The sequence below is a fragment of the Humulus lupulus genome, chromosome 3 (genome assembly GCF_963169125.1).
Source record: "Humulus lupulus chromosome 3, drHumLupu1.1, whole genome shotgun sequence".
Classification (NCBI taxonomy): Eukaryota; Viridiplantae; Streptophyta; class Magnoliopsida; order Rosales; family Cannabaceae; genus Humulus; species Humulus lupulus.
The window spans coordinates 65,984,273-66,056,361 of record NC_084795.1 but is presented as its reverse complement, the minus strand read 5'-3'; the positions used below and the strand labels follow the sequence as shown (position 1 = coordinate 66,056,361).

Here is a 72,089-nt window from a genome sequence, read left to right as displayed (position 1 = left end):
CAGTTGCCCAAATCTAGGGTCAACATGATGGATTTTGGGATTTCTGGAAACTCACCTTCAAGTTGGTTCTCACTCAAGTCCAAGAAATCAAGCCCCTTTTGTTCTGAAATCCATCTTATTCGATTAATTTATTGATGTTACCGATTAAGAGGAATCAACTCCTTTTATACAGAGGAGAAGTTAGAAACTAATAGAGCTAAAAAAGCTGTTAAGAAACAGTAAAATAGAATAACAACTTTAACAAACTTAGAACTAACTAAGTAACTAACTCCTTAACAAGGCCAAACAACACAAATACACACACACACACATATATATACATATACATTGATGACCTGATATGAAATTGAAATCTAAATTAAAAATTACCTCACAGTTTCGAATACTCTGGCCTGGGTTCGTGCTTCCAGCAGGAGAGTTAGCAAGCGCACGACTTGTGAGGGAGATGCATGGGTTCTTGCTTCCAGCAGGAGGGATAGCAAGCGCACGACTCGTGAGGGAGATGCTTGGGTTCTTGCTCCAGCAAGAGAGACAATAGCTTGAGGGAGATGGAAAGACTCGCTTGTGGGAGAAGGAGCTGCTTTTAGGTTCCTGCTCCAGCAGTGCACGGGGACACAACGACCAGCGCAGGCCACCCTCTAACGCTCGGGATGTGTCAGCCAGGGATGGAAATCGAGGAAACAGTCGATCCCACCACAGCCAATCGAGGTTCAGAGATGGCCATGGGTATAATGAGGCTGACTCAGGCAAGGGAAACGTTGGCCGAAGGAATGAAGAAAGAGGTAGAGGCGGGAGCCAGGTACCTCAAGATGACCAACCCAATAGACGGGAAAAATAATGTCTTCAACCGGCTCGGGGGTAGCGAGCAACGGAGAAGAGACGAGGATTTGCGAGACGTACTCAACAATCGTCGCGAGCGACATGGCGAGAACACCCCCCTAGCAATAGAGGCCACGGCGATTCCTGCCGCTGTACAGGCCCAAATAGATGCCCTCAACCAGGCAGTGCAACAGCTGGTCAGAGGAAGGACATCTTATATCGACCACGATAGGAGGAAAGGCACTCCTTTCGTACAGAGAATAGCTAATGCAGAAACTCCAAGCAAATTCAAAATGCCTACACTTCCAAACTTTGACGGGTACGGAGACCCAGTATCTTATGTCAATAATTTTGAAATACAAATGGACATTCAGAAAGTGTCCGAAGACGCTCGGTGCAGGATCTTCCCTGCAACACTTTCTGAGGCCGCGCAGGAGTGGTTTTTTAAGTTCCCACTTTACGGACAGTTCTATGTAGGTCGTGTGCATCCGACTGAAGCAAACCAGCTGGTTGAAATTCGCCAACAGGATGGAGAATCAGTGAAGGAATACATCCAGCACTTTATGCGAGCAGCAGCTGGAGCAAAAATAGTGGGGGACGAAGGCAAAATGATGGCCATAACCGCAGGAGTTAGGCGTCGCTCCCCCCTCTGGAAGAGCCTCCACAAGGAAGGAGTTAGAACTACCCAGGAATTCTTGGACCGATCTAATCGCTACATCAAGCTCGAAGATGCCATTGCTGACGATGGAAAGCCTTCCGGCAAGGATAATAAAGCAGTCGAGCCCGCCAAAGCCGCCAATGGGTCCAAACCTAATGGCAACGGCAAGGGCAACGGGAATGGCAATGGCAATGGCAAGAATGGTGGAAAATGGCCGCACAATGAGCCTTCCACCTCCGACAATAAACGAGCCAAGGGTAACCATTATGAACCTCGGTTCACTAACTACACTACCCTCGTTGAGTCTCGGGGAGAGGTTTATCAGGCCACAAGTTCGAAGAGAGACACTACAAAGTTCTGTCGTTACCATAACGACTACGGACATGACACCAACGAATGCAACCAGCTGAAGGACGAAATCGAGTTCCTTATTAGGCAAGGACACTTGAGAAGATACGTACGGGCCTCGGGAAATTCCCAACGAGAAGCTCCGGGTAGCAACGAGCAGGTACCCACGCGCCAACGCTCGCCGCCCTTACAGCCTGCCCCCGTGACTAGCACATTATTGACCATTTGTGGAGGCCCGCACCTCGCGGGAAATAGCGGAAAGGCCAGGGAACGATATGCTCGGACCCTGCGCCACGACCAGGACATTGAAATGATGACTGTGGAGGACTGCGCGCCAAAAAAGGCTCGATCAGAAGAGGGCGATATAACCTTCTCTGATGGCGATGCCCAACACGTCCGATTCCCACATACCGATCCGCTAGTCGTGGATATCCAGATGGCTAACATGATGGTAAAGAGAGTGCTAGTCGATACGGGAAGTTCAGTGAATATCCTATATAAGTCTTCGCTGGAACGTATGAAGTTGTCCGTTAAGGACCTGGAGCTCTGCAACCAAACGATATACGACTTCTCTGGAGAAGGACTCGCCCCCTCCGGGTTGATCAAACTACCAGTGACGACAGGTACAGCGCCTGCTACAAGAACATTACTCGCCACTTTTATAGTGGTCGATTGTCTTTCGGCGTACAATGCCGTCATTGGAAGGCCTATACTAGTTGATCTACGGGCCGTCATCTCTATGTGGCACTTAGCAATGAAGTTCCCAACGGACGCAGGGGTAGGACGCGTGTTGGGGAACCAGAGGGAAGCCAGGGAGTGCTACAATGCCTCAATCACAAAGGCGAAAAGGGGAACGCCAAAGAGCCCTACCCCAGATAGGTTGCAGATGGCAGTTGATACACAAGCCCAATCCGGTGATGAAGTCACCAAATAGGGCGTTGCCCAAAGTGAGGATAGAGACTTAGATCCTCGGTTTGGGAATTTTGAAGAGAACGTTGGACCCATCGAGGACCTGGAAGAGGTCCAACTCGATGAAAAAGACCCGACCAGAGTTGTGAAATTCGGGAAAAACCTAGAGCCCACCACGAAGCACGCACTGGTGGAATTTTTGCGGAAGAACCAGGAGGTTTTTGCCTGGTCGCACAAAGACATGGCGGGGATAGATCCTGCAGTTATCAGCCATGTCTTAAATATAGACAAGACTTTTCCACCCGTGCAACAAAAAAGAAGGCTGCTCGATAAGGATAGATCGAAAGCCTTAAAAGAAGAAGTTGAAAGATTAAAGGAGAATGGGTTCATCAGGGTGGCATTTTATCCATCATGGGTCTCCAATCCATTGCTGGTTCCCAAGCCTAACGGCAAATGGCGAACCTGCGTGGATTTTACAGACCTCAATAAAGCCTGCCCAAAGGATTGCTTCCCACTCCCAAGAATCGACCAGTTGGTCGATGCTACTGCAGGACATGAGATCCTCTCGTTCATGGATGCATATTCGGGCTACAACCAGATCAGCATGCATCCCCCTGACGAGGATCACACCAGCTTTCGGACCGATGCGGGCTTATATTGTTATAGAGTAATGCCCTTCGGACTGAAAAATGCAGGTGCGACTTACCAACGGCTAGTCAACCACATGTTTAAAGAGCTGATCGGAGTAAACATGGAGGTATACGTAGACGACATGCTGGTAAAGTCTAAGAAGGCAAAAGGACATATAAAGGATTTACAAGAGTGCTTTGATGTATTGAACAAGTACGAGATGAAGTTAAATCCCCTCAAATGTTCCTTCGGAGTTGGATCAGGGAAGTTTTTGGGGTTCATTGTAAATTCAAGAGGAATTGAGGCCAACCCCGACAAGATAAAAGCCCTGATCGACATGAAGTCGCCAGAAAGGATCAAGGTTGTACAAAGTTTAACCAGGAGAATAGCAGCCCTAAGTAGATTTATTTCAAAATCAATAGACAAGTGCGTCCCTTTTTTCAATTTACTTAGGCGAAATAAGAAGTTTGAATGGACAGGAGACTGCGAGCAAGCATTCCAGGCCTTGAAAACTCATGCGGCACAGCCTCCCATCTTATCAAAGCCATTAGAAGGAGAAACTTTGTTTATTTACCTGGCGATTACAGAAGTTGCTGCGAGCACGGTGCTAGTACGAGAAGAAGAAGGTGTACAGAAAGCGGTCTACTATGTAAGCAAAAGGCTGATCGGAGCAGAACTGAGATATCCACCAATCGAGAGGTTAGCATATTGCTTAATCCTGGCCTCTAGGAAGTTGCGCCCTTACTTCCAAGCCCATCCTATCACGGTTTTAACTGACCAGCCCCTGCGGCAAGTCCTCCAAAAACCAGAGGCGGCTGGGCGATTATTAAAATGGGCAGTCGAACTAGGGCAATTCGATATAACTTATTCACCGTGAGCGGCAGTAAAGGGACAAGTATTGGCTGATCTTATTGCAGAGTTCACAGAACTTCCAGACAGCGAGCAATGCGAATCGCCTAGTGCGCCTGAGCCTCAAGAGAAAGCTCATTTGTGGAAGTTATTCACGGATGGGTCATCCAACGAATCCCACGCAGGGGCAGGAGTGATATTGATAACGCCTGAAGGGCATCGATTTCACTGTGCCATCAGGTTCGACTTCACCGCGTCAAATAATGAAGCCGAATACGAAGCGCTCCTCGCTGGATTGAGAATGGCGAGAGAATGGCGAAAGAAATGAGCATAAAAGCGCTTGATATTTACAGTGACTCACAGCTGGTCGTGAACCAGGTTCTAGGAGAATATCAAGTGCGAGGCTTAAAAATGGTGGCCTACTTGAATAAAACAAAGGACCTGCTAGCCCAGTTCACAGAGTACACCCTCCAACAAATACCGCGGGATCAGAATTCAAACGCAGACGCCTTAGCCAAACTTGCGAGCGCAAAAGATGCTGACACTTTGAACATTGTGCCAGTAGAAAGACTGAGTAAACCAAGCATACAAACAGCTAAGACCAATATGGAGATTCGAATGGAGGATACATGGATGGCACCTTACTTGGAATATCTGACGAACGGTGTGCTACCGGCAGATAGAAACAAAGCCAGAACTCTACAAAGGCGAGCCGCTAGGTACATACTGGTCGATGGTGTTATGTACCGAAGAGGATATTCAATGCCACTACTCAGATGCGTTACACCAGAAAAAGCTAAGGAACTCATGAAAGAGGTGCATGAAGGCTTCTGTGGGGATCACGCTGGGGGGTAGAGTTTGGCAAAAAAGATTCTGAGGCAAGGCTACTTTTGGCCAACCATGAACGAGGATTCGATGGAGTTTGTACGGAGATGCGATAAGTGTCAGAGGTTCTCCAAAATTCCACGAGCCACTCCAAACGAGTTGAAACAAATGCAGAGTCCGTGGCCTTTTGCTGTTTGGGGCATAGATTTGATTGGATCCCTGCCAACGGGAAAAGGCAGAGTAAAGTACGCAGTCGTGGCAGTTGATTACTTCACCAAATGGGCCGAAGCTGAACCACTCGCTACCATAACGACCAAAAAATTTCTTGACTTTGTCATCAAGAACATTGTTTGTCGATATGGTTTGCCCAGAAAGATAGTTTCAGACAACGGAACCCAATTTGACAACGATTTATTTACCGACTTCTACAAAAGACACGGAATTATTAAAAGCTTCTCTTCAATTGGGCATCCCCAAGCAAACGGGCAGGTCGAGGCCGTGAATAAAACTCTTAAGGATACACTAAAGAAGAGGCTTGAAGATGATAAAGGAGCATGGCTGGAGCAGCTGCCTGAAGTCCTCTAGTCGTATAGAACATCTCACCGAACAGCGACAGGACATACCCCATTTTCCCTAGCTTACGGATATGAGGCTATGTTACCTGTCGAGTTAGATCCCCCCTCACATCGACGTATAACATACGACCAGGACCAGAACAGCAAACTAATGATGGAGTCACTAGACTCAATTGACGAGATACGGGAGAAGGCCCAGCTCCGAGTTGCTGCGTACCAGCAAAAAGTTGCCCGGTACTTTAACTCCAAAGTTAAAGAAAGGAAATTCAACGTCGGTGACTTGGTGCTACGACGAGTTTTCTTAAATACCCACGACCCCACTGCTGGAGTACTCAGGCCTAATTGGGAAGGACCTTACCAGATTGAAGAAGTCCTTCATCCGGGCACCTATAAACTTGCACGCCTGAACGGAGATCTCGTTCCACGATATTGGAATGGGGAACACCTGCGCAAGTATTATCAGTGAACAGCCCTTCTTAAAGGACTGGCTTGTATTAAATTTTACTTTGTACACGTTTTGCAAAGAGAATTAGCCACGATTGTATGGCTAATCGCTCGTATATGTAAGATTCTATTTTAGAATCACTCGTAAAGACATGTTTAGTCCATTTTTAATACGAGATTATAAGGGACTGTGCGCAGCCAGTCATTCTTGCCAACCTTTGTGAATTTATATTTACAAGTATTTGTTCATTACGTGTGTTGTTTAGCTGTATTACAAGTATTACTTTTTCACCCAAGCAGAAATGTTCGAACAGGTCATGGTCAAGGCAAGTAACCAAGGACCTAAAGCTCCTCGATCACTTGGGGGGCATATAAGGCACATCGATAGAAAAGCGTACCATGAGGTATGTAAACACATGAACAAAATGAGTGAAAGCATGCTAAGGTACTTAGAGTATTTTTCAAAATTTATATTTTGTTAAATCAAACCAAAGTACTATGCTAAGTTCGGTCATGCGAACAGGTATTATAATAGAATTATTATAATATCATTAAGGAAACCGTTTACACCGCGAGCATTAGTGCTCGGATGTAAATATGAAATTAAAAGGAAAATCTGTACATCGCAAGCAGTACTGCTCGGATGTAATTGTTCAAACATAAGTAAAATTAGCTGCCCATGCAACAGTAAAAGGAAATTGTCTTTACAGAAAGGCCTGTGGGCCGCAAAAATTGTGAAAGATAAAAATATAAGTTATTTCGGAGCAGGAGCATTCTTGTCAGCTGGAGGATCATCTTTGGCACCAGCAGCAGGGGTCTGGGCCTTGGCCTTCTTTTCCGCCTCAAACCGAGCAGTGCATTCCGCCATTAGCGACTGTTGCAAGTTCTCAGCTAAGTAGTCGATGTTGGCCCCCTGGTTATGTTTCCAGAAATCATAAAAGCTTAGGAAGGTGGCTTCCTTATACTTCTCCAGATTTCTGGCACCGTCCTCCTCGAGCTCTTGAATGCGCTCCTCAAGTTCCTTGTCCCGCTTCCAAAGCCTCGTTACTTCATCTCTGCTCGCGGTCAGATCAAGATTCAACTGCTTACACTCTCGGGTATTGAGGACAACACTCTCCCTCCATTTTTTCCGCTCTTCGTTGGCTTTTTCTCGGGCATCTTCACTCTCCTGAAGCTCTCGAGTGAGAGTGGATTGGTCCTCGCATAACTGCTCGTTCAGCTTAGACAACTCCTTGTTCTCCACAAGCAGCTTGCTATTTTCCTCGAGCAGCCTGGCTTTCTCATCCTCAAGCACTTGCTTAGCCTGGGCAAGCCTGGAGTCAAAGTTCTTCTCTCGAGAGACCATTGCCCCAACTCGGCGCTAGCTAGCAGTCAAGGATAAAAACCCCTGAAGAAGAAATGGGTTAAGTAAGGAAGTTTAGTGTAAAGGACAAAGCAACAGGAGACAACTTACACTGGCTATCTCGTTCAACCCTCTGTTGATGATGTCGTGGATATCCATTGTCGCAGTGTCATTGATGGCGACCTGGGAGCGCTTATGCTTGGAGAGCCGATATATCATCTCCTTGGCCATGCCAACTACATGGCTGGGCAGGGAGCCTTCAGACAAGTGATCCATGGCCTCTTTTTCTACGGCCTTCGAGGAGGACCGAGGATCAGCAGGAGAGGGAGTTTGCTGCTCGGGAGCAGGCGAATGTGTTAAGTTCTCTTTGGAGGGAGCGTCTGTGGAAGCATTTTCTGTTCGGGCTTTCTTCGCTGGGGTCTTGCTACTTTCCCCTCGGACCCTTTTACCGTCCTTCGGGACAGAAGCTTCGGCAGCAACTTGATAGTCTGCAAAGAAGTCCCCTGAATTCATGCCTGCGCAAAGAATAACATTCAAACAATAAGTTTAAAGGATCGCAAAGAAATAGAAGTTAGAGTGTAAGAGTTGCAAAAGTAAGGTACTCGAGCTATGCCTACTGGTCGTAACATTATCTACAGAACTACCTAGTTCCTCGAAGAAATCTGAATTTAAAGAAGGAGCGTTCCTAAAGTTGCCGTCCCCGTCAAATAGATGGACGGGAATGGGCAAGTTATTTAAAAACGAGAATTGTGTACCGTGTACATCCGACGAGTCGTCAGACTGTTCGGCAGGCTCAGTAGCCTTTTGTTTCCCCTTGCCCTTGGGGACCGACGGTTCTGCTGCTCGATGGGTAGCATTAGGCTCCCTGATAGTAATCCCAGTTGGCCTCCTCCTAGGAGGTGACTGAGGCTGCTTCTCGGGACCTTGCTCGCGCCCCACAGCATGAACACCACCCACCGCAGGTTCACTGGTCGTAGGTGGAGAGCCCTTAAGGCCAACCAACCTAAGGTTAGCCTTAGTGATCAAATTTTTTACACTCTTAGCAGCATTGGACATACTCGCTAAGAGTGCTGCCCTCGACTCCATTCCTGGAGTGGGGGTCGGGCGCAACCATGGACTTGGAATACAGTTGAACAGTAGAATGTTACGACAAGAAAAAGTTAAAGGGCAGGAACTACTGGTTTAAGGCTCGTTATTTTCCTTACCTCCTCGGGTGAACGCCAAGTTGTCTGCAGCAATATCAGGTGTGAGGAAGTACTCCAAGTGATACTTCCCTGCATTAGAGATATGGGTGGTCTCGGACAGGAAGGTGCGTCCGGTCTCTTGATGGCAAAAATGAAAAAACCCCTTACCTTCTTGGTTAGGGTTGGATTTGAGGTCAAATAAATAATTGACCTCGTGAGGGGAGGGGGTTGGCCATTTCTGGATTTTGTAAAGGATGTAAAGCGCAATCAGCATCCTGTATCCGTTCGGGGTAATCTGGAAAGGGGCCACCCCGAAGTAATTAACCACCCCTTGAAAAAATGAATGCAAAGGCAGGGTGGCACCCGCCTCAAGGTGGTATCTCGACCAGGCGCTATAAGCCCTACCCAGATGGTTGGCTCGCTGGTCAACAGTAGGTCTTACTAGGGTCACCCCCGTCAGATTGTACTTGGTTAAATAATTGGACACCATTCGAATGGTCACCGTGCTCGGAGCTACCACGTTCCACTCGACAGCCGTCTGGTTGGCATGGCGAGGTCGGGCACGTGCCTGAACTTCGGTCTCAAGAGGAAATTCTCCTCGACCACTGGTTGAGGGGGCGTCAGCAGGAGTCTGAATTTGAGGAGGGTCACGTCTTTTTCTGGCCTTGGTTTTTGTTCTGGCCATTCTTTGGGCAGGAGCTGGTTGAGGATTTGGGTTAGGGCATGAAAACGGGACATCTGGAATCAATGTGGATGGATTCTCTTCGCCTTCGAGCAGCTGGGCTAGGAGTTCGTCTTCGATAGGTCTCTCTCTCCCCCAAGGGTCTTGCATATGAACTGCAAACAGACAATGGAGGAGATCAGACAATCCGTGAAGTAGTGTGGGGAGGCTGGGATAATGTTGCTCGTGCCTAAGTAGCAAGCAGCATCCTAATCCTACGCTGACTTCAACGTGGTTAAATCGAATCAGAAAAGGAAAACATTTTCTAAAAAGAACCTTTTTCAACTCCTAAAGGGCGGTAAAATTTTTCAGTTTTTCTTTCGTCTAGCCTAAAGGGTGAAACTTTCAACAGCCTAACAACCCAAATCAGAAACTCTACCTATCAAAGTCCTAAACAGACCCATACCTGGTATAAAGACGCATTTCTATAGAATATCAAGTGGTCCCCATCAAAAACCCTAAAAACCCTATTCAAGAACGCAGCACATCAGAGTAGAAAAATAGCATGCATGGCGTAACATAGATCAAAAAGGAACAGAGTTCTTACCTGGGCGAGAAGATGATTCGGAGGAAGGTAAAAACTTGAACCGGAAGACCTGCAACACAACGTCGGACTGGTTTTCGAAGCTCTGAACACTGGTGCGAGTTCTCAAAGACTTTAGCAAAGTTGATGAATAAAAAATTTTCTTGAAGGAGATGGAAGATCTACTTATAAAAAGCAAAGGGATAGCCAAAAGGCAGTAATCATCGCTTCTCATTTTCAAGACGTGGGGAAGTGGACAAGCCGTCAAAATTACCTTTTTGGAAACTGAAAAGGCTTGATTAGACATAATTATGTCACGGTTTACAAGAACACACGGGGGTTCTGACAAACATCGTGGGGATACAGAGGAGAAGTTAGAAACTAATAGAGCTAACAAAGCTGTTAAGAAACAGTAAAATAGAATAACAACTTTAACAAACTTAGAACTAACTAAGTAACTAACTCCTTAACAAGGCCAAACAACACAAATACACACACACACATATATATACATATACATTGATGACCTGATATGAAATTGAAATCTAAATTAAAAATTACCTCACAGTTTCGAATACTCTGGCCTGGGTTCGTGCTTCCAGCAGGAGAGTTAGCAAGCGCGCGACTCATGAGGGAGATGCATGGGTTCTTGCTTCCAGCAGGAGGGATAGCAAGCGCGCGACTCGTGAGGGAGATGCTTGGGTTCTTGCTCCAGCAGGAGAGACAACAGCTTGAGGGAGATGGAAAGACTCGCTTGTGGGAGAAGGAGCTGCTTTTGGGTTCCTGCTCCACCGGTTCAAAGGAATGAAGAAGACAGACTTGTGGGATGGGCAGAGGAGGCGGCTGGGAATAGTTTAGGTTGTGGATTAAGGATTTAGAAGATTAGATGAGGATGGGGATTGAGATGATTTCATTTTATTATTTTCGTGATGTTTACCGAGATTTTCGAAAACTATATTAATAAAAGTTAAGAGAGATTAATGATAAGGGGTTTAGAAGATATAAACAAGATTTTTATGTGGTTGGGGTGTTAATGAGCCTTAGTCTACGAGACAGTTGTATTAGAGCTTAGAAAGTCTATAACAATGGAGTTTTCTCTTCGTTTTAGCAGAGTAACTGTATACACGCCAAAAAGAGATCCCTTCCCCAGTGCTCTATCACATGTATTTATAGGTTCACAGGAGCACTGGGCTTGGGCCGGCCTGGCCCGGGTCCAATAAAGGTATAAATACTACTGGCTTCTCTATTGGAAGCCCAATACAAAGGATAAAAATATAAAAGACAATCATTAACCAAAGCCCACTGGGGCAGCCCAAAGCCTATCTATCACCCGACAAATTAAGGCTTTTGGTCTGGGCATTTCGAGTTACGAGGCAGATTCAAGGGACAAGATCGATCAGAGTAGTGGCAGCACAGGTCTGAACCAGCGGCATACAATCTCGAGGTGGCTTTTTCCGTAGGTGAAACGTGGGGACAACTCCCACGCTTCATGGGGCGGAGTCAGGGTCACGGATGCTTTATCCTGCCAACCCTGAGGACTCAACCCGAGTTCGTTTACCTTTGTCCCTCTTCGTTTACCGTAAGCCCGGATCATCCACCAGGAGCCCGGATCGTTTACCAGGCTTCAGGACCATTTGCATACATCCCGACTGTAACCCCAAATAGTTGTACGTCTCCCGGATGAACGTCCCGGATCATTCTTCCTGGACAACTTCCGGGCCTGGGCCCACACTTGGGTTGTCGATGTCAATCATACTTCCTGCCAAATGGGCCTGGGTTGGGCCCAACCTCAATTTCCCAGGCAGTGGGCCTGGATCGCGGTCCCGGGCCCAAGGCATGAAATGGGGATAACATTTACCCCCCAAGCCTTCATCTGGGTCCGCAAGATGGAGGCTTGCCTCGCTCCCGGATACTCATGGTTATCTCCCCGGTTCCTACTTAGAATCGTTGGTCCGTGGCAAAGGGCAGTGCGTGTTGGGCGCATGCGGAGCCCGGACCATTTACCAAGGTCCGGGTTTGTTTATCGAAGTCCCGTTTCGCGACGAAGGGCACACGTGTCGCCCAACGACTGCTGCAACGATGGCACTTCACCCCAAAAGGTCACCAACCACCTCAAGGGTCGCTAGGCCTAGGCTAGTGCGTCAGCACGGATTCCGAAGCATCCCATCCGCATGGGGGTCCTTCATTAATGTTTCTGCGCTAAGGTGGACCGTAGGATGGGGCAACCTTTGAAGTGCCCCTCTCCTGGGACGTCGGATCGAAATGGGGCGGATCCCGCACTTGAGTGGATTCATCAATGCCTCTGCACAATCCTGGACCGTCCGATGGGGGATCGATCCTGTCCACTGGATCAGAGATTAGGATTTGGGTCTCTATAAATACCCCTCAGGCATCCATTTGAAACCTTTACACTCTCGAGCCATTCTAAGAACTTTGAGGATTTGTTTATGTGCGATCTTGCTGACGAAATCTTCCACCGTCTGCTCACTCTACGCCGTCGCCTTTTTACGACAGTTTCGGCATCTGCACCTTTGCCTGAGCACACGTCTTCAGCCCCTCCTGTCGACGAGCTGCTGAAGCACATTCGTCAGTTCAAGACTGAGATTCTGCCATCCTTATCTTCGGACAACCACCATTTTTCACGATCAGAAATTCACAGTAAGTTCTTCTGCCATCTACCTTTATAGATATAAAAACGTAGGTTTCCTGTCACTTTGCTTATCTGTTTAGGCTGCTAGAACTTGTTTATGCTTAGGATTAGTGCTAGGGAGACTGCCTGGTCCGGGCCTGGACGCTCCCCGGACAAGCAGTGGAACCGATTTAGTAGCCCACTTTTCATTCCCGATCTGGGTCTTGTGGTTCCCTGGTGAACCTAGACCTGATCCGGAGGGGACTCCAAGCAGTTCGTAGGAGACCCTCCGTACCTTAACCGACTTTCTTGGGTTTCGGTATTGATTGCTTGGTTTGTCTTTTCTTTGCTCCCAAATCATCAGCCATGACATTGGGCGTCACCCTTCATTCAGAGGAGGAAGTCAACAAAGCCCCTGTCCTCCTTCCCGAGTCCCGGACCCCTAAAGGCAACAGATGGGAAATGGACACGGTACCAAACCTGTTCCGGAACTACCGGATGATGTACGTCCTGGAGAAACGCCTTGCCAGGAGAGAGGAGCAGGCGCACCTCCGTGAGCGGGTTCAGGGCCTGGAGCGCAGGCCACATCAGTGCGGGAGCTACACTCCCGCTTCACGATTACTTCGTGCGGTTCCTAACATTCATGGGGATCGCACCCTTCCAGCTTCTTCCCCAAGCCTACCGATTGCTTGCAGGATGGCGCGTTGGGGACTTAGCTAGGGATAGGCTAGCACTTCGAGGCCCTGCATTTGGGGCTGACGGGGAGACGAGACCTTCGTCTCCCGTTCCCGTAGGCTCAGAAATTCTCATTTACTTGTCCAGGTTCCTCCAATACGGGAATTTCCTGAACCTGGACGACATGGGGGACCGAGTCTAATTTTTTGCGTTAAATGAGTTGAGTCATGTCCGGGGCTTAGATAAGGGTTCGTCCTGGGCCACTCTTAGTTTTGACCTTTATTTTCTTGTTAATTGTACTGACTCCTTTTCATTTGTGCTTGTTTCAGGAGACTCCGACATGTCTGATCTCGTGGATGAGATGAGGCAGCTCCTTGAGGTCCGGGCTGCGGCAAAGAAGGCCGCCAAGAAAACATCTGAGGTGCCAGGCCTGGATCTCCCCCATAACAAGGAGACACCAGGGGCAGACCCTCGACCCGGCCAGGTTGCAACTGCCGCAGTTCCTATTACGGCCGTGGACCCGGCCACCGTCCCCGACCTCGTTCACCCCCTGGTGATCGATCTGGAGCCGGAACCTTCGGTAATCTAGAGTTCCGGGAAAAGGGCCGCAGAGTTAGGCGCGACGAAGGTGAAAACTGGGAACAAAAGGCCCTAGACGAGACGGGCTGGCTCGTCCGGAGAGTCATTCGGGGAAAGTCGCCTCGCCGCGAAGGAGATTCCAGCAACACCGACCCTTCCCATCCATCCGGCCTTACCAGAGGAGGGGGAAGCCGTCTTGCGGGATGAGCAGTCCAAGCTTATTTCCCAGACCTGGGAAAGTGGCCGAGAAAGAAGGGACGAGACCTACAAGGCCCTGACAATTCATCGTCAGGTTGAATTCGCTGAGCGCCCGGTGGCCTTTTGTGCCCCTTAACAGATTGTGGATCAGCTAGTCACTGAGATGGGCTTTCGTCCTAAGTTGGGCTAGGACATGACCCCATTCGCGGCGAACCTTCTGGATCAGGTGGGGAACACCATGTCCAACCTCCAACTGAAGCGATATGCCACCATCGCTAACCCGGACATGCTGTTTATTTCCCAAGCTCTCCGCCATCAAGCCACCGCTGTAAGTTTGCTTTGTATCGTTTCTTTTTTTTTTCTTTTCCTTGTTTAATAAGGATTCTTCTAACTTTGCTTTGTTCCAGGATGCTCTGCTATCCCATTGGAACGCTGACCTGGTGGCCGAGGCGGCCATGAAGATGGAGACGCTACAGCTAGAGCTGGAGGCGGCCGTGAACCAAAGGGAAGCCGCCAAAGAGGCCTTGGCTAGGGAGACAGCCCAGGCTGAGTCCCTGGCAAAATCAGTCGCTCAGGCCGAAGCGGACTGTACGGAGCTCGATCGGGCCATTTCCGGCACGAAGAGGCCATGTCCCAGAAGGAAGCCGAGGCTGAGGAGAAGATGGCCCTTCTGGAGGCGGAGCTTCTCCAGGTAAAGACTGCAGAGGAGGTAGAGGCGTCTCAGTCTATCCAAGATCGGGAGAAGATCAGAGGTTTGGAGGCCCGGATCCATGAGCTTGACGGCTCGCTTTACCAAGAGGTGAAGGTGCATGAGGAGACCCGCCGCGCGAAAGAACAGGCGGACGACATGCTGCGCATCACCTTCGAGGAGGCCATCTACATAGCCTAGCGCAAGGACAAGAGCATGAACCTTGTGACGCCCCACATCACTATGGCTGCTTTCTGGAATGACGACTGGCCCTACAAACCAAGACAAGTCTTTCCAGCGTGCTTTGTCCTCACTCGCACACTTCTTGGGAAAACTTCCCAGGAGGTCACCCATCCCTAGATTACCCCAGGTCAAGCACGCTTAACTTTGGAGTTCTCAAGTGATGGGCTACCGAAAAGAAGATGCATCTTGTTGATATAGGTAGTACCCATCAATCCATTTAAGCCCTCTTCAACTATGTAGTCCCATACCTACACAGTCTTAGAATCATTACACTTGACCTTCCCCAGGCGGTGTGGGATTGCACAGCTTACCCGATCTTTCCCCTTACGGATCACGGGATTCTGACTGTCACAATCACCCCCCCTTACGGGTCCGATGTCCCCGTCGGCCACACTTTCGGCTAGGTCAAGGCTCTGATACCATTATGTGACGCCCCACATCACTATGGCTGCTTTCTGGAATGACGACTGGCCCTACAAACCAAGACAAGTCTTTCCAGCGTGCTTTGTCCTCACTCGCACACTTCCTGGGAAAACTTCCCAGGAGGTCACCCATCCCTAGATTACCCCAGGTCAAGCACGCTTAACTTTGGAGTTCTCAAGTGATGGGCTACCGAAAAGAAGATGCATCTTGTTGATATAGGTAGTACCCATCAATCCATTTAAGCCTTCTTCAACTATGTAGTCCCATACCTACACAGTCTTAGAATCATTACACTTGACCTTCCCCAGGCAGTGTGGGATTGCACAGCTTACCCGACCTTTCCCCTTACGGATCACGGGATTCTGACTGTCAAAAACCTCCTGATCTTTCCTGATCCGGACTCAAAGAAAGCCGAATTTGAGGCCAAGGAGAAAGAAGACGCGGAGCTCCGGGACGATGAAGCCTAGACCCGGATATTCACCTAGCCTTTCTTTTTTTTTTTATTTTGTAGCAACACTTTTATGGACGCGTACGTGTCCTAGACAATTTGTAGTGTTTTATCTAGTTTATGTTATTTTTGTTACTCTTTTTTTTAATACCACCGTGCATGACTGATCTGAGGGTCTGGTCCTGGTTCCAACGGCCTGGACTAGGTTATTCCTGACTTTAGCTTGTTAACTTGCTTCAATCCTGTCATTGATGAATCTACCCGTCCAGTCCTCAACTTTGAAAATCTGATGGCCCGGGCCATCGAGGTTCAATTAGTTTATTGTAAAACCTAGTTCCCTCACTCTAACAGTCACAGGCTATGGCCTTTCCATGGGGCATACCGGATGCTCTTATCTCACGGGCATTGTTCGTCCGGGGTGGGACCAACCTAAGGCTTGGTCCTCTTTTCTATACCCCTGGACATCGTTTGTCCAAGGCGGGACCAGCCTGAGGCTTGGTCCTCTTTTTTATACCCCCAAACATCGTTCGTCCGGGGCAGGACCAGCCTGAGGCATGGTCCTCCTTTTTATACCCCCAGCGTTCGTCCGGGGCGGGCCAGCCTGAGGTATAGTCCTCTTTTTAATACCCCCGGACATTGTTCGTCCGAGGCGGGACCAGCCTGAGGCTTGGTCCTCTTTTTTATACCCCCAGACATCATTCGTCCGGGGCGGGACCAGCATGAGGCATGGTCCTCTTTTTTATACCCTCGGACATCGTTCGTCCGAGGCGGGACCAGCCTGAGGCTTGGTCCTCTTTTTTATACCCTCGGACATCGTTTGTCCGGGGCGGGACCAGCCTGAGGCCTGGTCCTCTTTTTGTTATACCCCCGGTCATCGTTCGTCCGGGGCGGGACCAACCTGAGGCTTGGTCCTCTTTTTTATACCCCCAGACATCATTCGTCTAGGGCGGGACCAGCCTGAGACTTGGTCCTCTTTTTCATACCCCCGGACATCGTTCGTCCGGGGCGGGACCAGCTTGAGGCTTGGTCATCGTATTATACCCCCGGGCATCGTTCGTCCGGGGCGGGACCAGCCTGAGGCTTGGTCCTCTTTTTGTTATACCCCTGGACATCGTTCGTCCGGGGCGAGACCAGCCTGAGGCTTGGTTCTCTTTTTGTTATACCTCCGAACATCGTTCGTCCAGGGCGGGACCAGCCTGAGGCTTGGTCCTCTTTTTATTATACCCCCGGACATCGCTCGTCCGGGCGAGACCAGCCTGAGGCTTGGTCCAACGGGGTTTGTACCCCTCGGACCTCGCCGGTCTGGGTCGGGACTAGGCCTAAGCCTTGCACCTTGCCTGGTATTTGTTCATACCGGGGATACCCCCCACAAGTGAGCGGAGACTGGTCTGGGGTCACTTGAGTAGAATTTTCATTGTCTGATAACATTTCTTTATGGCGTTTTGTACACGCCATTTTTATTATTCAAGGAATCGTCCTGAGGCGTACATTATTTACAACGAAAATATAAAATTGGAACACGTTCTCCTGACTACTGATAGTATTTACAGAGATGTTCCACGTTCCAGGCTCTTGGGACTTCCATGCCATCGAGCCGTTTTAAACGGTATGTCTCGGGGCACACTTCATGCTGGATCTCGTACGACCCTTCCCAATTCGGGCCTAAGACCCCTACTCCCGGATCTTGGGTAGCAGGGAAGACTCTTCGCAGGACCAGATCGCCAGTTTCAAACCTTTTCCTTTTTACTTTTGAGTTGAAATGCCTAGCGATCTTGCCCTGGTACATCTTCAACTGCACTTGTGACTCTTCCCGGTTCTCCTCGATGAGATCTAGGGATTCCTGGAGTAAGGTGTGGTTCTGGGCGGGATCGTACGTGTCTTTTCGGTGAGACGGGATGGTCGTTTCGACAGGGATGACAACCTTGCATCCATAGACCATGGAGTAAGGAGTGTGCCCGGTGGATGTCCTTTCGGTGGTCCGGTAAGCCCATAACACGCGGGGCAGCTCTTCGGGCCACTTGCTCTTGCAGGCTTGGAGTTTTTTCTTTAACGTCCCTTTCAAGATTTTGTTGACGGCTTCTGCCTGCCCGTTTGCTTGGGGCTTGGCGACTGCGAAGAAGCTTTTGACGATACCATGCCTTTCGCAAAAATCTATGAAGTGGACGTTGTTGAACTGCTTCCCGTTATCGAATACAATCTTGTAGGGGAGGTCGTACCGACATACAATATTGCTGATGACGAAATCCAGGGCCTTCTTCGAGGTGATCGTGTTCATGGGCTCTGCCTCAACCCACTTGGTATAGTAGTCGACGGCCACAATGGCATACTTAACTCCTCCCTTCCCGGTCGGGAGCGATCCTACCAAATCGATTCCCTAGACCGCGAAAGGCCAGTGGCTAGTCATCAAAGTTATTTCTGTGGCGGGGCCCGCGGGACCTTCGCGTATCTTTGGCACTGCTCGCACTTGCGGACGTAGTCAATACAGTCTTTCTTCATGGTTGGCCAGAAATATCCTTGGCGCATGATCATTTTGGATAGACTGAGTCCAGCTGTATGGTCTCTGCAGAAGCCTTCGTGCACTTCGTGCATGATGGCGCTTAGTTCTGTCATGGACACGCACCTGAGGTATGGCAAAGGAGCAACATCTTGTTCTTTATCACCATCAAATACTTTTTTTTTCCTATAATGATGATGTAGGTGCAAGTATCGTCTATGACCCATATAACATTTTGTGCCCATTTGACAGATGAAGAGCCCTTGTGTGACGACTGACCCTACAAACCAACACGAGTCTTTTCAGCGTGCTTTGTCCTCACTCACATGCTTCCTAGGAAAACTTCCCAAGAGGTCACCCATCCCTAGATTACCCCAGGTCAAACACACTTAACTTTGGAGTTCTCAAGTGATGGGCTACCGAAAAGAAGATGCATCTTGTTGATATAGGTAGTACCCATCAATCCATTTAAGCCCTCTTCAACTGTGTAGTCCCATACCTACACAGTCTTAGAATCATCACACTTGACCTTCCCCAGGCGATGTGGGATTGCACAGCTTACCCGGTCTTTCCCCTTACGGATCACGGGATTCTGACTGTCACAATCACCCCCCCTTACGGGCCCGACGTCCCCGTCGGCCACACTTCCGGCTGGGTCAAGGCTCTGATACCATTTGTGACACCCCACGTCACTATGGCTGCTTTCTGAAATGACGACTGGCCCTACAAACCAACACGAGTCTTTTCAGCGTGCTTTGTCCTCACTCACATTTTTCGTAGGAAAACTTCCCAGGAGGTCACCCATCCCTAGATTACCCCAGGTCAAGTACGCTTAACTTTGGAGTTCTCAAGTGATGGGCTACCGAAAAGAAGATGCATCTTGTTGATATAGGTAGTACCCATCAATCCACTTAAGCCCTCTTCAACTGTGTAGTCCCATACCTACACAGTCTTAGAATCATCAAACTTGACCTTCCCCAGGCGGTGTGGGATTGCACAGCTTACCCTGTCTTTCCCCTTACAAATCACGGGATTCTGACTGTCACACCTTGTGTTAGTGCAACATATTGGATATCCCTGATAGCCTTTCGTGCTTAACCCTAATAGATTACCATAATTCGAGAAATCATTAACAGTCCACAACAAAACAACTTTTAAGTTAAAGACTTCTTTCTTAAAACCGTCATATGCCTCAACACCATTTTCATACAAATCTTTCAAATTATCAATTAATGGTGCCAAATAAACATCTATATCGTGTCCTTGTTGTTTTGGGCCTAAAATCATTAAGGTAATCATCAAAAACTTTCTTCTCATCACTAACTACGAAGGAAGATTGTACATGACAAGGAAGATAGACCACGAACTATGTCTACTACTTAGAGATTTATGTGGATTTACACCATCGACAAGTAGACCTAGATGAAGATGTCTTGCTGCAGTTTTAAATTCTGGATTTAAATTATTAACTTTTTTCCAAGCCTGCGAATCTGCATGATGTTGGAGTTTACCATCTTTCACTCGCCTAGTCTCGTGCCATATTAAGTTTTCAAAGTGTTCTGCACTTCGATATAATCGCTTAAGTCGCGGAATCAAAGGCAAGTACCACATCACTTTCTAAGGAATAAGTTTCCCAATCTTCTTACTCTTGTTAGGTTTGTAGCGGGGTAAATCACCTTCTGGGCAAGTGTCCATGTCTGCATACTCTTTACGATATAACACACAATCATTCGGACATGCATGGATCTTCTCATACTTCAACCCTATGCAATTTAAAGTTTTCTTCACTTCATACGTAGAATAAAGGAAGCAATTATCTGATGGCGAAATCTCCTTAAAAGTAGCTAAAAATTGACTTAAAACATTTATCACTAACTCTATTTTCAGCTTTTAAGTTGTAAAATTTTACCACCGTTGGCAATCTTTGTTTTAGACAACCATTAAATAATTGTTTATCTGCATCTCTAACCAATTTATCAAATTTTGAAGGATCATCAACAAACTCTTCTTGTGCTTCATCGAGCAATTCCATAGGATGGTCGTCAAAATCACTATAGCCCAAATCATCAACCCATCGTCTCCCAAATGGATATGGATTATTATTTTTGAATGATTCCCCATGTCAATACCATGTACGATAACTTGTATCAAATCCCCGACAAAATATATGATTCTTTATCATGGTAATATTTCCTTTTGATCCATTACCACAATCTATACATGGACAATGCATTCTTTCTGGATCACTACAATTTGTTTGGCAAAGTTCTAAAAATTGGTTAAATCCGTCTTGAACTTGTTGTGTTTCTCTATTCTCAAGAATCCATGATTTATCCATAATGATAATATCTACCTAATTCCTAAGTCAATAATGAAAAGAAAATTAATATTATAATTGAACAAAAATATGTTCAATTAATAAATTCTAAAATGAAATGAGAAGAGTTTCATCTATTTCTATAACATATCCAAAATTCATATGTATTTACAATTTCAACATAAGCCATCATAATTATTACATATAGTAACTTATAAAACATGTTCAATTAATATATTAATCTTAAAAAAAATTGGGCAGAGTTTCCTTTGTTTTTATAGCATATCCCAGGTTACTACCTATAAATTCAAATAAAACAAAATATACAACAAACAACATGCATGTTCTCAACCATAAGCCACCACAGCACACAAAATTCGCAGAATCTACTTCACTAAGACACACATGTTCTCAACCTTCTGTTATCTCCGCAACACACAATTTTATATCAGAACCTACTTCACTACGGATTAATATCTAATATATTCAAACTCCTCTAACAATAGTTTGTAAATATAAAAAATTAAGTAGTAATTATTACTCACCTTCAAAATTATTCTTCAACAATTTCAACACACCTCAAATTCTAACAAATATTTCCTACAATAAAAGTTTAAACATTGGTTAGTAAATATATGGTAATTGAATTGATCCTAAAATAATATAATTAACAAAAATAAACTTTAAAAAAATTCATTATGTAAATAATATAAAAAATTATGTAAGAAATAATATTATAATATAAAAAATTATGTAAATAACAATATTATAATATAAAGAATTATGTAAAATACAATACATTCTAAAGATTTAACATAATTAATATTAACTTTATTAAAAAACCAATAAATTAGGTAAATAATATAAAAAAATACCCAAAAACTGAAATATATATTAAAAAAAATCAAGTTCTAATAATCAATACATGTTTTGAACAATGAAAATGTCTTCTAATCCTATATAAACTTTCAAAAACATTAGAAAAAAGCTTGAAAACTACCATATAAACATACATTGAAACTCTATTAAACTCACTCAATATTTCTTCATTTTTGCCCTAAAACTTCAAAATAAATCAATATTATGTATATATACATGATTTAAAGCATTAATATGCAAGAAAATGAAGAAGAAAAAAAACAAAGTAAAATGGTGAAAATGGAACTTACCCGTGGATGGGGACGAAGGCGGAGTGTTCTCTCTTCTATTTCTCATGTGCAAATGGAAAATGAGGGAATAGGGGTCTCGGGTTAGTTTTTGCACGGAAAATGAATTTTCTCCACAGTTTTTTCTACAAAATCGCGAAGAAAAGTCCTCACCTCCTCACACTTCATACTTAAGACTGTATTTTTTTAAAACTACAATAAAATAGTACACGGGTATTATTTTACACTTATTCAAATCTTTTCTCTATGCTCTTTTTTTTTTTAAGGTTGAAAAAAAAGGGAAAATAAATTCTATATTTGTAGTAGTTAATTCTCCAGCATAGCGTGATAAATTTTTCCATTTCATGCTTGGTTAATATATCCATGCATTCAAGCATTATCACGTAAAAGTCATGGAACTTGCTAAATTTACCCATACCTTGTGTTTTGCCATTCGTACCTGATCTTCTTGGAAGATGATCATCCCCATAGAATATGTAAGGTGGTATCGGGTTCTCCATTGCATAGTTTTACTTTTTTATTATTGGCTGGTGTAATTTTTCTTCACCTTTATTCTGTAGTCATTGCTTTTGATTTTTGGATTTAAAATTTTCAATCACAATTTTTAATGTTAACTGTTTATTCATTCTTAAATTGTGTAGAATTTTTGGCCCTTGACAATAATTTATGACCTATAATTTAAACCAACTATAATATTGTGAGTTTGTAGGATGCAAAGAATTGTGATTTTATCGCTTAACACAACGTTAATAGCGTATTCAACTTCTGTCTTTTTTCAAATCCTTTCATAAGATATTTTCCAAATTAGTAGCTTATGTACCCAAAAAAAAAAAAAAACTGTAAACTAAAATTTTCGACAACACTTGGACAAATGCACGACATGGTATTGAGTATATAAGAAAATTATTTTGAAAAGAACGCCCGCACTATTATAAGATTTTAATTTTTTCTTTAACATTACTCAATTTTATTTTAATTTTTCTAATTCATTACAATTTTATTCTAATTTCTTTCAAACATTATTTGTATTGTGTAATGGACAATATTTTTCTTCATATAATTGATCCTCTCGGTTTCAACATATTACCAAGTTTAACGTTATATTTTAAATAGTAAAAATGCCCATATTCTTCATATTTTTAGTCAAAATTCCATTTAGAAAAAGACAAATTTTTTTTTTTTTATAAATATAATTTATAAAATTGGTTAACAAATCTTAAAATATAAAGTAAATAAAATAAAATCTATAATTTTTCAGTTTTTTGTGTATTGATATATATTTCAAAATTAAAAATAAAGATACAAATGTATTTTAAATGGCGATTTTTTTGTATTTTTAAATACATTTTTTTTACTAAAACATGCAAACGATTATTTCTTTACGATTTAAAATAACACACATTTAGTTTAGCTTGTAATGAGTTTAAAGTGAATATATAGAGGCCTAATAAATAAACACAAATCCGAATCTCTCTAAATTTTATGGCAAAATCAGTTAGGCATGGTTACTTCAATGGAGTGGGGAAAAATATTAAGTTTTTTTTTAGATTTTAGAAATCATATTGGCTCGTGAAAAAAGAAAATCACTGAGAAAACGTGTTTTTAAATGATTAGTTTTATGAGAGTCGATGGAGTATTCATGATTTTTTTTAAAATTTAGGCGTGGAATCGAAAAAGCCCAATTAATAGGTTTTATCTACTCAATGTCTTACATTATATTAGTTGGTTTTTTATATAGATCTATACCCATTGGCAAATAGTACCTCATAATTCACTATAACATTATGGTGCATTGCTGCTCTAGCAAGAATGTATCATTATTGATAATTATATTTCAAACATGCATGTATTATATACAAAGAACTAATTGATTTTTATTATTCATAAGATATATATCTTTAGCTTAAAGGCTCTTCTTTGACCTCTTCAGAATTGAAAATTTAACTTAACTGATTTCCTTTTAGAAATTATATCTGTTTCTGCATGCCAAAATTTTTGATTGATGATACATACAAACAACTCAAGAGCATAGGCTTAGGTGGGTCCTGCTGTTAGGATTAATTCAAGCATGTCTCATAGTCTCATGGCGGACATGATTATAATTTATATATATACACCAAATTAAGGATTTTCATTCAACAATTAAGAATTAAGTTTTTTTTTTTTAATTTTAGTTTATTAATGGATTGGAAAATTCTTGTAATTAAAAATGACAAATTTGTCGTTATCAGTCATCTAAAAAAGACAAAAGTAAAAACTAGCCGGAAGTGTAATGACTTTGGATTGTTGTTTCGTCCACAAAACAAATAGTGTTGGATTTTGCCTTTGTTTCAAACACCTAAAAAGATAATACGCTAGCAAAAAAGTGTTGTGAAAGGATATATCATATGTTTAGGTAGGTCCAATATGCTTTGGTACCCACCCTTAATTTCTACATCTCTCTCTCTCTCTCTCTCTCTCTCTTTTCTCATATAAACAAGTATTTTTTTATTATGTAACTACAACAAGAGTTCTAGAGACAACTTTTTCTATTTAATAAAAAAAAGATCTAGAGAGAGAACTGAGAAAGCTTATAATTGGAAAAATCACCTAATCAAATATTCACATCATTAGGTTTCTTAATCATATTATTATTTCACTCTTTTATTTTTTTAAGGGTCCTTTCATGAAGATGGAGAAGAAATATGGAACTTTGGTACAATGTGAGGGAATTCAAAGACCACTCATATCGATGCGAGGGCATGAGGGATTCTGGAGCCATTTTAATAATAAAAAGCACTAACATTTGGCTATATTATTTAAAAATTAAAACAAAAACATTGCTTGAAAATTGAGATTGATCAGGCCTAGCTAAGATGAAAATTAACCCTAACGTCATGACAGAGTGTGACTGATGTCATCAAAAACCCCACAAAGCAAATTAGGGGGGGGGGGGGGGGCCTTCTCGTGGGCTATATACCATAGTGGTGGTGCAGCTATCATCAAATGTTTGAATTAGTGCTTGCCAAAAATTTTTTTTAATTAAATTTAAATATATTGATTTATGGTCTGTTATAGGGTGCTCTACTACTATATAGTATTAATAAAATAGGAGATACCCAAAGAAAAATTAAAAAAGTTGAAAAGATATGTATAAAAGAATGGGGACCAAAGTAGCCATGCGTGTGACCACAAAGGGTCAAAAACAAAATGACCAAGTCTTGTCTCTCAAATTATATGTCTATATATAAATGTGTGTGTATGTATGTGTATGCATTCCATATATCTATAGCTATAATATGTATATATAAATCCCAAAAGTGAAAAATAAAAGGAGGGGTTAAGATTATTCACATGTTGGGTGAAGCAAATAGTATTAATGTAGTAGCAGAGAGGAGGAGAAATAGTGGCTAATGACTGGCCATATGTGGTAAAAGAAGACAACCGTACTAAAGATGTAGGGAAGGAGAATCGGCAGAGGGAGACATTGGGAATGAGCTTTTGCTTATACATATATTTATATATAATATATATATATATATATTCTTTTGTGTGTACTTGAGAAATTATTTGATGGGTTTCCATATTCCATTCCGGTAAACACAATTTTTTTTAAAAAGTTGTTGAAGGAGTACACATCGCAAAATTAGGTAAAGCCTTTTCAATCAAACTTTCAAAAGAGAAGAGGTACTTAACTTACTTAATGCATTGTCTTCATGTATATATTTAGGGATTAATTTAATTTATATATATATATGTACATTCTTTTTCTTCTAATTATCTCTCTTTAAACAATTATGGTGTTGAAAAGTGGGATGGGAAATAAAAAAGGTGAGTAGTAGGGTTAATGATTTTTTTGTTCTTCTCCTTTTACTTTCTTGTAAGCCATGCTGCTTTTGATATATTTAACAGTGTAATTACTCAGATGTTGGCAGTCAATGAGTTATATGTATAGCTTAATAGCCAGGGTGAAGCTTTTGTCTTGTATTTGACATGAAAATTGAAGACGCTTTTGAATGAGTAATAAGTAAAAAAAATTATAAATAAATAAATAAAGAAAGAAAGATATGTAAACCCTCTTTCGGCCCAACCATCAACCCAATAGCCGCAGAAGTACTACAGCTCCTGGTTTTACATTAGGAAACACAGCCATGACAAAGTAACTATAATAACAGCTTTGAATGCCGTGCCCATATTTCAATTATTTTTTTTTATATAAAACATTTAAATTCTTGTTGAAATTCCTAAGTGTTGTGAATGTGGGCCTCTTTTAACAAGTTTAATTACATGGATAAAATTAGTTTTTTTTTTAGTTTTATTTATAAAATTTATTAATTTATAATATATAAATTTATATTTATATAAGTATTAAATATTTAATTTTGTATTAAAATATTACTATCAAAATAATATTTGAATTCATATTAATATAATTAGTAAAAAATTAAAATTATATGTTATTATAATCATATTTTATAACATTTAAATTTATATTAATATAATTATTAAATATTTATGTTGTATCTTTTATTATTATAATAATAATATGTTATAACATTTAAATTTAAATTTATATTATAATATATGAATTTATATTAATATAATTAATAAATATGTATTTTTAATTAGTTTTAAATGTATATTCTATTAAATATTTAGAATATTTAGTTAAAGTTAACAAAAACAAATTATAAAACAAAAAATTTATATTATCTACACACTTTTATATAGATTGAAGATATATCACATTAAATAAATTACATTCTCATTTTTGTTTTTGTTTTTCTAATCAACTTATTATAAGTTACCAACTAATATTCCATTAATAAATATTGGAGTTGTGGTCAGTCACGATACCACCAAATTTCCTCGTAGTACTCATGAGACCATCTATATGTGCATGGTGTTTAGTTTACTTCATAAAGGGAAAAAGGAAATAATTTTTTTTGAAGGCGATTTAGATTTTAGTGTTGCAATATTATTAGTACTCTTAAAGCCAAAGATCAACTGCATTTAAAGTAGGGAAGAAAAAGAGAAAAGAGAAAGAAGGACAGCTTTTAGCCAAACAAAGATCCAAGGGAGAGTATATACATTTTTTTTTTTGTCTTTTCAACTTTTTACATGCTTGGACAGCGTTTTATAGTCTTAATTACAAGAACTTTAAAAGTGTTCCAACCAGATCCTCGCCCCAAAATCTCACCTTTGAATAGCAATGAGTACATATTACTTAGAGTACAAGGGTTTACAACACTTGAATTCATTATTTTTTGGAACCAATACAATAGTACTATATATTAAGAAAAAATATATAATGTAGTGCCTTTAAGAAATATATAAGCACTATTCGATCACTGCAATTATAATAAAGTAACTCTAGCTTTGCATGCTTCCTACCTTCTTTTAAGTTATACAAACAAACTATTTCTTCTCCTTCAGCTATAAAACTACACCACATGTATAAAAATGATCGCATTGGCTTATAATAATTTCCCACATTGCTTAAAATGAAATTAAATCTTCATATAATTCCAAAGAAAGATGATGTTTATTTTCTTCAACTCTCATAATTACTAAGCCATGCAATCAACTGATATAATCACATATATAGAAGTGTAACAAGTTACGAGACCTTAGAATGAATATTATGTATAGATACATAAATGTTTACCTGAAACCAAGAAAAACATACGAAGAAGAGAACGGAGAGAATGAGAAAGAGAGAGAGAGAGAGACAGAGAGAGATGTGGAGTGGAGTGGAGTGGAGTGGAGTGGAGTGTGTTCCAAGACACAATGATTACATGGTCTTGGGGAAGCAGAAAGGGTGGCGTGGAAATAGCCAAGAGTATGGAAGAACGTGGGGGCTTGACCGAGGTAGGAAAGGAAAGCCCGATCCATTTTCATTTTTATTTTTTTAAACATATATTGAACAAGAAAATAAATAAGAAATAAGAAATGGAAAAGGGTTTTAGGCTTAGCTAGCTAAGCCTTTTATCATGATGATACTCTCAGCCTTTTTGGTCTTTGGTCGGTCGACAATCTGTGTGTTGTGTGTTCACTCTTGTTTCTGCTTGTGTTTCCCATTCTCCTCTCTCTCTCTCTCTCTCTCTCTCTCTCTCTCTCTACGCTGCACTAACAGAGTGTAATTATATGCTTTGGACCAATCACAAAGTAACAAACAAAATGTTATTTAATTAATTAACTATATTTTTATTTTTAATGATAAGATTACTTATTTTTAAATATAAAAACAAAATAAAACAAAACCCCGGCCCACATACCCCTGAAAGCTACAGGGGACGGGTTAGAGAATGCCGTAAGAAGAAAGGAAAGGAAAGACTAGCAGTAGTAGTACTCAACAGACTATAAATTTAGAGTGGTGGAAAGAGTTCCACAGATCAAAACATATATATGTGTAATATTCACAGATATATTTATATAAAAATATATAAATACATAAAGGAAGACAAAAAAGATACCAACGAAAGAGAAATAGATAAAGGAAAGGGAAAGCTTAGTTGAAACTCCAAACGAAGGATAAAAGGGGGGTCAGCACCTTCTCACAAAGGCGTCGCAGAAAAAAGAAAAAAGAAAAAAAAAACTCAAAAAGAAAAGAGATCGAAGTGGGAGAGAAAGAAAGAAACAAAAAAAAAACAGAAACTGATCAACCTAGCTAAACCCTTATATTCATTCCAATCACATCTTCATTTTTTTTTTCAAAGCAACCAAGGTTTGTGTATAGATATATATTGTATATATTTTCTTTATTCTTTTCAAGTATTGATATTTTTTTTCTACTTCCCTTTTGATCGATACCCTCTTCTTACCCTTAGGCGTACTAGATTATTTTTTACTATATATGGAGCAAGTTAATTCAGTGTTGTAGTTCTCACTTTAGGTTTTTCACTACTGAGAAAAACTTGTTCCTTCTATATATATATATATATATATATATATTTATTTCACAAAGAAATATTATTATTGAGAAAGATGATGTCATATGGGATGAAAGAAGATGAAGCTGAGTGTTCACAAACAATTCAAAACAATATACAGGGATTTCAAGACCAGTTTCTTCTTCATCAACACCAACAGATCATGCATCACCATCATCAACAAGACCATCAAATTAGCAGTGATCACCATATCTATAATGGAGGTGGAAGGTCAGCCTTACTTTTTCCAGAAGTCTCACCAATCTTGCAGCCCACGGCCTGGTCACTGCCTCCGGTTCACGCCTTCAATCCATCTCACTTCGGCTCAAACCCGGTCCGAGACCACGACCCCTTTCTTGCCCCACCTCCACCATCATCGTCCTACGCAAATTTCATGAACAGAAGAGGCGGTGGGGCTCCTTCGCTACAGTTTACATATGACGGTTCACATCATCATCCCTCGTCCGACCACCTCAGAATCTTGTCGGATACCATCGGGCCGGTTGTTCAACCCGGTTCGGCTCCGTTTGGGCTTCAGGCCGAGTTGGGCAAGATGACGGCCCAAGAAATCATGGATGCTAAGGCTCTTGCTGCTTCGAAGAGTCACAGCGAGGCCGAGAGGAGACGAAGAGAGAGAATCAATAACCATCTTGCCAAGTTGCGTAGCCTATTGCCCAGCACCACCAAAGTAAGTTTATTCACACTCACACACATAAAAATCCAATCTTTTTTTTTAAAATCTAATCATGTGAATTGAAAAACCATCATAACAATTTCTAAAAGAAAAAAACTTTCTTATATACATATTTCGGTGTATATATATATATTATCACGCGTACAACATGGTGTATTTTTATATGCACTCTTTTTAATTATACACCCTTTTTGTTTAGTTTTGTTTTATAGTGAACTTTTATTTTTTTTTTCTAATCCAAGATCTTTGTGGATCTTCCTAAGATTCTAATTTGTTAGGATGGTCTCATCATATAATAAATATATGTATGCTTTTATTTCAAAACCTATACCATTAGATAGGAAGAGGAGCATATATTCTTTTTCTTTTGGTAGTTTCTTTCTTAAACCTATTACATATTGTAGAAAGCTTTTTTCATCTTTATTTTGTTTGTTTTCTTTTGGGTTTATTCTCTTTTCTGATCAGTCGTTTGGTAGTTCCGAGGAGAAAAAATAGAGTTAAAAAAAAAAAAAAGGAATAAGCGCTAATGTCGCTCGGCTGATATGATAAAGAGGAACCAAGGAGCAGTTGAAAAGCTTCTCATGGAAATTTCTTGCCGGATATTCACCACATATATTACACCCAATAACTTTATTAAATAAATTCTTTTTTGAATAATTACTTAATAAATATTAAACATAGACAAACTAGCATGATTGTCAGTCAGTCATTTTAATTATTAATATTTTTACCTTTTTAAAAAAAAAAAGACATACTCAATCAAAACTCGAACTACCATAACGGAATTCAAACTGAAGCAAATCGTCTCTTCTTTTCGTTGTCACATTTCATTAATATTAATCTTTTTTTTTTCTTTTTCTTTTTTTTAACCAGACGGACAAAGCTTCGCTACTTGCAGAAGTGATCCAACATGTTAAGGAGCTCAAACGACAGACTTCTCTAATAGCTGAGACCAGTCCAGTCCCTACCGAAACAGATGAACTGACCGTAGACGACGCGTCCTCTGATGAAGATGGCCGCTTCATTATCAAAGCCTCGCTTTGCTGTGAGGACAGGTCCGACCTCTTACCGGACCTTATCAAGACATTGAAAGCTTTGCGTTTGAGAACTCTCAAAGCCGAGATAACTACACTTGGTGGTCGAGTAAAGAACGTCTTGTTCATTACTGGTGATGAAGATTCCGGTGCCGGCGCTGATGACGAAGACGACGACGATGAAGATCAAGATCAACCGACTCATCAGTACTGCATTAGCTCGATTCAGGAGGCTCTTAAGGCTGTTATTGAGAAGAAGGCCAGTGAGGATTCTTCTTCTGGGAGCGTTAAGAGGCAAAGGACCACTAATAACATCAATATATATCCTTGAAAAGAAAAACAACTACAAGAAACACATTATATAACAGGTCTTGTATTATTATTTTATCAAGATCAAGGCCTATATAATTTTACGTACTACTTTTTTTTTTGGTTTTATTGTCATTATTTTCTTGTTGGGGTGTGGTTTTTTTTTTTTTTTCTTTTTTACTTGGCGTGTTTTGTTAATCATGTTGTTATGTATTTTCCACCAGTTGAGCAAATAGGTAATCATGGTGTGGTTTGTGTACTTGCATTTTAGCCAAAACTCTATATATATATATATATAATATATGTATTTATATGATGAGTGAAACTGAGATAGAGATAGAAACTGAGAGAAACAAATCCTTGGACATTGATTTTGGTTTGTTGGGACTATGGCAAAGAATATGGGAAGGATCTTTTTCGTGGGAAGAGAAAAAACCTTATAAAGAGACCGAAGATAGAAATATGTGGACTTGATAGAACTCAGATCCGGTTTAAACTCAAAGTTTTCAGAGAGGTGGGGTTTGGGATTTGTTTTCTAGTGAATTATTTCTTGTTTTTCTCTCTCTTTGTTCTGTAGTTCTCGTTCGTACTTGGCAGTGGGAATTAATATAGTCATTCGTAAGAATGAATGGTCATGACGACGTATAGTTATCATCATTATTATTATGCTATGTGTATTGTACGTATAAGAGTTCAGTCACTCATCAGTCCCACCAATAATTGTTTCACCTCCTTATTTTTCCAATCCGTACATTATTACATATGTATGTTTTGTTTACTTCTCTTCCGGTTAGTTTTCACATCAAAATGAATAAAATTAAAGAGATTTTTATATATATTTATTTATTGAATGAAGAGAGACCCAAGTCAGGGCAGGCATTTTCTGTATTGACGAGTGTATAAGAGCTGTGATTGACTGATTTAGCTATATCGAAACGTCTTATGAAGTGTACATTTGTGTGTGTAATGATTATGTGTTTACGTATATATGATGGAGTGTACATTTGTGTGATGATTCTGTGTTTGAAAGTGTTGATATTAATTACAATAATATATGTTGATCTATTCCCCTTGTTTTTCCAACAGTTTTATGTGATTAATCATTTTTAGGCTGGATTTTTCCTTGCGGTTATCCTTGGAATGCATGCAAAGGTAAACAATGTTTTAAATATATTACTTTTGTATTTATATTTAATTTTTCCTTGTGTTTATATACCTGCTTATACTTAATATATAGTTCGTATAAATACATATATAGGATAATTTGTGATCATATAGGACTATGTTATGACATGTACTGCATGCATGTAGATACAGTCGTCCTGTATAATATACATATATATTCACACATATAAATAGTTCGTCATGTATGCATAGAAATTTAGAGAGCATTTAATTTATTCGAATAGTAAGAATATGGTGAAAATGGTAAGTAGTTGATATTCGAGATGATATTTAAGCTCGCTCTAGTGGTTCTACTAACAATAATAATAATTCGAGATGGAGAGAGTTCCTAATTCTTATGCTTATATATAACATAATTAAGAGTCAGACAAGAATAATTATATATATATATGTGTATAATGTTTTCATGACTAACAGAATAAACATTCTCACTCACAGAATGCACGCTTTGTACGACAAAACACTGAGATACAGTAGGGCCATCCGGCATGTAACTCTAAGTGCGTATATACTATCTTAATTCTTACGTTTTATTGTCGTATGTTGTACCAATTTTTCCTTTTATTTGTTGGCTATATATATATATTTATTGTACAAACAATTGCAGAATGTTTTTTCAGAAAGAATAATAATAATGGTAAAAATTTAATTAAGATTAATATTACAGAAAATGAAGAAATATTAGAATAATTTTCGAAACAATAATTCACAAGTGATATTAATATAAATTTACACATTTTAATATTCGTTTATTTTTTTTAATAATCAGATATAGTATTTTTCTTAGAAAAAATATACATGTATAGAAGTATATACAAACAATTAACTGAAGTATGATTACAAATATTTTTTATAAAAGTATTTTGAAGCAATATATATGGATGGGTTAGGAATGAGATAGAGTAGTTAATAGTAGTTAACTTTCTGTTAATTTTGTTTTTCAGTTGTAACAGAATTCCTTTGGCTCAGCTCTTAGCTCATTGCTTAGCTGGCTCTTTCTTCATGTTTTGGCTGTAATCTGTTACTCTATTCAATATATGATTCATCAAGCCATCTCTGTTATGAGGTGAGCTCATTTCATCCATTTCACTTCACATCTCTTCACTCTCTCCAAATTTCCAGATCGTGAGTTTCTACATGGGGAATCAATTTCTAAAATATAATACAATTTGGTTCTGTAATGCTAAATAGATACCATACTTAGATTTGATTTAGTCAATAAAATGCAAAAGGGGGGTTTTTGAGTGGGAGGGAAGAAGAGAAGAAATAGTGTAGTGAGAGAGAGAGTGTTTTGAAAATTTTGATTGATTGTTAGTTGTCGGATTTTTGGCATGTATTACATTGTTTGTAAGGGTTATTTCTTGGTTTTTAAATTTCATATTTGAGATAGTGTCACTACCCGAACTTTAGGCTATGGCTATGGCTATGGCTACGGTAGATATGTAATATCCATTGGATATTAGATATTGAAAGGTTAATTTTGACTCTTGAAAAATAATCCTAATAAATGATCATTTATATTTTATACTAAATAGTACTATGATTATAAATTCAAAATTAATGGAATAACTCCTATAATTATATATGAAAATATTAGTAATAAAAACATGATTATCTATTATTATACAGTAAAACCTCTATGTAGAAATAATATTGAGACCAACATATTTTATTATACTATGAAGATATTATAACTTAATAGAATTATGTCTATAAAATATTTTAAATATACTTATTTAAATTAAATAATAATTGATAAAACATGTCAAATTGAATGTGTAATCATTGATAAATGAAAATGGCATAAATGTATAGTTACAATGTACATATCTATATAATATTGATAATATACAAAGTTATTTTAGAAATCTAAATTAATAATTAATTTATTATGAATTTTTATCATGTATAAGATAACATATATATAAATATATTTAATGTTAAGACAATTATTACCACATGGGGACATATTTTCTAAAGACGAGATCAATAAATAGTATAACTTATTACAATGTGGAGTTTATTCCTATTTATAATTGGTCTCAAGTTGGGGATAAAACTTTTTATAATTATATGAGAGTTATTCCAATATAGAGTAACACTTTATGGAAGTTTTACTGTACATAGAAAAATAATATCCCCACAGTTATGTAGTCACCAAATAATTAAATTTAATAAGACATAAAACACCAAAATAATACTTAGCATTCATTATTCCTCACTCCTAACTATTACATAGCTAATTAAGAGATATAGACCGCAAGGTTCCAAAATAAATACATAAACAATATTCGAAAGATAGGACCATAACTAGAAATAAAACTAAGCTAAAACTACATTGGCTCCACCAATAAATCAAATTATCCCCACTCACATCACTGGTTTCCTGGAAGGGGAGAAATATAGGGGGTGAGCTCATAAAGCCCAATAGGAAAACAACAGACATCAAAGGACCATGTTTCATAAACTGACTTGCATGGTTAGTTTTGAAAACAAAACATATATCATCATGTGTAAACCAAAAATAGAGAGACCACAAATAATCACAAGAGACAATTTGCACGTGCACATCACACCGTCCACTAGCTCCCTAACTAGTTCCCGATACCCACCATAGAAAAACCGACATCCTAAACTGTTTACCGAGTTTTTCGGAAACGAATAACTAACAGAATAATAAAAAGATAAGAACTGTAGAAATACTGAAATGTAACTAAACAAACAGTGTTTTTACGTGGTTCAGGCGTTAACAAGCCCTAGTCCACGAGTCGATGTTATTATACTTGGAAAAGATTACAGTAAGATGGCTGGTGCATAAGAACTTCACACGCTCACAATGTTTCTCTCGGGTTCTCTTGAAGAAGATGAAGCTAGAGAGATTTTAGTAGAGTTTTTGCTATATCATTTGTTCGTCCCTCCTCTTGTAAAATGAGGGGGTCTTTATAGCTAGGGTTTTGGATTAGGGTTTTTCTCTACGTACATGAGTTTTAATTACACCAGCCATAAATAGGGATACAATTACTGTAGTAGCATGGCTACAAGACTCTATGTGGGTATATTTACGTGAAAGTATGGGGAACACACAAAGTCAGCCGTCTTTTCCAAGTTGTCAGCGGAACAGTAGGCGAAAAGGTACCCTTAGGCGTGCTGGGATGTGTGCGGCTTTGACCTGACGGGCGTGTCAGGCGGGATCCTGTGTCAGGCGGATATCATTCCAAATATGCCTCCTCCAGGACTCGACCGTTTGGCTTTGTTCCGTGCGAGGCACGGAACTGCTTCCGCGGAGACCACTCGAAGAGCTTCTCCTGGAAGGAGCTTCCCCGATGGATACTCTTTCGGGAGCTCCGGGAGAGTTGACGAGTTTCCGTATGGTGTTTGCTTGGAAGAGTAATCCGGACACCAAGCGGGAGAGGTGAAGCCTTTCTGTATATCCGCGAGCTCTGGTCACCTATCGTGAAAGACATCGATAATTCTGTTTCCCCGAGGCCATCAATCTAAACGCTATCCGGAAATCTGGATAACATTTACCCCCCAAGGTCACGGAGCTTTGAGGGATCCGGGAGCTTGTACAATCGGTTTCTTAGATTAGGCGAGGGGGCACCTTCTGTGTTCCCGGAAGGGTTCCTTTTTCCCGCCTGAGTGTTAGTATGGAAAAGAAAGAGAATTTCTTCTGTTTGAGATCAAGTACTCAAGTGCGGCAAGGACCACGTGTCATTCTGGGAATGGTTCTGCGACCAAGACGTGTGCGTGAGGCGACTGGTTGAGTATGCGTGCGTCAGTCATCTAACTAATGATTTGACGGTTTTTAATGGTACTCCGGGCCCGAGGTGGTGTAATGATGGGAAATAAATACTTTATTCCCATCCGAGGAGTCATAAATAGGATCGTCGCTTCCTCTCCAGCCGTTGGATCTGATGCACACGGAATGGGAAGATCGGGACCGTCCACTTGAGGAATTCGAAACGGCCTCTTCCCTGCTATAAAAACGAGGGAAAGGACCTTTCTTCCTCTTTACGCTTTTAGATTCTCCATCTTTAGGATTTTCAGATTTCCAAACCTTCGAACTCTCAGGCTTCCCAGCTTACGTTCCCCCGAACTTGCCATTTCTTTTGGTAAGTATCTGGAAACTTTTCTTTTTGATTTGGCAGTGGGTTTATTCCCGAAGTTCCCGGTTTGAATCGCCGTTCGTCTTTGCAGCTTTTACTTCTCGCGATCGTGCTGTGCAGTGATCCAGTTACTCCCTCAACCTCCAACTACCCGAACATCAGTAAGTATTTCTACTTTGCTCTTTCCTCCCAAACTTTAGGTTGTTGGTAGTTATTAGAGTAGAGGTTTCTGCCATTATTGCTTATGTGCATTTGTGAATAGGGCTTTGGTAGGCATGTGATTGATTGTGAGTCGATAAGTAGCCTTTTCTGCATGTTTTGGCGATTTGCGTTTGGAAAGTCGTCCCGTGTTTTGCTGTTTTAGGGCATAAGCATGAACGCCTTTAGGGTGTCTTTCTCTGGAAAAACACTTCTTTTGGTGGGCTTAGGCTCGGGGTCTGAGTCTGGTTCCTTGCTGTCCTTCGGGTGGCATGGTGCCAATCCCTCGGTAAGCTCGGTGGGAGCCTCTCCAAGCAGTTTTCGAGGAGGGTCTCCCCGACGCCTTTGATACCACTAGGGTATGACAAGGGTGCTGACTGCTTAGAGTGTTTTCTTCTTTCTTTTCTTTTGTCCAGTGACGAACATCTCGAAGGAACAACTCCTTGCTGCGGGGGAGGCTGATTCTGCCCAAGAGAAGGGCTCTCCTGTCGCTGGTGGAAAGGGGAAAGGAAAAGCGAAAGCGGTCGCGGCTAGCCCACCAACCTCCAATAATTCCATCTGGGAGATGGACCAAAAACCGAACCTTTTCAGGAATTATGGCATGCTAGAGCTGTATTCCTCTGAGGCAGGCCTGAAGAACATCCCAGGTCTGATGTGGCACCGTCTGTCGGTGCTGGGCGAGTCAGCTAGCCAGAGCCACGAGGGCTTTGGTGCCTGGAGTTGGGCACACATAGTGTGCGGAGCGCACTTGCCCCTAAGGAGTTACTTCGCCAATTTCTGTGTGAAGGCGGGGATTGCCCCCTTCCAGTTAATTCCTCCCAGTTACAAGCTCTTAGCGGGGTGGTTCATCTTTTGCAAGTCCCGGAGACTGGAAGCTCCTACCCCGGAGGAGGTGCTGTACTTTTATGGGTTGAAGTCTCAGCCTATGAGGGGTCACTCAGACAAGGTGGGGTTTTACAGGCTAGAGAGGCACCCGGATGTGATGTGCCCCACTTGTCATACCGCGAGGGTTCCAGACCTCCGGGAATACTGGTTCCTGACGACTGGCTTCCCGCTGAAGAGGGTGCCAGCTCTATCTTTGGATTTCAAAATCCCTGGTAAGTGTTTCCTCTTTTCCTTTTCAACTTTGTTTCTTTGTGTTTGATTTGCCTTTTGGGAGGATCTCTAACGCTTGTATTTGATTTTTGCAGAAGTCGTTCCGCGGACACCTCGCTGCGCGGAGATGATAAGGAGGTCCAAGTTCTACGAAGGGCTTTCCGAGGAAGAGTTGAGAGTGGAGGGACTTGTGACCTCCGAATCGTTGAGGGAGTATGGGTTACTCGCCTCCTTCCAAAATATCGAGCCAGTAAGTGGTAGGGGGCAGACTCAGGTGTCGGCTGACATCCGGGAGCAGATTGCCCTGGAGCTGTCTAAGGTGATCACCCAAGCCGCTCGGGACGAAAATACTCTATCTCCTAGTTGGGCGGAGAGGTTCCCCGACCCCCAGCCGGAGGGAGAGGAGATCGAGGCTCGCCACGCCGCGGCTTACCCTAACGAAGGGGCTCCGGGGGCTAGTTCCTCCGGGAGAGGTAAGACTAGTTTTCGATTGATCCACACCCCCAGCCTGTCTGAAGTTTCCCAAACCTCTCAGATGGGGTTTGATCCTCGTTTCCTTAGGCTAGATCCGCGTAGGATACCTTTCGACAGGTACTGTGATAGGGTAGATGAGCTCCTCTGGTGTCTGAGTGATGGTAGTCTGCCAGAAGGTGTCATCATGGTTGACCCTTCTTCTCTCAGCATGTTCTTCCCGGACTTCAAGGAGTACGGGAGCTTCCTGGAGCAGGAAGCGATGTTTTGTTTTGCTCGGGGAAGGCCATCCACGTTTCTCGTGCATGGTCGTCCCTTTCAAACTTTTCTTTTTCTTGTTTCTTGTTCCCTGCTGGCGGGCTTGCTTGTACTTTTATGTTGCTGATTGTCTTGTCTTCCGCTTATCTTCTTTCTCATTTCTTGTTGGTTCGTTAACCTTGCTTTGTACGTTTCTTGCAGAGTATCCCGAAGCCAAGATGTTGGGGAGGGTTACTTTGCTTATTAAGAAGGCTGCCACCAGCCAGGACCCGCCCACGGGGAAAGGACGGAAGCCCAAGGCTGGTAGGGGAGGTAAGGCTGCCTCCCCCAAGAAGACAAGTGGCGAGGCGCAAGCGTCTCCGAGGGTAGAGAAGTCCCCTGCTGAAGGGCCTTCCGAGACTATGATGGTCTCGAGTAGCAGTAGCGACGGGGAAGGGCTTGTGTTCCCCGTGAGGACAACTGGGGTGAGCAAGCGTCCCGGAGGAGATGCTGAGGGTGCTAAGAACAAACGCCTTAGACACTCTTCTCCCGGTCGAAGGCAACAACAACAGCAACGACAGCAATCACAACTACAACAACAGCAGCAACAGGAACAAGAGAGACAATCACCAACGCCGCAGCAGCAGCAACAGCAACATCCAAACCAGCAGCAGCAACAAGGGCAATTACTTCTGCTACCGCAGCAGCAAAAGCAACAGACCGGGGCCTTAATACCCCGGCTGCCTCCTCCTCCAGTCCAAAGGGGGTCCACCCTTCCGGGGTCTCCGTCTTCTCAGACAACCAATCTTCCCCTGCCTGGCCTGAAGTTCCACTTTCCGCGGAAGCCGACCAGTTTTCCCGCTGCCCTCCTGGAGGGTGTAAGACGGGCCGATAGTTTTTTGAAGAGGCGGCTAGAGGCGGAGAAGGCCGTTACTCAGGGAAGGGCAGATAACTTGTCTGCCGTGAAGAGGGCTGAGCTGGCCGAGGGGGTGAGATCTCCTCACCCGGCCGGAGCGGTTCTGGATGGTCCAGCCTTGGAGAAGAGGCTGGTGCCTAGGCTTGGACGTGCATTGGCGCCGTTCGGAGCTGAGATGATGGAGGACATGGCCCTGAGCTTATGCGAGCTCAATTCTGAGAAATGGGCCATCAGTAGCAGCAAGGATCCGCTGTTGCTGACACACGCTGTGAAGCAGCAACTGTCCGGGGTAAGCCGTCAGTTGTTATTTTTTGGGATCACCTCTCTTTTGGTCCGGCTTTAGCTCATTCGGTTGTCTTTCCTTGCAGGCCTCTATGATCGCGGAACGCTCGTTCCGGGAGGTTGGTGCAGCTCTGGTTCAGCTGGAGGAGAGCCAGCTGGCTCGCCAGGCCTTGGAGGCGGAGAAACAGAAGCTGACCCAACAGGCCTTGGGGGCTTCGGAGAAGATTGATCAGGCCCGGCGCACGGCTGAAGAAGAGGCGGAGAAGAAATATCTTGCCAAATATCAAGAGTACCGGGCCAAGGCAGAGAATGAGTTTAGACAGCGGTCGGATGGGATTAAGACCGAAAACTCCAAGCTCCGGGAAGAGCTGTCCCAAGCCAAGGTGGAGAAAGATACCCTGGAAGCCCGCTTGCAATCAAAGAACGATCTCCTCCTTAAGCGGCAAGAGGAATATTCCACTCTTCAGAGTAAGCTGCACGACGAGGAGCAACTCCATAAGAGGAGCAGGGATCTCGTGTCTATGCTTCAGTTGGGGCTCGCCGAGAAGGATAAAGAGATCGGGGCTTTGCAATTCACTGCCAGGGGGCATGTGACCGAGAAGCAATCCGTGCTGAACCAAAATAGGGAGCAGCGCAAGGCGATTGATTCTCTTAAGGGGGAGCGGGATGCCTCCAAGGCCGAAATGGAAAAATTGAGGGCCCAACTAACTGCCGCGGAAGCACAGCTGGCAATCTCCGAGGCGGAGCGGTTGAAGGAGAAGGAGGATGCTGAGGTGATACTGAACAGGACTATTAATATATCGCATGTGGTCCTCATGCATCAACTCTGGAAAGTGAACCCGGAGGTGTTAGGCTATCTGGGAGATGATGCCGAAGCCATGAGGGAGAAGCTACTCGTGTGGGATCAGGGCCCAGAGGCGTATGTCCAAACTTATAACATTGACGATCGTGCTGAAGCTCCTGAGGCGGGAGATCCCGGAGAGGCGGGGACTTCTGAACCTTCTCATGACCAAATTCCTCCTTCCAATGAACCGACTCCGCCAGCCTCAGCTGAAACAGATGCCCCCGAAGCTGCGGTCGTGGACGCTGTAGTTACCCCCAATGCTTGAAGGGGTTTTATCTTTAATTATCTTTCATTTTGAGTTTTTCATTGCGGACATTTTTACCATAATCATAGCATTCTCCTTTCTTTTCTGCCGAGTTCTTTATTTATCCTTGCGCTTAGGGTAGACATTTATACGGTAGAAACTGTTGTAGGGGCGTATGGGGTTTTGGTTCCAACGGCCAAAACCTATGCACTTCCCACTTGAAGCTTTAACGGATGATGTCTTTTTCCCATGTAGTTTCTAGGTTACGAAGGTTTCCTGGTTCCAACGGCCAGGCTCCTTTCACCGTACTTTATCTTTCCTGAGGCAAATAGCCAATCCAGGGACTTGTAGTTATACTGTTCGCTGGGATTGCTAAGGTGAGTCGTTCCATTGTTTGGAACGGGAGTTCTTTTGGTGAGCGTCGCTAGACTTAAGGTTAGATCTTTGCGAAGCAAAACTAACTGTTGTTGCGAACCTCATTGTGGCTGACTTCAGGGACCTGGCATGGAGCCCTGCGAGGCAAGGCTTATTGCTGTTGGGGGAATCGCCACGCCCACCAGGTGTGATCCCGGAGCAGGGGCTTTGCGAAGCAAAGCCGGCTGTGAGTGGGGGGATCAAGTATGTCTGCTTCTGGAGCTGAAACTTGCAATGGCCATGGAGCTTGCCATGCATTATTTTGTGAGATCCGGAGTTGGAGCCTGCGAAGCAAGGCTTACAACCGTCGCGGATCTTGCCATCTTTCGCCTCGCTGGACCCGGAGCTGGAGCTTGCGAAGCAACGCTCTACAGCGCTCGCGGATCTTGCCATCTTTCGCCTTGCGGGATCCGGAGCTGGAGCTTGCGAAGCAAAGCTCTACAGCGCTCGCGGATCTTGCCATCTTTCGCCTTGCGGGACCCGGAGCTGGAGCTTGCGAAGCAAAGCTCTACAGCGATCGCGGAGAATTCTGCAAAGGACTTGTCAGGGAGTTGGGGGTGTTTTGGCGTAGCTCTATGAACGTGCCTCGACCCCCAGTCCCGTCCATCGCTGGGCTACACAGGAGATAATACTTATGATACATAATGGCAGGCATTTCCATGGCAATTTTCACATAAGCACATATGACACGTAATGCAAGCATGTTCATGGCAACAAATAAACCTAAGCTCAACAATTTAAACATTTCAAACAATTTAAAATTTTCAAACACAATGCTAGCACATAAGTGGTGTTCTGTGTACGTTTTGTTCAAGGGGCGTATGGTTATGCCTTAGCCATGTATACCCCCCAAGTGAGCGTGGGGTCCGGACGTCTCCGGACCGCGTGGTCACTTGTTAAAACGCAGCTTTGAACACAGGGATAAAAAGTGCAGTAAAAGCGGAGTGAATCTCTCCGTGTTTCATTGAATTAGCCTGCTAGGCGTGAGTTTTACAGCAGGGAGGATTATTTCCACATTTTTCACTTTTGTTATTTTCACCAAGGACTTCCGACTGGATGGTCCGGGGCCTACTGGTAGTAACGGCGGAGGTGCTCCGCGTTCCAGGCGCGCGGGACTTTAGATCCGTCGAGTCTCTTTAAGTGATACGTCCCATGGCCCACTTTTTGTTGGACTTCGTAGGGGCCTTCCCAGTTGGGTCCGAGGACTCCTACTCCCGGGTCCTGCGTAGCAGGAAATACTCTCCGTAGGACAAGATCTCCAACTTCGAATGTACGGCTCTGGACTCTCATGTTAAAGTGTCGGGCTATCTTGCCTTGGTACATTTTTAGTTGGACCTGCGACTGCTCCCGGAGCTCCTCGATCATGTCCAAGGACTCCTGGAGGAGGGCATGGTTCCGGGTAGGATCGTAGGTGTCTTGCCTGTGAGAGGGGATCATAGCTTCTACTGGGATGACGGCCTCGCAACCGAAGGTCATGGAATAAGGCGTGTGCCCCGTCGAAGTTCTCTCTGTTGTGCGATAAGCCCAAAGTACTCGCGGAAGTTCTTCCGGCCAGTGAGCCTTGCAGGCTTGGAGTTTTTTCTTCAACGTGGTCTTTAATATTTTGTTTACAGCTTCCACTTGTCCATTAGCCTGTGGTCTGGCGACTGCGGAAAAGCTTTTGATAATTCCATGCGAAGCACAGAAGTTCGTGAAGTGTTCACTGTCAAACTGCTTTCCGTTGTCGGACACAATTTTCCGTGGAAGCCCAAAACGACACACTATATTCCTGATGACAAAATCCAGTGCTTTTTTAGATGTGACCGTGTTCATAGGTTCAGCTTCAGCCCATTTGGTGAAGTAGTCTACCGCGACTATGGCGTACTTCACTCCACCCTTTCCAGTGGGGAGGGAACCTACTAGGTCAATGCCCCAAACGGCGAACGGCCAGGGGCTGGTCATTAGGGTAATTTCTGTAGGCGGCGCTCGCGGAACCTTGGCGTACCTCTGGCACTGCTCACACTTCCTGACATAATCCACACAATCCTTCTTCATGGTGGGCCAGAAGTATCCTTGTCGAAGGATTTTTTTGGAGAGGCTCAGCCCGGAGGTATGATCGCCACAGAAGCCTCCGTGAATCTCATGGATGATGGTGCTGACTTCGGTTCCGGCAACACACCTAAGGAAGGGTATGGACAACCCCCTGCGGTAAAGCTTTCCATCCATAACCACGTATCGGGGAGCTTGATACTGGAGCTTCCTTGCGTCCGCTTTATCGGTGGGGAGTTCTCCGGTGGTGAGAAATCTGAGGATGGGTCCTATCCAGGAGTGGGAATGGTCGATGATGGCGTTTATCCTTCGCGTCTCAGTACTGGGGGCTTCTAAGTGCCCGATGGGGACTAAGCCATACTGTTCAATCTCCGGGTCCGTTGCAAGCTTGGCCAGCGTGTCCGCAAGTGAGTTCTGGTCCCGGGGGACCTGGCGGATTTTGTAGCCTTTGAAATGCTGCAGTAGGCCGCGGGAGAGAGACACGTAGGCAGCCATCCTTTCGCCTTTCGTCTGGTATTCCCCGGATATTTGGTTTACCACAAGCAGGGAGTCGCTGTACACTTCGATTTTTTGGGCTCCGACTTCTCTGGCCAGTCGTAACCCAGCTAACATGGCTTCGTGTTCTGCCTCGTTGTTGGATGCTGGGAATGCGAAACGGAGGGCGCTCTGGAGCTGATGCCCTTGGGGAGATATTAGGATAACCCCCGCTCCAGCTCCTTTTTCATTTGAGGCTCCGTCTACGTAGACCTTCCAGGTGGGAAGTTCCGGGACAGGATCTTCTGGGAGGTCATTCATTCCCGAGCACTCCACAATAAAGTCCGCGATAGCTTGACCTTTTATGGAAACACGCGGTTGGTAGTGGACGTCGAACTGGCTTAGTTCCATGGCCCACTTAAGCAATCTGCCAGAAGACTCGGGCTTCTGCAGGACTTGTCGGAGAGGGTGGTTGGTGAGTACTTTGATGGTGTGCGCCTGGAAATATGGCCTCAGCTTCCGTGAAGCGATCAGTAAGCAGAGGGAGAGTTTCTCGATCATCGAATATCTGGACTCAGCGTCCAATAACCTCTTGCTTACGTAATAAACAGGGAGCTGGATACGGCCATCTTCCCGGACGAGAGCGGCACTTACTGCGTGCTCAGTCACAGCTAGGTACAAGAACAACGCCTCTCCTTCGACCGGTTTGGACAAAATGGGGGCTCGGGTTAAATGTTCTTTGAGGTGTTGGAAGGCCGCTTCGCATTCGGGGGTCCACTCGAACTTCTTGTTCCCTCGCAGAACATTGAAGAAGGGGATACACTTGTCGGTGGCCTTGGATACGAAGCGACTGAGAGCAGCTATCCTTCCGGTAACGCTCTGGACATCCTTATGCTTCCGGGGGGAAGGCATATCTATGAACGCCTTTATTTTTTCAGGGTTGGCTTCCACGCCGCGGGAGCTGACAATAAAACCGAGGAACTTTCCAGACGAGACCCCGAAAGTACATTTCTTTGGATTTAGCTTCATCCCGTACTTTCGGATCACGGCGAAAGCTTCCTCAAGGTCGTTACTGTGGTCCCCGGAGGTCTTGGACTTTACCAACATGTCGTCCACGTACACCTCCATGTTCCTCCCCAGTTGGTCCTTGAACATTCTGTTTACCAGACGCTGGTAAGTCGCCCCAGCATTCTTCAAACCGAAAGGCATGACCACGTAACAGTAGACACCCTTATCCGTGAGGAAGCTGGTGTGTTCCTGGTCCGCGACATGCATCTTGATCTGGTTGTATCCGGAGTACGCATCCATGAAGGATAAGAGTTCGTACCCGGAAGTAGCGTCCACCATCTGATCGATTCGCGGGAGAGGGAAACAATCTTTCGGGCAGGCCCTGTTTAGGTCCGTGAAGTCAATGCACATTCTCCAGGACCCATCGGGTTTCGGGACCAGAACTGGGTTGGCCAACCACACGGGATAGTGCGACTCCTGGAGAAAGCCTATGGACATCAATTTGTCCACTTCAGCTTTGACGGCTTCGGCTCTCACTGGGTCCAGCGGCCTCCTCTTTTGGCGAATTGGAGTTGCAGCTGGGTCTATGTTGAGTGCGTGGCACGCAACATTGGGATTAATCCCTGTCATATCAGCGTGGCACCATGCCAGGATATCCTGATTATCCTTCACAGTGGCCACGATCTTATCTCGAACGGCCGACGGCAGGTTTTTCCCCACCTGAATGACCTTGGTGGGTTCTCCCGGATTGAGGATCACCTCTTCGACTTCCTCCATCGGCTCTATTGCTTTCTCGATTCCCACTCTTGGGTCGAGTTCGTCAAAGTATGCCTCCTGAGCATCCCTAGTTTCTGGCAATACTTCCGCCAAAGGAATGGCAGCAAACGTCTCTCGGACCGTGTAGACGGCTCGGACGGAGACGTTATAACAGCTCCGTGCACTTCTCTGGTCTCCTCGGAGGGTGCCAATACGCCCATCGTCGCAGGGAAACTTCAAGCATAAGTGACGTATCGAGGTTATGGCCCCACAATCGATCAGGACCGGTCGGCCTAAGATGGCATTATACGCCGTGGGGCAGTCGACCACCACGAATGTGCTATGCTTGAAGGCACAAGCGTCGCTTTCTCCTCTGAGGGTGACCGGAAGTTGAATTTTGCCTAATGGCATGAGTGCGTCCCCATTGAAACCTTGAAGCTGGATGGGGCATGGGGCCAGGTCCGTCTCGGTCAATCCGATCGCGTGGAAGGCCGCTTTGAAGAGGATGTTCACGGAGCTTCCGTTATCGATCAAGATCCGTGAGACCTTCTTATTGGCAATTTGGGCTTCCACTACGAGGGGATCGTTGTGGGGGAAGTGCACATGTCGAGCATCGTCCTCCGTGAAGGTGATGGGAAGATCCATCCTTCGGGGACGTTGAGCAGGTGATTGGACCAAAGCGCACATCTCCTCGGCGTGCTCTAACTCCTTCAAGTACCTCTTCTGGGAGTTGCGGGTACTTCCGGCAAGGTGTGGTCCTCCGGAAATGGTGGCGACGTGTCCGTCAACGGGTGGCGGAGCAAGGCCGGGTGGATATGGGTTGCCTGGTCCTGGAGCCAACAAGGCAATGGGCGCCGGAGCGGGTGGAGCAGGAAGTGCTGGGAACTGAGACCCGGGAGCTTGGGGGTGACCGGCTCCAGGTGCGCTAGCGGCCCCCCTCTGTCCCGGGGAATAAGCAGCTCCGTGAACCACCCCCTGTCCGGGATAGATTATGGGTATTCTCACCCACTGACCGAGGTGTCCCGCTCTTGCCAGGGACTCGATCTCATCCTTCAGCTGAAGGCACTCATTCGTGGTGTGCCCCACGTCTCCGTGGAACTCACACCTCTTATTGGAGTCTCGCGGACGCCTTCCTCCGTGAGACACTTTCGGGGGCTTCCTGTAGTTGACCATATTACAGGTCGCCCGATAGACATTCTCTCGCGAGTCTATTAAACTGGTATATTCCGTGAACTTGGGCTCATAATCCTTTCGGGGTTTCTTTGAATGGTCTCCCCGGTTGGAGTTTTTTCCGCTTCGTTTGCTCCGCGATTGGCTCAAACTTCGTTCCGGGGCTTCCGCTTGCGGCTGCGGCATGCTAGGAGCGATACTACATCCGGTTTGTACCGCTCCATACCCAGAGAAATGTGTTTGACCCGGCGTCTGAACAGACGCGGAAGGCCCATACACACTCGGAGTGAATCGGGCTCCTGGAAGCGTGAGGACTGGTGCGGGAGCTTGCGAAGCAAAGCTCGGCGCAGTCACGGAAGGGGTTGGAGCCGGGGGAACTCCAAAGGCTTGCTGGTAGGCATCCTCAAGGTTGATGATTCCCTGAGCTTTTGACATGAATTCGGACAGGGTTTCTGCCCGTCTCCTTTGCATTTCCCCCCATAGCAGGGAGCCGACAGTAAGGCCCGATTGAAGGGCGATCAGCTTCATGTCATCGCTGACCTTGGTTTTTGCAGCAGCTTCCATCATTCTCTGAATGAAAGCTTTGAGGTTCTCAGTGGGTTGTTGTTTGATGTTGGTTAAGGAACCAACCTCCATGTCGTGGTCGCGGGCAGCAATAAACTGCCTCCTAAACGCGGACTGTAGCTCCTTCCAACTGTGGATTGATCCGGGAGCTAATCTTTTCCACCAGTCCTCCGCAGACTTGGTAAGGGTGAGTGAGAAGCACATGCATTTGGCGTCCTCACTGACGCGCGCCACTTGCATCATTTTATTGTATTTAGCTAGGTGGGTGCGCGGGTCTGTCCTCCCATCATATAATTCTATGTGAGGCATTTTGAAGTTATCTGGGAGGGACGCTTCCGCGATCCTCCTAATACATGGTTCCGGGTCTTCCTCCTCAGAATCTGACAGGGCCCCACTTTGCTTCCGGACCAGCTTGGTCAAGGCAGCAATCTGTTCCTCGAGCCTCTTCGTATCACTTTCCGGGAGGTCACGTCCCCGGAGCTTGTCATTAATATGATTTCGGAGGTCATCTCCGCGAGGCCGGGCTTTTTCCCCTTTGGCCTTCTCATACTTGGCCTCCAACCTTCTTCTTAGGTCCACCGTGGACCAGCTATCTTCGGAGTGCGAGTTCGCAGCCCGACCGTCCTGATTGACGGAATCACTGGGGCGGTTGTTCCTTCCCCTAGGCCTGGGTGCCTTAGCACCGGGCCCTTTAGGCACAGAGTGCCCCCTTGGGGCTGAAGGGCGTCTGGGCTTAGGAGCGCCAGAGACCTTCTGCGCGCGGGGGGGGCAGTCGGCCTGGTGATTCACGCCTTTAGGAGGTGCAGGGGCGTCAGCGCGCACAGGCTCTCCCACTTTTTCTTTGCCCTTGTTAGGGGCGGCTTTGGATGTTCCAGCAGCGGCTGGATCCGGCATGGGGGCATCAGCACCACCTCGAACAGAGGTATCCTCGTCCGAGTCGCCTAGATCTCCGAACCTACTTTGGAGGCGTTCCATCATGCGTTGCATTCTTTCGGAGACGCGCTCCTGCTCGGCAAGCTTGGCCTTAGTGGCCACCAGTTCTTCGGCTACTTGGACCAGTTCTGGGTCCTTCTCATAGTAGCAGCCGTCCTTGTAATAACCGTCTTGGACATACTCTTCTTCGTCTTCTAAGTATGTTGTATCTTCGGTACTGACCTGATCCTGGCGGGATGTCGGGTCTTCACCTTGGTAGTCTAAGGGTTCGCTTTGCACCACATCTTCCATCACGGTATCGGGGTTGACCGTAGCATTTTTGTCAACAGCGGATTTTCTCGTAGTCACCATCTCTTTAGCACGAAGTGAATACAAAAAACGTACACAGAAAAAGAGCTGACTAACAACTTCCTACAGCTCTCAATGAAAGCACCAAAATGTTTACCGAGTTTTTCGGAAACGAATAACTAACAGAATAATAAAAAGATAAGAACTGTAGAAATACTGAAATGTAACTAAACAAACAGTGTTTTTACGTGGTTCAGGCGTTAACAAGCCCTAGTCCACGAGTCGATGTTATTATACTTGGAAAAGATTACAGTAAGATGGCTGGTGCATAAGAACTTCACACGCTCACAATGTTTCTCTCGGGTTCTCTTGAAGAAGATGAAGCTAGAGAGATTTTAGTAGAGTTTTTGCTATATCATTTGTTCGTCCCTCCTCTTGTAAAATGAGGGGGTCTTTATAGCTAGGGTTTTGGATTAGGGTTTTTCTCTACGTACATGAGTTTTAATTACACCAGCCATAAATAGGGATACAATTACTGTAGTAGCATGGCTACAAGACTCTATGTGGGTATATTTACGTGAAAGTATGGGGAACACACAAAGTCAGCCGTCTTTTCCAAGTTGTCAGCGGAACAGTAGGCGAAAAGGTACCCTTAGGCGTGCTGGGATGTGTGCGGCTTTGACCTGACGGGCGTGTCAGGCGGGATCCTGTGTCAGGCGGATATCATTCCAAATATGCCTCCTCCAGGACTCGACCGTTTGGCTTTGTTCCGTGCGAGGCACGGAACTGCTTCCGCGGAGACCACTCGAAGAGCTTCTCCTGGAAGGAGCTTCCCCGATGGATACTCTTTCGGGAGCTCCGGGAGAGTTGACGAGTTTCCGTATGGTGTTTGCTTGGAAGAGTAATCCGGACACCAAGCGGGAGAGGTGAAGCCTTTCTGTATATCCGCGAGCTCTGGTCACCTATCGTGAAAGACATCGATAATTCTGTTTCCCCGAGGCCATCAATCTAAACGCTATCCGGAAATCTGGATAACATAAACCGAGTAACCGAACTTGATAACCACCACAAGAGGGAGCCTCAGAGCACTTCCTATGTACAGATGCTAGTTCTTTACACCTACAGGTGAGTGGACACATGATCTACCTATGCCGACACAGAGAGTAGGTCGTGAAACAACAATATGCACAGATCATGATCACAATGGCACTTATTAGTATAACCAAAGGCAGGTAAACATGAATAACAAGAAACATATTCCCTTATATTTTAGAAAAATTGGGCAACATAACGACTGCATTTGAATAAAACCAAAAAATCATAACTTGCATCAATATGCATATAAAATATAATTGACACTTAGTGTCCTCATAACAGTCCAGAAAACACATGCAGATTAAGTTTTCAATTTTTGAAATATTTTATAAATCATAAAATTAGAATATGTCTAATGCTATTCGATACATATAAAACAAGTCCAATAACCAAGTTGAGTCCCCAACTCCTTAAAGTTGTCAATTCGAGTCCAAAGCGACTCTCCTAAGCTTAACAATGATCCTAGAGTGTTTTACTCCAATTTAAATATCACATTTTCCTATGTACATCAAATGAGCAAATGATTATCACCATTGCATTCCTTATTCAAAATCGTGTCCAACAACATATATATGTCTGTATTTGAAGTCTGAAGTTCCGAAGCCTTACCGAAACGTCATATTAGGAATTTAAAGTGTTTTAATATTAATTAAAAAATCTTTTATGAGTAAATTATGAATAATAAAATCATTCTAATTTTAAAAAACAATTTCTCGAAAAGGTCTTTTAAATAAAAGCTAGGAATCCTACATTTTCCAAAAATATACTTTTTTATTTTTTACCAATTCACTCTCTAAAGTGTTTTATTTATCCTAGAAGCTAAAAGCAGCTTAAAATAAACTTAACCAAACAAGACCTTTGTGTATTAAGCTCACACGAGAATAACGAACATTTCTTTGAGGGTTTCTCTCTTACACTATTTTGAAAAAAATAAATCAATGGCGAGATTTACTTGTAAATTGTAAACAAATACTGTTAGGAAAAGAAAAATAATAATAATAAATCATTGTGCAATGGGAAAAACCAAGAGATCATACTAACATATTACACAAAATATTTACATCGTTTGCTAGTTTTTTGAAAGCATCACTACGCTTGCTAACATCAACAGTCTATCTAGTCATCGAAAAATGACTGCAATTTCAAATGTAGATAGGCTAAACTTGCTTTGAACTTTGATGGCAGCTTCTTTATTTTTTCAATTTCACGTTTTTATTTGGATCTGAGATTAAGTACTACTGTAAAATCAACCAGTCCAAGAAGCTCATCTAAGAAATCACCCACTACAAGAAAAAAAAGGCTTCAATGAGGACAAATTTCGTCAGTGAAGGGTGCTTCTTTCGTCAGTAGTGGCTATCAATGGCGACATGTCGTTAGTGATAGGTCGTTGGTGATACCTCATCGGTGAAAGTCAGTATCAATGACGACTTTACAAGTCGTTGGTAAAAAAAAAGTATCACTGACGATAATGTCGTTGGTGATAATTTAACCTTTTTTTTTTTTAATGCTTTTAACTATCAATGACGACTTAGTCAATGACGACTATGCCGTTAGTGTTATTTATTTTTATTTTTTTAAAAATTATTAATTAATATAAAAATAATTAATTATTTCATTTTTTTATAACTAATTAATATAAAAAATAATTTAATTAAAAATAAAACATATAACAAACTAAAAATGTTCATATTAAATTTTAAAAAGTCATACATAGAAATATAAAATAGTAAAGTGTTCATAAAACATAAATAAATACATAATCAATAGTACATAAAACGTATTTAAAAATACTAAAAGAAATTTGTAGTAGCATCGTCATCGTCATCGTCATCATCACTAGCATTTCTCGGAATTTGTTGTTGAGGAACATTTGGCATCTGTGGGTAGTAGGGCAGCACCTGCGAACTTGGCATCATCGGCGATGTTTGCTGCCCATGTGGTGTAGGCATCATTGGCCACTCCATCCAGACAAGCTACTGCAAGTGGGAAAATCATTAATTGTCCAAAGAAGAGCTGCACGCATCTTGAACATTGAATTGCTTGTCGCATCTCTTGTCTCAATCCCGTTAGTCCACAATTCCTTCAGCTCGTCCACCAAAGGCCTCAAGAATACGTCCATGTTTTTACCAGGTGATTTAGGTCCAGGAATAAGGAGAGTCAACAAGAAATTGTTATCCTTCATAAACATCCATGGTGGCAAATTATAATTCGCCAAAACTACAGGCCACATACTATATGATAAGCTCATGTTGCCAAAAGGATTAAATCCATCGGCAGCCAAGCCTAAGCGCACATTCCGTGGATCTCTTGCAAAGTCCGGATGTCTGCTATCAAAGTTTTTCCACGCGGTGGAATCAACAGGATGACGCATAACACCATTTTCTTTCACACGCCCAGTACGATGCCATACCATCTCTTTGGCTATAATTCTTGAACTGTATAATCTTTTCAATCTTGGAGTTAATGGAAAGTAACGCATCACCTTATGCGCTATCTTTTTTCCACTTGTGTTCTCATTAATCCATCTACTAGTCCCACATACCGGGCAAAAATCTTTCAATGCATGCTCATTGTAAAATAAACAACAATTGTTCTTGCACACATGAATTGATTCATACCCTAGGCCTAATTTACTTAGTTTCTTCTTCGCCTCATAGAATGTTGGAGGGATTTTGTTTTCCTTCGGAAATGCAAACTTCAACAATTTCAACAATTCATCAAAGATATAATTTGGTATTTTTCCCAATTTTTTTAAGTGCATCAACTTTGCTACAAAGTTGAGGGAGGATATCCAATCGCAATCGGGGTACAACTCTGCCTCGATCTCCTCAAACATCTCATCATAATATTGACCCCTCTGAATTCCATAGTCGGTTGCTCTTCCATCGTCATTTATAGGAGGAAAGAAATCTTCAATGACATCAACCATCTCATCGGCATCGACATTGTTAGCCTCGATTGGTTCATCTGGCTCCCCATGGTAAGTCCACCTCTCATAACTGCTTTCAAAACCCTTGGTAAAAATATGTGCCTCCACAGTATCTAAAGGATGCAGTCTGGTATTCTTGCATCTAACACAAGGATAGAAAATTCTTTCGTCACAATCTTTGTGTTTAAACGCGAGTGCCATAAAGACTTGGAGACCTTCCCAGTAAGCAGGATCCTTACGATTTCTCATGGTCACCCAAGTCTTATCGATTGTCATCTACCAAAAATTTAAAATAAATTAATTTTAATCAAATTGGTTTGTGAGGTACAAATTTTATGATTAATGTACAAGTTGAACAAAATGTGTTTTATGTTATTTTATGATTTTTTTTTAAACTTTTATTTTAAATATTATTTAGATAATTCTAAAAGAAACATTCAAATAATTAAACTTATAATATATTTATTGATTTTAAAAAATAATATTAACCTTTTTTTTAGCACAAAATTTTATTATGTTAAAATTAAATATTAAATCATTTAAATTATTATTTATGATTTATTAAATTAATTGTCTAATTATTTATTTTTATTAAATATTATTTTTTATAGAAAATATGCAATAATATTTTCTTACTTAAATTACTAATTCTGAAATTAATTTTATCAAATTTTTTAAATTGTTAATTATTTAAATAATAATCCTTTTTAAAATTAAACTTTTCAATAATTTTTTATCAAATTACTAACTTATTATAAATTATCTAATTAACATAATTTTTTTTAAATGTCTAAAAATTCTACTAAAATTTCGGCAACATAACAGCTAATTTTTAACCTATCCAAAAATTTTAAAACCTGCACTAAACACTACAAAAATTTCTAAATACATCACAGATTCACAGAATTTCAAGATACACAATAATTACATATATATATATGCAGAAATAATTAAACAACTAATTAATAATTATAAAAAAAATCATATATAATCTGTTTTTTTCAAAACTATACAAAATTAAATTACATCTGATTTTTTTAAACCTACACTAAAATTAATACTAACATTGATAATAAAACACAGTAATAATTTGCAACAGATAAAAGAAAAAAAATACTAACAGTGATTTATGCGGCGATTCCCCGTTCTCCGTCGGCTCCCTTTATATCTGTAAAATCAAACAAAAATATAAATATACATATATATATACATAAAAAAAAAAAAAAAAATTAGTATGCCATGGTGGTGGTGCGTACCGATCTATGCCACGGAGAGGGAGACGACGGCGGTTTAAGAGAGGACGGCGGGAGAGGGAGAAGGCGGCGGTGAGGGAGAGCACGGCGGCAGAGGGAGATGGCGGCGGTGGTGCGAGTCACGGGAGATGGGAGGGGACGGGACGGGAGGGGACGTGGTGATAGGCAGGAGGGGAGGCGACGGCCGTGGTGATAGGCCGGAGGGGACGGGAGGGGAGGGGACGGCGGACTTGATATGGTGATAAGGGGGGCTCGGCGGCAGAGGGAGGGGACGGTGATAAGGTGATAAGGGAGGATTTTAGATCTGAAAAACTGATAAAAATATGTTAAGAGGAAATGGGGGCTCGGGGTTGAAGAAGGTGATTTTTAATTATTTTCACCAACGACTATCAATGAGGACAAAGTCGTTGGTGATTGGACATCACTGACGACGTGGCAGAGCATTATTAATGACAAAGTCGTTGGCAATACTTTTTAGAGGGAAAAAGCTTGCCTCTTTAACGGTTCATTTTCAAAAACAGAAGAAAACATCAATGAGGGCAATGTCGTCATTGATAAATTTATCAATGACGACATTGTCCTCATTGTTGCAATTTTCGTTGGTGATGTTTTATTTAACCAAAAAAAAAAAAGTATTACTAACGACAGTAAAATGTCGTTGGTGATACTATGACTTTTACTAACAACATTTTGCCGTCAATGATAGTGCCGTTAGTGATATTAGTTATTCTTGTAGTGACCTTAGTAATAGTGAAGGACCTTGTTGGAAAAAGATCTTATTGCTTTTGAAAATTTTACAGAGATTAGTGATGAGAAAAAGATTGGCTATTAAAAAATAAGGATATTATGGTGGTGTTTGGTAAAAATTTTATTTTTAAATTTTTAAACACAAAATTAGAAATATATATATTTTTTATTTTAAAAAAAATAAAAATATGTTTGGTTACTTATGGTGGCTGAAAAAACTTGGCATAATAAACAACATATTCCTAGCAAGGAAACTAACACAGATTCATGATAAACACATGCATGTGAATGCATGAGAGTAGTTCTTACCTGAAAACGGTAAACCCTTCTAAAGATTATACATTTTTTCAATAATACCGATATCTAAGATAGACTATACAACGCAAAGAAATGTTACCACAACAATATTATTTATAAATGTAATTATGATATAGAAACTTCAAGGAAAGAAGAAAAGAACATTCAATGCCATAGAAACAAGAGATGAAAAAATATGGAAAAGAAATAGCACAACTTTAATGATACAAAATTAAACACTGAACTGGAAACACACATCCATTCCACAGATATGCTATATACCTATCAGAAGCATATAAGTAGATTAATAGTTTAGAAACTTTTAAACATCTGTAAACACCTTAATGATTATAGTGAAAAGGCTTCAAAGACCATCAATCAATCTACAACTTGAGTTAATGCCGCAGGCCGGCTTAGGCTAAAGCTTAAGGTCCACAATTTCTTTGTAATTTTTTTATGAGAAATAAGACCCAAAAATTAAAAATAAGGTCTAAAATTGTATGATAATAATACTACAACAAATTTGATATACAATGACTCCCTACAATGTCTTACACTATTGGTGTAAGACATTAAAACTTATCACACTATAGGAAAAATGGGTATTAGCAACGACTTTTTTCGTCGCTAGAAGGGGAATTGTCGTCGCTATTTGTAGTCACTAAAACCCAGTCGCTAATTGGTTTTAATTAGCGACGATTCCAGAATTGTCGTCGCTAGAGCCTCTAGTGACGACCAATGTTGTCGCTAGAACCCGTTAAAATTCGTCGCTGGATGGCTTCTTTTTTCCGTATTTGCGTTTGCTCTAGCGACAAATTCTTCCCAAAGTCGTCGCTAGAGCCCTCAGTTGTCGTCACTAGAGATTTCACTTTTTTTTTTTTTTTTTTCATTTGCTTTTTTTCTATAATTATTATATATTTTATTTGATTTTTTTTATTGAAACATAAATAAACCTAATGAAATTTAATAATCATAAAATTTTATAAATATAATGTTCCAATAAAACAAAGTAAGTCTAAATAAAGTAGAATGTGATATATAATATTTTCCTAAAGTCAAATTACATAAAGTATAAAGTCATAAATAATGTTCTCCAGCATCCTATTGAGTAGGAGGTGTCGGATCCTGACCATCACCTGGCTGAGAAGATCCAGAACCTGAGGCTCCACCAAGCCTAGCCATGTACTCCTCAACGATTCGGTGACGTTGGACCACATCCCGCATCTCTTGTGCAGTAGGGGGCGGTGACGGTGGTTGAAGTGTGTCAGTCACTTCACGTTCCGCGCTCGAGAGAATCCTACGACCAAGTCCTGTCTGATGGCCCCGACGGCATCCAAAGATTGTCTCAACAAGGGCAATGTCGTCCACCTCAGTTGTGGCAGTACTCGCACTGGAGGTGGTCGTAGAAGATTGTGTCTGCTGAGTTTGACGTACCTCCAGCAACTTTTCCTGTATTATTGAATTTTTAATACAACTATTACAAATTTACGAAGTAAGAAAAATATAAAATATATACAATTACTTACATTGTTATCACGCGCTACTTGACTGACCCAACCTCTCCCTTCTTTATATTTAGTATCCATCCAAGTTTCTGGAACGCCTGAGAGATGGCCAATTTGCATATTGCGCTAATATACAAAAATTATTTAGAAATTTAATAAAAATATATGAATTTTTTTTAAAATTTAATAAGAAAAAATACCTTCTTATAACGAAGAGCTGGCATAGATTGCGATCCTTGGAAGCTATTTTGTTTTTGTTTTGCTCGATTCGCAGCATTAATCTCAGAGCGCCTCTACAAAATGACATTGTGTTAATTATATATATGTTATATTAACAAAACTAAATTAAAAAGAAATTTTACCTTCACTTCAGGTCGATCAAAATAATCAAGCGCCTTCTTCCATTTTTCTTCTACCAAACCATCAGGAGCATGTCTCCTGTAACACCCTACTTCCTTAGAGCCGTTACTAAGTGATTTTTAAAACAAAAGTGTGACTAAGCAAAAGTTAAGGCTGTAATCTTTAAAAATGCGTTGATTCATTTAAAACTTCTAGTATTTAACCTTTGGGATCCCAAAATAAGATTTGAAAACTATTTACAACCTAAAATAAGTTTACAGTTGATTAATTATTAAAATCACAGATTATTACAGCCATTTCTCGAATAAACCCCCAACCAAAGTAGTCGGGCAGGCCAAACATGTACGCGTCGCTTCACGCTCTCCGTACTCATGGCTGGTTGACTCCATCTTTGCCCTTACCTGCAACACAGAGCACCCGTGAGCCGAAGTCCAGCAAGAAACTCAACAGTATATAACATATGCGGATTATATAATTAACATATCAGATTATCCACAGATAAACAAGTATTCCATCAAACTAAACAAACACGGCCATGCCGTCCCGGAGGCATTACGAGAGCCTGGGGTCTCGGTCCTCACCGTAAGGATAGCCCCTGTATCCATTGGGGTCCCACCCTGTCTACAAGCACTTCACGTGCTAAGTGTTACTTCCAGCCCCACTGCCGTTCTCGGCTCCTTTGCCGTTCTCATTCTACTATAATTACAAATAGTATAACTCAAATAACAATCAAACATATATTAAATCATTTAAGTCTGTACCCTAACATGTAATGCAATATAGGGCCGTGCCCTGCAATAACACCATGGGCCCATGCCCTGTCCTCATTCGAACACATATCAATTCAATTAAGTCTGCACCCTAACATGTAATGCAATATAGGGCCGTGCCCTGCAATCACACTATGGGCACATGCCCTCTCCTCATTCGAACACATATCAATTCAATTAAGTCTGCACCCTAACATGTAATGCAATATAGGGTCGTGCCCTGCAATCACACTATGGGCCCATGCCCTGTCCTACGGGTGCTATAGTTTTCTTACCTGTCAATTTGATAGCTTTCAACACTTGACTCCTTGAGCACGATCCCACTCGAGTCCTAGCGCACACCTAAACACAGCCATAGGCCAAAGTAATCACCGAACCTCAAGTCCGAAAACCTAGCCTCGGGACCAATCCCGAGCCCCCCGGGAAGTCCTAGATCCACAAAACAAGATGGTGGAATCGAACCTCGAACCCTAGGTCAAAATCCCTCACAAATAGCCCAAAAACCCCTTTCTGCGCACAGGGTAGCGCTACATCGCTCTAAAGAGGGCGCTATAGCGCTACAGGCAAAATGGACATCCCCAGAAACAGGGCCTAGCGCTACAGCGCCCAAAGACTAGCGCTGTAGCGCTAGTTGCAGGCAGGCAAATTCTCACCTTCTTTTCTGCGATCTCTTTGAGCCAAATTCAACCCAAACTTCCCCAAATCTTTACCAAACCCAAAATCAAGCTTATAAACACCCTCCACTCATCCCAAGCATCCCAAATCCTCAAAACCCAAGAACATTCATCCCAAATCTCAAAATTTACCATGGTTAACCCTAAACCCAGAAATTCAATCAAACATCAAAGTTAGAGGCTCAAAATTCATACCGTAGATGAAATTTCGACTTTGATTCAACTCCTAGACCTCCTTAGCTTTCTCCTTCTCAACCTTGGCCTGAATTCCCCTAAAATCCCCATCAATTCAGCTTAGATACACAGCTCAAACCAGTCAAACCCTAAAACTGAAAACTCTTAAAACTTACCTCAATCATTGATGTGTTCTTGCTAATCCCTTGCCAATCTTCAAGTCCAACCTAGGATCCTTGATGCTCAGCCTATCCTAGCTCTCCTCTGAGATTTGCTCCAAGAAATTTGAAGAGAAATGGTGCAAGAATGCACAAACCGCCCTTTTTGGAAAACCCTATGTTTTTCTCTCTTTTCTTTTTCTTCCTTTTTTTTCTTTTTTTTCCTTCAGATTTCTCACACTCTCTAACAATCCCACTCACTATATAAAGCCTCATTAAACTTATCTCTAAGAATCCAATTGACCAAAATTCCCTCCCTATTAATTCTAAACCCTTTTGTCCATGTAGGGCCATTTTAGCCATTTTACCAAATTCCTGCTAATTCCTCAAGTGTCTCTAATACTTTCCCGTTGCTTCCCAATACCTGATAAATCACCAAATATGTATTCCTCATCATCAAAATTAATCTCAATATATTCTCTAAATTCCTGTTTATACCCCCAGGCCTGCCCCGAGCCGGGTATAAATTCTCGCCTGGACTTTTCCGCTAATCTCTCTCTCTCTGGGATCGTCTCGAGTCACAAATCACAGATACATCCACATCACAATGTGGTCACAACGATCAACACGTATCAATACAGTTATGCCCAAAATGGCCAAAATTACAATTATGCCCTTCTAACACAATCAGGGCCCTACATGCATACTAATACACATAGTCATGCATCTCAAATAGTCAAATAGTCATATATCATGCTTTAAATCATAACCATGCATTATACCCATAACAGTCACACATAAATTCCATCATGCCCTCTGGGACACTAATCAAGGCCCTTAAGCCTTATTAGCGAATTTGGGTCGATACATCTCTGACCATGCTTCTTTATGTGAGTAGATAGATCATTCTTCCATTCCGAGTAACGATCAGCGCAAGATCGTTGAATGCCAAGAAGAATGCCACCTTCGGTGTTCTGCCCCATACCGAGTGAGACCAATATCGAATAAAGCATCCTAAATTAAAATCAATTAAGTTAATTAGTCAAATTTAACATTAAATTCAACAAAATACAAAAGATAAGAAATAAATTACCTGTAGACGAGGAAATATTCGATCCTTAACTTCCTTTGGTACTTTATCCCATCGATCATAGTCGGGATCGACATATTGTCGAATGAGAAGGCCGATCTCCCGAGACAAATGGTGAGAATATTCACCAATTTCCTTGTACGTCTTTCCTCGAACATCCCACTCAAGGGGTAATGGTCTACCTAAGGCAGCCCTAGCCTCTCGGGTTGATATCCCTTTGTTGATGCCACGCCTTTTTATTGCAGGCACTATTATTTTACAATTGCATAATATTAAATTATACATCTATAGTTATAAGGTTAATTTATGAATAAAAACAGTAGATAGTGCATGAATTACCTCTCTCACAGTCAGCCTCTATATGTGTTGGATCTCGAGGAAGATCTGCCCCGCCATCACCTCTGTGATGTCGCATTACCGCAGAAGACATATCTAATAAATTTAAATATAATGATATATATGTGTGCATATAATAAAATGTTGACAAATAAAGATAAACATAAATAATATGGTTATCCATAAATAATAAGTGCAAACAATCTTTGAATGCAAAAATTACAACTTAATCATCACTATAATATTCATTATCACTATCATTCTCATTTTCTTCTACATTATCTTCTTCTAAGTCCATCTCTTCCTCTTCCTCTTCATCTTCCTCTTGATCAACAGGAGTATCTACATTGACAATAGATGGCAGTTGATCTCTACGGCAAATATTGAATTCTGGCAACGGACCAAGATCGACAAACAATTGGAAATCAGATGATATTGTGCCATGCATAACATCTATTTCAATGGGATCCAACTGTTCATCAGCTGCTGGGGTGTCCCACTCATTTCTATGATGAACTTCTTCAACAATTTTCCAATCTCGGTCATTTTTCAAATCATCAAGATAGAAAATTTGTTTTGCCTGAGTTGCCAAGATTAACTTGTCATCTTTGTACACTCGAACTTAGTAAATATACTGGTTATATTAGTTTCATGCTTCATCCTACTCTTGGTAGGATCTGTATCAAACCATTTACACTTAAATAATACAACAGAACAACAAGCAAGGTATGACATCACTATAACCTCTTCTAATTGCCCGTAGAAATTTTTGTTGTCTACTCCGGGTACTAAGACACCACTGTTTTGAGTTTTCAAATTTTTATCTCTTTCATAACACAAAAATCGAACTCCATTGACAATACACCCAGTGTATGAAGAAACAAGATTAGAGGAGCCACTTGCTGAGGAGAATAACTCTTCAGAAGCTTCTGCAGATCCCGTTTGTCGAAGATTGTAAAGCTTATTGTAAAACCACATGGGGAACTCCTTTTTCTGTAATTGATCTAGGTTTTCAGCACCACTAGATAAAAGAATATGCTTGTGCTCTCTACACATATAAAATATGAAAGACTTAAAAAATTTGAAAGATAAATGGAAGAGTAGATAAATATATTGTTAGTGTGATCAAAGTACTTACTGAATATATGGGAGAATCTCAATGAAATTGTTGAGAATGTACCACTCAGCAGTTTTTTTAAGTTCATCATCCAAAGTTGTTAATGTCTTCTTACCGATCGGACGACCTTGAGATTGAAACACAGACAACTTCTTTGGTGATGGAATTGCATCAACATTTCTATCTGGACGATTAAACCTTGTTTCCACCCCTTTGAAGTACATAGAACAGAATGTCAATGCTTCATCGACGACATAACCCTCAGCTATGGACCCCCTAGGACGAGCTTTATTACGCACATAATGTTTCAATTTTTCCATGTATCTCTCAAAGGGATACATCCACCTCATGTGTACTGGACCTCCATCTATTGCTTCTTGAGGAAAATGTATCATTAGGTGAACCATAACATCAAAAAATGCTGGCGGAAAAATGATTTCTAGTCCACAATAAATTTCAACAATTGATGTTTTCACTTTCTCCAAATCAGAAACAATCAGAGTTCTAGCACAAATAATCTTGAAGAAAGTGCACAAGTCAATAATGGTCTTGGCAGTAGGTTTTTCTAGGAATGAATGAACACCAATTGGCAAAAGATGTTGCAATATGACATGACAATCGTGGGATTTCAACCCAGTAATCTTATTGTCATTTTCAATCACATTCTTCCTTAGATTAGATGCAAACCCATCTGGAAATTTGACTGATTTCAAAAATCAACAAAACTTATGCCGATTTTCAGGAATAAATGTGCATTTCGCTGCCGGCTTTTCCATTCGACCATTTACCATTCTCAGATGCAATTCTGGCCTTATCTTCATCTTCTCCAAATCTACTCTAGCGCTAATTGTATCTTTGGTCTTATTTTCCAACCCGACTATTGTGCCAACTAAGCTGTCGCATACATTTTTCTCAACATGCATGACGTCTAGGTTGTGTCGCAACTTCATATTGGCCCAATATGGGAGCTCAAAGAAAATGCTTTTTTTTCGCCAACCAACTTGCTCTTTTGTGCGTTTCCTTTTTTGTCCACCGTAGCTAACATGCTTACCAGGAAGAGATTCAGGCATAAAATTCATTTGTATTAAAATAGCTTCAGTGCTAAATTCCTCTGGAGGTGGTCTTTTCTCAACTGAACCATATAACTTCTTCTTTTTTCTAATTTGGTGTCCCAATGGTAAAAAATGTCTGTGACCGTAAAATGCAACCTTATTTTGCAAACGAACTGATGGTGTTGTTACATTGCAAGTAGGACAAGCAGTGTAACCTTGACCACTCCATCCAGAAAGACTACTCCTCGCTGGAAAATCACTTATAGTCCACAATAAAGCTGCTCGAAGCTTAAAAAAACTACCATCAACAACATCCCGAGTCTGAACACCGTTCACCCATAATGCCTTCAACTCATCAACCAATGGCCTTAAGAAAACATCAAAATCTTTTCCAAGTGAATGTGGACCAGGAATTAATAAAGTCAACATAAAGTTAGTCTCTTTCATGCATAACCACGGTGGCAAGTTGTAAGTCGTTAACACAACCGGCCACATGCTATAAGACAAACTCATATTTCCAAAAGGATTGAATCCATCAACAGCCAATCCAAGGCGCACATTCCTAGGTTCCATTGCAAACGCTGGATTGCTACGGTCAAAATCCTTCCATGATTTCCCATCTGCAGGATGACGCATGATACCATCTTCTTTAACACGCCCTTCATGATGCCGTCTCATATGTTGAGAAATGTGCCTTGACGCGTATTTTCGCATCAACCGAGGGGTCAATGGAAAATAACGCATAACTTTTTGGCCCACTTTCTTCCCCTTGGTATTTTTATCCACCCAACGATCCTCCCCACAAATTGGACACTTGTGTTTTCCTGCATTTTCCTTCCAAAACAATGCACAATCATGCTTACAAACATGGATTGACTCGTAACCCAAACCCAATTTCCTCATCAACCTCTTCGCCGCATAATGTGACTTTGGTATCTTATTTGGAGATGGGAATGCATCTTCTAACAACTCCAAGATTCCATCAAAAAATTTGTTAGGAATTTTCCCCAACACTTTGAAATGCATCAACTTAGCTACGAAATTCAAAGATGTGTATTTTTCACACCCTGGGAATAATGGAGACTCCATCTCGGCAAATAAGTCCTTATAGTATTGGCTAGTACCTCTGCATTCTGATGCTAGTGGTATCTCATCATCAACCTCATTCTCATCATCTTCACAATTGTTAGGTTGTGCTATATCATTAAGAGCATCCATCATCTCGTCCTTGTGACATTGGTGGACCACTCTATTGGTCGGTATTATTTCCTCCTCTCCATGCCAGTACCAATTTGTATAACTTCGTAGAAAACCATTCTAAAAAAGATGACTTTCTAGCACACCAATCGTTTGCAATTCGATATTAAGACACTTGTTACAAGGACACTTTCCTAGTCCTCTTGTATCCACAAATTGATGAGCTCTCTCAACAAATGCAAACGCTCCAGCAACATACTCATCAGAAAATTTATTTGAATTATTAATCCAAGTCTTGTCGATCGACATTTTATAGGACACTGCACAGTGTAAGAAATTATTATTTGAATTATTAATTATTACACTGCACAGTGTAAGAAATTATTATTTTTTCAATGAATTATCATGTTTTACAAATAAATCATCAATAACTTATTAGATTAAAGTTTATTAATTAATAAATTAAGTGAGTAATTAATAATCAATTTATTTCAATTTTATATATAATTTAGTAATTACTTTTATTTGATTTAATTATTTGTTTTATTATACTTATTTTATTAATTATTACTTTTATTGGTTATTAAATTTAGTAAAAATTTTATAAGTTTATGCATATTGACCATTTATAAAATATTTATGAAAGAGAAAACCACAAAATGAATAACATAAATCTTATGGTTATTATTTATTATATAATTTTATTGATTCACTCATTACTACTTTTTTCTTTCTATTTTTTTTAATGAACGCAAATTGCTTGCTCATAGTTGATGTATGGTACATATATACATAAATTTCCCTAAAAAAACACACACATGTACCATACATCTTAATTAGAAATATATCATATTTTTTCTTGGGTAAACCTGACTCCATATTTCTTGAGGAAAAATAGTTGCATCAAGAAAATGGATAGACTATTACAAAATGATGGGAAGTAATTAAAGAAAAATAACATCACAAAGAACAACAAATATACATATTATTCTGAGAAACTCAAAACTTGTAAAAATAGTAAGACTTCTTTTTCTTGATAAAAAACAAATATACTATTTTAAATAGGACTAAATATGTGTAAATATCAATCTAGTTATAGGTAGCTATAGCTTAAACATATTGTATTAATTACATGGAATTGGATTAACCTCCACTTGACTCTATTTTGTGTTCTATTAGAACAACATATATTTTTCTACATACATTAAAGTTTTACAAAAATTCAGTTGAAACATGTATTCTCTTCAACTTATAGCACATAATGAAAAAAAAACCAAAATAAACAATCCTAAATACAGAGAATAAACACATTTGAAGAGTAAATACCTCAATAAATCAATCAAAATCCAAAGTCTTTCGTTATAGAAAATCCTGCAAAACCAAGCCCCTGCTCAAATTACAATCAACAATTAATCCTGAAAATTAAAAATGCAGTGGTTAGTCAACAGAGTACAAATTAATAAAAAGAAGAATAATGTAGTAGTAATTTATTATGTGGTTTGGATATAAAGACACATCAAATACAACAATATCAACAAGTGCATATGAGCCATACCACAACTAGAGGCAAAACAAACTTTCACATTTCATTGAAAAAAATAAACTTAATATATATATATATTATAGGATACCTGTGAGAAATAGTTGCATTAAGAAAATGGATAACACATAAAAACACTACATTAAGAAATACAACAATAAATAAATTTCATATTATAAAATCAACCATCAAAAACTGTATATTGGAGGCCTAACACAGTGCATAACAATAAAAACACAGAACACATAACACATAAAAACAGGGTTATTCAACAAATGATCAACCAATAAACCCCATTAAAAAAGAAAATCACTAAAAACCTTAAAAATAAAAAAATAAAAAAACCACTTCTGTTAATTGTAGCATCTAGCTGAAACAAAAGTATATTGTTTAAAGTTAATTGCAACACCAATTTATAGAAAAAACCATATAGTGCATAATATAAGAGGAGGGTTTATATGTATGTACCCAGTGGTCCTTGGAATCCAAGGAAAAATTTCAGCAAATGCCCGAGAGTGGTCCCTGAAATTTCAGCAAATGCCAACAAGATTCAAAACACTTAACAGAAAACACAGAGCAAAAAGTAAAAGCATATATTTTTTAATCCTGATATTAACACAAAACAGAACAAGCAAGAACACAAAACCAGCAAGTAAAACTTAAAGCAAACAGAAAAGCTACAGAAAAGTAAAACAAGGATAAATCTCAAGTACCAACCTGATGAGGAAGATCAAATTGTGCCAATATAACTTCTGCAGACTTTAGAGTCTTATTTGCAATAGAATGAGCAAACCCAATAAAAACTCCATAAACAACAATATCGGAGCTATGAAATAAAACAAACAAAACAACACAGCATTCCCCAAGATCTACAATTTTATTACAGAGAAATCAGTGTAAAAAGGCAAAAAGAACAAACGAGGGGAGTCGAGACATTACCCAAACAAGTCAAATACAGGTTTTGAAACATTCAAATAGATTAAAAAGCATAAATAAGCGACCCCACATAGCAAGAAAAGAAGCAGACACACCTTGGATTTTTTAGATTTATGGTTCTTGAAAGTATTTTAATAAAAACACAAGAGAGTTATGCAGATCAAGGCCCATAAATTATATATACAATTGAAAATACCTGCTTGAGAGCGTTAGCGAGAGAGTGACCAGTCAATGAAATCCAACAGATCAACCTGGTCATCATCACAAAATTCAACGTCAGAAACAACAACCAACCTCACCACAGACCCTTGGTCGCTGAAAAAGACCATAACTTGGAAATCTGAGAAAAGGGTCTTCCCCCTCAAATACCCAGTCGAAAGATTCCAAGTTTTCTCCCCATATTTTTCCTAGTCTCTAATTTTTCTGAAAGAAAAAATAATAATAAAAGGGTTTGGGTTTACTCACTTGGCTTCTTGGGATTGCACGATCTGATTCCCCAGACATGGTTGTTGAGAATGATAATGAACGGTGAGTTTCTTACAGAGCCAAAAACATTACCCAAACAAGTCCAAAACAGGACATATACATTACATATATGCAAAACAGAGAGGGAGTCGAGAGATACCTTCACTGTCACAAAAGAATATATATATAAATTAACTGAACAATACTAATAATAAAAAACTAAATATTTATATATATATATAAATATATGTACCGTAGATGGAGAGGAAGATCGCCAGAACCGTCTCTGATGGAGCTTGAAGGAACTGTACGTCTCCGGTGGAGCTTGGAAGAGCCACAGATGGAGCTTGGAGGATGCTCGAGAGGATGGGCTTTTGTGCGATTGGGGTTCTCACGGTTTGGGGTTTGAGGTCTGAGAGAAGAGAGAGGGAGACTTACAAAGGAGAGAGAGGAGTTTTGGTCTGAGAGGAGAGAGTGGGGTCTGAGAGGAGAAGGGTTTGGGGTTTAGGGTCTGAGAGGAGAAGGGCTTCGGTCTGAGAGGAGAGAGAAAGGGGTTTAGGGTATATATGGGTCTGAGGGAAAAAAAACCAGGGAAAACAAAAAATTGGTGGGGAAAACAAAAAATTGGTGGGCTTTTCTATTTGGGTTCGCGCTAAATAGGGGAGACGTGGGCGAGTAAGTTTGAAAGTACCTCTAGTGACGAAAATTGGAATGTCGTCGCTAGAACCCAATTTTCCTGTAGTGTCATGGGTTTTAAATGTCTATAGGTGTAAGACATTAAAAGTTTTTATTATTGGCTACAATTGTAAGACATTAAAAATGGTTGAAGACGTTGGAAATAGGCTGAAAATTGGGTAGGAGTACATTACATGACACGTCTCCCAGTGGGAGACATTGGAAGTACTCCCGTGTACATCCAACGTCTCCCACTGGGAGACGTGCCACGTGTCCCACGTCTCTCAATGGGAGACGTTGGAAGTGCTCTTTCATATATTAACTTATATTGTTCTTCCTTTCTTCCTCACACAACACGCGAACCAGAGAGCAAATAACCAGAACCGAGAGACTGCGTTTTTAGGGTTTAAGGTAAGTTTTTTTTTTTAATTTTCTTCATTTTTAGTTAATTATTTTGAAAAAAAATCATAGGTTTATCATTAGGATAAGTAATATACATGATTTTGTGTTAATTTAATATTTTTATGCATTTTTTTTATATACATTGTAGGATTTTTAGTTTTTTCATGGAAGTTTTTTGTAGATTTATGATTTTTTAGTTTTTTTTTTTAATTTAACCTATCACATTGTATAGATTTCATTGGAGTATATATGTTCATGATTTTTTTAAATTTTTATCATTTTTTATTTCAAAATTTAGATATATTTTTTATATATATTTAAACTTTGTTTTTGTAAATTGTAACTATTTTGTTATATATATATATATATAGTTATGTTAAAATAAATTTATTAAATAATTTATAAAATATAAATATATGAAATTTTTTATGTTTTTGTTGATTATTAAGTTTTTAGGTTATGAAATTTTTTATTGATTTTTTTGTTTAGGTTATAATTAGTGGCGCATTGGGTTTTTTTTTTTTATTTGTTTACCAATATCATCTACTATTATTTGATATTTAGTGATATTTTTTTAGTAATGTTTAACATATTAATTAATTTAATTTCATAGGTTGTGATTTTGGTGGTGAGATTTTAGAGAGTATTTTGCATCAAAATTCCTATATCAATCACACATTTGAGGTAATTAAGTTTCTAATATTACAATAATATGTTATATATTGCTAGATATTTAGTGATATTTTATTTATTATTTATTAATTTAATTTTATTGGTTTGTGGATTTAATAACGAATTTGATTAGTAAGTGAAGTAATTTTGCTTGCTTTTGGATTATTAATTGCAAGAGGTACATACATATTCTCTTACTTCTACTTTTAATATTATTAAACAAATGTTAGAGGAGTTTGAATATCTTAAATATTCATCCATAGTGAAGTAGGTTGTGAGATTAAAATTGTGTGCTGCGATGATAACGGAAGGTTGAGAACTTGTGTGTTTTAGTGAAGTAGGTTCTGAGATTAAAATTGTGTGCTGCGGAGCTATAAGGAAGAAACTTATTGTATGTTGTTTGAATTGTTTGTTTTGCTATTCACATGCAGATGGTTAGGTTACTATTATAGGGGAAATGCTGCCCGATTTTATCTAGGATAATAAATAATTAGTTTAATATAGACATCCTATAAGGAAGAAACTTATTGTATGTTGTTTGAATTGTTTGTTTTGTTATTCACATGCAGATGGTTAGGTCACTATTATAGGGGAAATGTTGCCCGATTTTATATAGGATAATAAAAAATTAGTTTTATATAGACATACAACTTTTTCACGTGCTTATTTAGTGTTGTTTCTTTTCTTTTCCATAGACATAGGAGAATATATGGATAAACAGTGGATGTCAGCGAATAGGTTATCTACGGAATATAGGAACGGGGTCGATTTGTTCTTAAGGTTTTGTTCGAAAAATGTGAAAAACCAAAATTTTACTTATTGTGGAAATGTTAAAAAGATGGATCTTAAAAAGATTAAAGAACACTTATATTTCAATGGGATGGACAAGAGTTACACAATTTGGTATTACCATGGGGAGATAGCTCCTATTGCTCCAACTCTGCCAAGTAGACCAACAGGAGTGAGGAGGAATATAGTGGAGGAGAACTGGGATCCATTAGATGAAATGATTGACGACACACATTATAGATCAGGAGTAGACCCAAATAAGTTTGAGACACTCCTTAATGATGCCGAGAAACCAATTTACCCTGGTTGTACAAGATTTACAAAATTATCTGCGCTTCTTAAGTTGTACAATCTAAAAGCTAAACATGGCTGGAGTGATAAAAGCATTACTGGTTTATTTAGTTTTTTGAAGGAGTTATTGCCTGAAGATAATGAAATTCCAATTTCATTTTATGAGGCAAAGAAGACGTTATGCTCATTAGGCATGTAGTACGAAAAAATTCATGCATGTCCTAATGATTGCATATTATATCGAAATAGTTTGCAGACGCAAAATCGTGTCCTACTTGTGGTGAGTCACGATGGCAAAAGAAAAGAAATGGTGACGATGTCAAGGAAGGAGTACCTACCATAGTTTTGTGGTACCTTCCGCCAATTCCTCGTTTCATCCGATTGTTTAGAAATGCTGAACATGCTAAAAGTTTGTCGTGGCATGCTAATGAAAGAATAAAGGATGGTAAATTAAGACATTCAGCTGACACCCTTTCTTGGAAGAGAGTTGATTTGAAGTGGCCTTCTTTTGGAAATGAATCTCGTAATATTTGTCTAGGTCTTTTGACTGACGGGTTTAATCCACACGCATCCCTTAGCAGTAAGTATAGTTGTTGGCCTGTTATGCTTGTTATTTACAATCTACCCCCATGGTTGTGTATGAAGAGAAAGTTTACGCTTTTGACCTTGTTGATATCAGGACCTAAACAACTGGTAATGATATTGGCGTCTATCTAGCTCCTCTTATAGATGACTTGAAAACTTTGTGGGATGAAGGGGTTAAGGTTTATGATGCGTATAGGCAGGAAGAATTTAATCTTAGAGCGGTCTTATTGTGGACAATTAATGACTTTCCTGCTTATGGAAATTTATCTGCGATTAGTGTGAAAGGATATAAAGCTTGCCTCGTTTGTGAAGAAAAAACATGTTCTGAATACTTGAAATACTCTCAGAAAATATGTTATATAGGACATAGGACTTTGGACTTGGAAGAAGGCATTCAATGGTAAACAAGAGTTTGAGGAGGCTCCTGAGCCATTGAATGGGATCCAAGTACTTGAGAAGATGTCTAAAATTGTGTTCAAGTTAGGGAAGCTCAAAGTTCGTACACCTACAAAGATGAAACGTAGTCGCAAGGCCAAGGTTGTGGAGGAGCCAAAAGGGTGTTATAAAAAGAAATATGTTTTCTTCGAACTTGAATATTGGCCTTTCTTACTTATACGTCATTATTTAGATGTTATGCACATAGAGAAAAATGTATGTGATAGTTTGATTGGCACTTTGTTGAATATTCCTAGGAAAACTAAGGATGGAATTAAGGCTAGACAAGACTTAGTTGCAATGGGTATAAGGGATGAATTAACTCCAAAACCAGATAAGAGACGAACATATTTACCTCCTGCAGCTTACACTCTTACTAAAGAGGAAAGAATGGAAATTTGCAGATGTTTGTTTAATATAAAAGTTCCAGACGGATATTCCTCAAATATAAGGTCATTGGTAGACATGTTGTATTCTGACTGGCATGAAATCTCACGATTGTCATATTCTAATGCAACATTTACTACCAGTGGTCATTCGATCTGTGTTGCCTAGGAGAGTTCGAGATGTAATCACAAGGTTATGCTTGTTTTTCAAGTCACTCTGTTGTAAGGTGATTGATCCGCTTAAGTTACCTAAGTTAAGAGATGAAATTGTTGAGGTATTGTGTGAGTTGGAGAAATATTTCCTGCCGGCATTTTTTGATATAATGATCAATTTGACAGTTCACTTGGTTAGAGAACTAAGATATTGTGGTCCAGTTTATTTAAGATGGATGTATCCATTTGAGCGATATATGAAGATTCTTAAGGGGTATGTTAGGAATAGAAGTCGGCCGGAAGGATGCACATCGAATGCTATATTGCAGAAGAGGCAGTTGAATTTTGTTCTGAATACATGACTGGTGTACAGAAAATTGGGTTAAATGATGTTGAAAATGTTGAGATTCAGAGTCGTCGTGGTAGCGTTGTATGCACAGTAAGTCGAGATCTTTTAGATGAAGCGCATCGTCTTGTGTTGCAGAATATAAATAAAATTTAACCTTATATCGAATGAGTTATATTCATATAATACATTAATTTTAAGTTGTGTAATTTCGTATATTCAATTGTGTAACAACATATTTATAATTGAAGGGAACATTTTAATTGGATAAAGACCAAATTTCCATCGAACATTTTATAAGTCGAGGAACTCAAAATGGTTACAAGACGAACATTATCGAACTTTTAGTAGTTGGATAGAACAAAAGGTAAATTGTGTTGATTATTGAAAGTTGTCATTAATTAGTAATTAATTACAAGATGACATTTTTGGTAAGTTGATTTGATAGGTTGTGTCAGAATTACAAAGCACATCAAATAAGGTTTTACACATTGCTAAGTGGATTTAACGAGGACCTTCGGTTAATGTCATCAAGTTTTCATCATACATGATTAACGGTACTCTATTTAACACTAGGGAGCGCGATAACAACAGAAACACACAAAACAGTGGTGTTAGCCTTGTTGCTAAAACTGTGCAAGTCTCTAGTGCAAAAGATAAAAATCCAGTTGAATGTGATATGACTTTTTATGGAGTAGTTAATGAAATTTGGGAGTTAGATTATATCACAACTCGAGTACCTGTTTTCTTTTGTGATTGGGTGAAAAGTGACAGCGGCATAATAATGAAGATTTTGGTTTCACATTAGTTAATCTAAAACGAATTGGGCACAAATCTGATCGATTTATATTAGCTTCACAAGCGAAACCAGTATTTTATGTGAATGATCCTTCAGACAACCAATGGTCAATTGTTCTTCCAACGCAAACAAGAGAATGGAACATTAAAGATGGTGATTTACATGATATACCTCTCAAAGAAGAACTTGTCACATTCACCGCAATAGAAGATAATGACGAAGTTGATGATGATTGTATTTGTTTCCGTGAAAACAGTGAAGGATTATGGGTTAATGATAATGGGTCTTGAGGTACCATTTAATAGGTTTCATATGTTTATGATATGTGAAATTTTTAGTTTCATCTTTTGGTTTCATCATTTTGTTTCATCTTTTGATTATGAGTGTCCAAAATTGTTATAATAATGATATTTATGTTTCACAGATGGAGGCTGATCCTTTTGATGGTAGTTCTGATGAGGGGGAGCAACGTCTTCATTCTCAACCAGTGGAACAAGAAAATAAATCTGTGAGAGGACGTACATGAATGTCTAGAAACACCAAAAAAAGGAGTGAATGACATCTTACTCCTGTTGAATACAATGAGTATGGTCAACTAGTGGGTGAATCTAGAAGTAATGTTTCATCACAGCTTGGATCAGTTGTTCGAGCAACTGTGTCCATCAACATTAACAGTTAGAAAGATGTTAGTGTGGTGGATAAAAATAAAATATGGGACACAATGAAGGTATACTTTTATTAATTATATTTCATTTAATGTTTTTAAAATATATATTGTTTTGATAATATGCTTCTTATTACTTTCAAACTTGCAGAAAACTTATGATTTGAACCCCAAACAAAAGCAACAGATGTTGAAGGATGCGGGAAAGTACTTCCGAAATTGGAAGAGTGATCTTACAAGGGTACACGTTTACGACGCTTTGAAAAAAATACCCGAATGAGTTCCCGCCAGCTTTGCCATTTGGATTTGAGAATGTCATAACTCTGGATGAATGGTTAAAGTTTGTGAA

The 72,089-nt window shown here is 40.9% G+C and overlaps 3 protein-coding genes across 4 annotated transcripts; 1 reads left to right on the top strand and 2 right to left on the bottom strand.

Annotated features, from left to right (window-relative positions):
* Positions 1-28,004: 28,004 nt before the first annotated feature.
* On the top strand, positions 28,005-30,894 carry LOC133822782 (transcription factor bHLH30-like). 2 transcript variants are annotated; one of them, XM_062255225.1, is made up of 3 exons: positions 28,051-28,393; positions 28,720-29,286; positions 30,166-30,894. In XM_062255225.1, the coding sequence occupies exons 2-3, from the start codon at positions 28,762-28,764 to the stop codon at positions 30,655-30,657; spliced, it is 1,017 nt and encodes a 338-aa protein (XP_062111209.1). In that variant the 5' UTR covers positions 28,051-28,393; positions 28,720-28,761; the 3' UTR covers positions 30,658-30,894. The 2 variants fall into 2 exon arrangements, with proteins under 2 accessions (XP_062111208.1, XP_062111209.1); XM_062255224.1 differs by having other exon boundaries at positions 28,005-29,286.
* A 19,997-nt stretch (positions 30,895-50,891) lies between these two features.
* Positions 50,892-52,121, bottom strand: LOC133824277 (uncharacterized). Its single transcript, XM_062257148.1, has one exon. The coding sequence runs from the start codon at positions 52,119-52,121 to the stop codon at positions 50,892-50,894; it is 1,230 nt and encodes a 409-aa protein (XP_062113132.1).
* A 7,341-nt stretch (positions 52,122-59,462) lies between these two features.
* LOC133824276 (uncharacterized) lies at positions 59,463-62,623 on the bottom strand. The gene is made up of 4 exons (XM_062257147.1): positions 61,135-62,623; positions 60,375-61,044; positions 59,981-60,284; positions 59,463-59,816 (listed from the first exon to the last, which is right to left on the bottom strand). The coding sequence occupies exons 1-4, from the start codon at positions 62,621-62,623 to the stop codon at positions 59,463-59,465; spliced, it is 2,817 nt and encodes a 938-aa protein (XP_062113131.1).
* Between the last annotated feature and the right edge of the window lie 9,466 nt (positions 62,624-72,089).

Coding starts and splice junctions, on each gene's coding strand:
- LOC133824277 (XM_062257148.1), bottom strand. CDS start 52,121: ATGAGAAATCGTAAGGATCCTGCTTACTGGGAAGGTCTCCAAGTCTTT.
- LOC133824276 (XM_062257147.1), bottom strand. CDS start 62,623: ATGGATGCTCTTAATGATATAGCACAACCTAACAATTGTGAAGATGAT. Junction 60,285..60,374: donor GAGATTCTCCCATATATTCA/GTAAGTACTTTG, acceptor TTATATGTGTAG/AGAGCACAAGCATATTCTTT. Junction 59,817..59,980: donor TCTACGGGCAATTAGAAGAG/GTTATAGTGATG, acceptor TTGGCAACTCAG/GCAAAACAAATTTTCTATCT.
- LOC133822782 (XM_062255224.1), top strand. CDS start 28,654: ATGATGTCATATGGGATGAAAGAAGATGAAGCTGAGTGTTCACAAACA. Junction 29,287..30,165: donor TATTGCCCAGCACCACCAAA/GTAAGTTTATTC, acceptor TTTTTTAACCAG/ACGGACAAAGCTTCGCTACT.